Source organism: Tenebrio molitor, chromosome 1, assembly GCF_963966145.1.
Source record: "Tenebrio molitor chromosome 1, icTenMoli1.1, whole genome shotgun sequence".
In the NCBI taxonomy this organism is placed as follows: domain Eukaryota; kingdom Metazoa; phylum Arthropoda; class Insecta; order Coleoptera; family Tenebrionidae; genus Tenebrio; species Tenebrio molitor.
Window position 1 is genome coordinate 28465826 of NC_091046.1, and position 61539 is coordinate 28527364.

General features: G+C 32.2%; 1 protein-coding gene across 3 annotated transcripts; it reads right to left on the reverse strand.

Annotated features, from left to right (window-relative positions):
- Positions 1-4246: 4246 nt before the first annotated feature.
- On the reverse strand, positions 4247-58634 carry LOC138141565 (ribosomal protein S6 kinase alpha-5-like). Of its 3 annotated transcripts, XM_069062304.1 has the most exons (9): positions 57955-58084; positions 44935-45737; positions 30064-30132; positions 18947-19165; positions 15779-15894; positions 11809-12006; positions 7539-7677; positions 7309-7486; positions 4247-7237 (listed from the first exon to the last, which is right to left on the reverse strand). In XM_069062304.1, exons 2-9 carry the CDS (start codon positions 45107-45109, stop codon positions 5452-5454), a joined length of 2880 nt encoding a protein of 959 aa, XP_068918405.1. In that variant the 5' UTR covers positions 45110-45737; positions 57955-58084; the 3' UTR covers positions 4247-5451. The 3 variants fall into 3 exon arrangements, with proteins under 3 accessions (XP_068918405.1, XP_068918406.1, XP_068918407.1); XM_069062305.1 differs by lacking the exon at positions 44935-45737 and having other exon boundaries at positions 57955-58631; XM_069062306.1 differs by lacking the exons at positions 30064-30132; positions 44935-45737 and having other exon boundaries at positions 57955-58634.
- Between the last annotated feature and the right edge of the window lie 2905 nt (positions 58635-61539).

Consider the following 61539-nt stretch of genomic DNA (forward strand, 5'->3'; position numbering starts at 1 on the left):
GTCATCATGATTACCGCCTTGATTATGAACATCATTTTTTGGGTGGTAAATTGCAAAATCCAAAATTATTTTGTCATTTCTACTACATAGAACGTTTACCTCAGGTTGTCCATGTACGATTGCTCTAATTTTGTTCATTAATGTCGGATTTTTGGAATATCTGAGGTTCAAACAGTTTAAATTGATTGTCAAAATGACAAGAATCGAAAGTAGGGTTACGATTCCTAAAGGTTTATTTACACTTTTCTTGATTGTCAAGAAAGTGACGGCCAAAATTTTGTGGCCGCCATAGTACAACACCACTTTATTTCCCCACTTTTTAAAGCTTCTTTTTTATAGAATTTGTGGTTTTCAAATAGAAGCAAAATTTTGCCCCGTTCACTTTTAGTTTCGCTAGACATGTCAACCTCACAGTTTAGCTACTATTGGGGACACGGAAAACTGGGCAGATGTGTGACTCAGTTGTCAAAATTTCTAAACCATACCTTAGTTACTCATAACCAAGTTGACAGTTTTTTTGAAAATATCAATCATAATGACGGTAAAGGTGCATTTACATTGACACTTTTTTAAATGATAATAACAGACTGCCCAGGATTCCATGTCCCTCATTGTACAGTTGCGGAATTAAAATTTCGGTCACTTCAACAAAATCTCTGTAAAGCACTTTCTACTGTCATCATGACTGACATTAAATCATCGCTTTGATATGTTGTCTACTCGTTATTATGCATCAACATCAAGTTGATTAATAAACGATTCTAAACTCTCATGCCTATATGTATCTTTCTCCAACGATGATATTGTTAAAAAAGATTGCCCAATTCATATAGGCCGTGCCAAATCCAAATAACCACCACCTGTTGAATTAAGTTGGTGAAAACAAAATTACACCAAGTGTATTGTGGCAATTTTGATATTACTAGGATTCTAGACCAATCAAATCTTAGTACACAACGTTGCCGGTTGATTTTTAGGGTAGAATGCAGTGTTGGTGGTTATTTGGTTTTGGCAAAGACTATATATTCGCTTACATGTCTTGATAAAAACGTGTGGTTTTTCAAGGCTAGATTCTAAAATTTGGTGAATTCACATTCACATCGCCAGATACAGTGAGTTTTTTTTAAGACTGGCCATAGGGTTTTACATGCTAATTTTTCAACCCCCTGTTAACTTTTGTTCCGATGAAAATATTCAAACCATTTTTGGAACAAAGTTGGAAGATTTTTTAAACTATCGAACAGATTACAATTCAATATCCCAAACTGTCGAAAAAGTTGTGAAAAAATATTTTTTAGCGCGCCGAAAGCGTCCAAAATTGGAGATCATCAGGTGCTGGTTGAGCCGACAATGGCGCTACTCTGGCGGCCGCTCGACGTACTATTATTTCGGCGCCCTAAAAAATATTTTGTTCGATACCTCCCTAGAAAGTGGGTCTGTATCCATGGTTACCAGTGAGTGAAGGTTCCACTTTCGCTCACGCACTTTCGCTCACGCACTTTCGCTCACGCATAATTGAAATTCGATTTTATGAAATAGTTATTTACACTACGACAGAGGAAGATAAAGCTTTTGTTCACGCGAATTGCATGTTCGGCCACGACGCGCAGCGGAGTGGTCGATGCAATTCAAGTGAGCAAAAGCGGCCTTACTCTCGAGTACCGTATTTGATTTTGTTCGATACCAGACATAACTCCTTAGAAAATGAGTCTGAACATTTCATTTAATTTTTATTAAAGGGTTGAAAAATGTAGCTTGTAAAACCCTATGGCCAGTCTTAAAAAAAACTCACTGTATAACAATTCATCACTTTACATAATTAATCACGACGGCCACCGAATATGCCCATCATCCATCATCAGTACAACTTTCTGAAGGATCCACTCTTGGTCCGCCGCTTCCAGTAAAAACTTGCAAACATCGTTTCTTGAAGAAGTTGTAGCTTTTTTCGGCTGATAGTTTCTACATTTTGTTTTCAAAAAGGAGGTGAGACTGTTGAACCTGTACAATTTATTATATTAAAACAACTAATAGCTTATTTAAAAAACCTCTTACCTGGATACCTGGAGATATAAACGTTTTGAAATACAAACAGTGTACTCTTCAACATTGAATAACCGCGCTGATGCTGCTTTCGTCTTTTCCCTTGATCTCGGTCTGCCATTGTGTAAATATTTCCAATTCTTTCTGGTATCGTAATTTTGATTTCGTAGGCACCATTTGGTACTTCGCGGCACTTGCCTCTTCCAGGACGTCATCAGGAACACAGAATTCTTCGTCATCCATTTCCACAACGTGGTGTGCACAATCACTTTATTGACTTTGCAAAACTTTGTTTGTTTTTTGTATTTTATTTTTTTCCATAGCAACAGATCTCTCCGAAAATGTGATTTATTTATTTTGTTTTAATTTTATTTAAAATTTTGAATATAAAGTTACAGACTCATTTTCTAAGGAGTTATGTCTGGTATCGAACAAAATCAAATACGGTACTCGAGAGTAAGTAAAAAAAACTCACTGTATCTGGCGATGTGAATGTGAATTCACAAAATTTTAGAATCTAGCCTTGAAAAACCACACGTTTTTATCAAGACATGTAAGCGAATATATGAATTGGGCAATCTTTTTTAACAATATGATCGTTGGAGAAAGATACATATAGGCATGAGAGTTTAGAATCGTTTATTAATCAACTTGATGTTATTGCCATAAGTATCCTTTGTTTCCATTACGTTCTTCTGATCTGACATCACTGCATTTTATAATAGGTATTTGAAAGGTCAAGTGCTGAAACGACTACTGAAGTAATTGCTAGAGCGACAATAATAAATTGTACCTCCCTGTCGTAATTTTGATCACACAATGTTTAAAAATGTTTGGAAACAGACAAAGAAAAGCAATCAAATAACTAGGGTACAAAGAACATCGATCGAACAGGTAAAAACTTGATGGTTGATTTGGTTTTAATTATTTGTGACGTCTTTTTTTTATTTTAATTTACCGCTACCTCTTGTTTTTAGTTACATCTCTCTATGCCCTTTTACTCCTAATGGAGTATAGGGCGCTTTCGCGTTTCTTAGCCAATTAGTGTGGTTGAGTAACTAGCCCAGCGCACTTTCAGGCATATAATTTTATAATTATATAGGTACATCTTTTTTTTAAATATGTATTTTATACAGGGTCTCCCAGAACTGGCGGACCAAAATAATACAGTGAATTCATCATCTTCTGGGAATAATAGGAAAAATGTTAAAAACATCTATCTTAAATAGTGATTAGGAAAGAAGCAATTTAAACTGACCAATGCTGTTGTTGATGTTAAGTTACCTATTAATTAGTTTTCCTGCTTTATTTGTAACTATGGATACATTTCAAATGATGCATATGCATTGTTGGGTATCCGCATTGTTTGTGCAATGACGGACGTTTTTAGGTTATAGTATTTCTGCTAGGATGTTCCCTATTGGGAAAACGAACTGCGTACTCCTGAGGGGCAACTGTGGCACTCTCATCACACTGTCCATATAAGACAAGCATATCAAAATATTATGAAGCGGTAAACATTACGCGTTTTTAATGACTTGTCGGAAATAATTTATTATGACATAATATTCAATTATTATGTCTTTGCAACAATCAAATTTGTTTCGATAGTTACCAATATAATTTTTTAAGGTAATTTTATATCTACACGCGATTGGTCAATTAAAAACGTTCTTATTTTAAAATCCAATGAGGATGGATTTTTTAAAATATTTTTCCTATTATTGCCAGAAGATAATGATTTCACCGTGTTATTTTGGTCCGCCAGTTCTGGGAGACCCTGTATAGTAGTATGATTAAACTTTGTATTGTAACTGGCAATTTCATACAGACTAAGAAACATTATATTATCACCCGGTACATATCGCTCTTCAGATAACGTGTTCTATGATTTACAGTTTCTCTGTAGCTTAGACTTCAAATATAAATTATTTTTCATAAAATTACACAATCGTGTGATTAGTTGTCTATTTCGGTAACATCGTCCTCTTTGAGAATAATTTACTAACGTTTTCATTGCAAACGTCCTGTCGTATACAATTGATAAAACTTACACAGCACTTTTTCTTAATAATTCATCGTAGGTTTTTAATAACGGTTTACTATATTTATACAACTTTCATGTAATTACTTGTTGCCACATGTTTTAAGAGTTTTCAGACATGCAGCATCTGGTGGATCATTTGCTAAATAAAACTACATCTTAAAGAATCAAAATATTTTAATACTAACATAATTAAGGCATGTTACAGTAATATTAATTTTGCCTTCAAGCATGACAGCCTCTTAGAAGAAGAGGAAAGGCACTGTCCACTTGGTCTCCATCATTTCATATGAATATATACTTTGCTTTACATATGTACCTATGCAGATGAAAATATTTAGAAAATTCAAACAAATACTTTAAATTCTATAAATAATGAAAATACTACATTAGTGATTTGTAATAATAAAGAACTGTACCTGAGTGCAAAAATATAAATAATTAATTGGATCAACTAAATCTTGTAACCCATAACGACTAACAATATTGACTAAATATAGACCAGGTAATTGAATGCTAAAAACACATTTTATGATCATCCTTTCAGCTTGAAGTATTACACAATCTATATAACAATAACAGTAAACTTTAAACAAGTGATTTTCTTATTAGGTAACAGGAGGAATAAATAGAATGAAAATAAATAATGATTAAAAGGACATCAACATCAAACACAAAGTGTATTAAAAATTATTTTAGCGAAAGGAGAGGAAAATCTCTTGAATAAAGTAAAAAAAAAATACATAATTTAACTACAAGGTAAGAAAAATTGATACAATAGAATGGAAAATGTTATAAAATATTTAAAAACACTTTTGAGAATATAAAACTGTACATAATAATTAACATTTCTTTTAAGTCATTCTGTTTTCCAAAACATTAATATAGCAACAGTGTAAGTAAGATTTGTTAATTATTTAATTGCAACCCTCTATAGAATAGATTTCTTTAAATATTGAGACTTGTATAAAATCATTACACAGAGAAAAACATTATACTTTACAAAAAGTCTAATATATTTTATTTACATATTTTTGGTATTTTAATGAATTAAAGATTCAGCCTAAGAAGTGCACTTAATGATAATGATTATTTATCTAAATGGAACTTAAAGTAAATGTGATCATCAAATAAAATTTATCAGCATCTTTAAGGTAAACCTTTTATCACAATCACAATAGCAGGGGCCCAAAAACGCGTTTTTCTACAATTATTGCAAAATCATTTTACTATGTACAACACAAACTAATCTTTAAAAAAAATTACTTTCAAAGAAAAAACGCTAATTTTGGGGCCACTGATAATGTCTTTCAAAAGATCACATTACTAATAGAACTAAAATGATATACAGTTTTTATAACAACCTATCGACTGATTTTATTTCTATTTGTTTTCCTATCAGTAGTTAAAATTGTAGCCTTTTTTCTCTTACTTGTAGAAGCTGCTGATTCTATACTAGCTTCACTTCCGTCAATTTTTCTTTTCCTAGTATTTTTTGATAACGAAACTAAATGAACAGGATCTAGATCGATTTCTTGTCTTTGTCTTCTCCTTATTCGTTCACTTCTTCTGGTTTGTACATACACCTTCTTCTGTCTTCGTTTAACTACTTTTATATCTATCGAATTTTTATCAGACATGACAATACCACTGGAACTTGTCGACTCCCTAAGGACATCACATTTTGAACTGGAATTTGATGCCCTAACATTCACAGAACTTGAAGGTGAACCCGTTTCCGGATCCAACGGGTTCGAACTCATCGTCTCCAAAAATTCAGTAACCCTGTTTTCACCAAATTTGAAGATGTTGTTATCTCCAAGCTCTGATGAATTGACTTTTGTTTCTTTAGAGTCATCAGTCTTTTTGATGTCAAGAGACAGTTTTGGTCCACTTTTTAGAGAGCCTTCGCTTGTAAAACTGGACGAAGAAGTGCTGTTATTATCAGACGAGCTTTTCTTCATTCTTCGTCTTTGTGCTAGTTTTGCGCTAAACACATCCTGGAGCCTGAAGCCTTCTCGTTGAGCTTTATGGAAAGCGCTAAATGTGGTTTGTAGACTTTTTTCTGCGGAAGTTTCTAATAACACATCTGGAGTCATGAGGGGAGTTGATATAAAGTTTTGATTACCCTGAACCCAAGAATTCGTTTCTAATTGGCTCATACGTAATCTTTGACTAGGGTTAACAGTAAGCAAGCCCCTTACTACTGATTTGGCTTCGTTGCTAACTCCACTCCATGCTGTAGAATTAAAATTAAAATCGCCCTCTTTAATTCGTTCCATAATCGACGAAACATTCTCATCTCGCGACCTGGCATGGAAGGGTGCTTTTCCACATAACATCGTATACAAAATGACACCTAAACTCCAAAGATCACAGTTTTCATCGTACCCTTCTGGATCACCCTTCAATACTTCTGGAGCTGCGTAATGTAAGGTAAAACATGGAGTGTGAAGTGCTTCTTTTTCTTGTTTTAATCTTGCAAAACCGAAATCTATGACTTTTATCTCTGCATCTTCTTCCTCTGATGTAAATACAAGATTCTCAGGCTTCAAATCTCTATGAACTACACCACGCGAATGCATGAAACTCACAGCCGATACAAGTTTGCGTAAGATTCCAGAAGCTTCAGATTCCGTGAATTTCGATTTTTTACGTATACGTTCGAATAGCTCACCCCCTTTTAAATATTCCAAGACAAGATATGTGTGTGCTTCATCTTGTTTTACATCATATAGACTCACAACATTAGCGTGCCCTTGACAGGCTCTCAGAAGGTTAATTTCTTGAGAACAATCCTTTTTGCGACTCACAATTTTAACTGCATATTCTCTACCAGTCTGTAAATTAACACACCTTCGGCATACTGAAAATGTCCCGTCACCTAATATTGGTTCATTTAAGTCGATGTCGTATGTTTGGAAGAACTGTGAATTGTTAATCTTACAATTGATCAACTTTGTACTATCGTGCTGTTTGGCCGGTTTCAGTATTTCATCGGATATTACATTTTTCGTAAATAAGACAGAAGGAGCGACATACGAGTATCCTTTAAATATTTTATCGTAATTAGGTGGTACCACAGCTGGTGAATCTGTCGGAGGCATTTGCGTGAATTCTTCACTAAAATTGGACACATCCAGTTCATTTCTGAAATTGAATTAAAATATTTCACAACAATTCTATAAAATGTTACGTATTGAGCATCGTAATATACCTACCTAATTGTGGGTTTAAAAGGAGCAGGTATTTCCTTTTGAGATAATTTGTTCCAATCTAAACTTTTGAAGAAAGGATGTTTTTTCAGTTCTGTGGCATCTCCTTCTCCACCGCCCAATCTTTTTCTAGGATCTTTTACCAACAATTTACTTATAAAGTCAGCTACATCTTTTCCCAATGCTAAAAGAAAAATCTCAATAACTCAACATAATTATGAATAATGAAGTCTTACAATCAGGTATGGGTGGAGTTGTTTTTAAGATTCGTCGGGAAATTTCTTGTTGAGTGTTCTTTTCACCCTCCACAGTAAAAGGAGAAGCTCCAGTTAGTAATTCGTAAGTAAGTACACCTACAGACCACCAGTCAACGGCCTTTAAATAACAAACAAATATTACCATTTATCACATTTATAATTTAAAAGAATGAAAAATACATACGTATTAATATTCAATTATACGGGACACAGTAAAAATAAAACACTTTCAACAAAAAACAGATATTGATGATAGTTAAATTTTTTGTTATTTTGCGAGTTTTTTGGTTGTGGCTATTATACTTATCACTGTACCTACTAAAATTTGCAAAACTTAATCTGATGCTATAAATGCCGTTTAATAATGAATCTAAAAGTTAAAATAGGTTACATCATTGTCTCAATTAAATTTTGTGGATACCTTACAAATTTACTTGAAACGTTAATTTAAAACTCGATAGAAAAAAATATATGTAATACATATTTTCATACCACTGAATGCTTAAGTTAAGCACATATCTGTAAAGTTGAATTGCGTTAATATTTTAAGCAGGTATGTCTCATGTTGTAGTCGATATTGAAGTGAATTAATGAAATTAAAAGCTAAAAATTTATTACATGTACCTGATATACAAGTACACTTTATTGCATCCACACTTTGATAAAACGCTTACTAATTGTATCTATTATTAAATAATATAGGACATATGTTAAAAGAAAAATTGGCGGTCATGCCACGGTCGTGTTTTATGGTTTTTAAACATTTTCCTAAAATAGTGTGACTCTTTAACATATACGAGTAACAAAATTAATAATAGATTAATACAAAGATTGTTAAATAATTTCATTGTGTTCAGTATGTCGTAATATGTAAGGTACAATAAACATTGCGTACAATATGGTTCGGGCGCGATCAATTGCTGACACACTTTTCTGACCCAGATTGAGGCAGGATTGCAAATGTTTTGCACATTTGTATTTCATGGTAGCACACAAATTTTCAGTAATAGTTAAATATCACCACAGTTTTAAATGATTAAACGATTTTTCCTTGATTTCTTTTTAGTTCTGAAACCACTTCAAAAATGTACGCAGGTAACTTGCGGCAACATTATATACTGAAAGGACACTTTTTACTTTAATGTAATAAATGTAGTAATGGTTCCTGTATTGCATAACTCAATACACATCAAGGACTTTCTAATAATAAAATGTGCTCTTTCTCTCTTGTTTACACGTTTGTAAAGTAGTTCATGATTAATGTAACAATTTATTTGAATTTAATGTGATGTGATATGTACACCTTGTACATGCTCAAGCAATTTTTTACTTTTAATATTTCTAACACAGTACCATAGACGTGAGTACAAAAATAATCAATGTATCAATGGTTTTGTGGTGTGTCGAATGTTCTATAGACAATAGTTTGATCAGTTAGATTCCATTAAGCAAATTTATTTTTAGCACAACAGACCTCTGGCATGTGGCGCAAATTATTTTTGTCCGTGCTTTCTATTTATCGCTGAACTGTAAATAAACATTTTCTTCGATCCTTGGGATTGACATTCGCGTGTGCAAGTGACTAGGACGTTTTGCATATAGGTGTAATCAGCGCGCTACGAAGCATACTACCTAACTGTACAGCGGAATGAACAGTTAACTGAAATGATCAAAAAATTCAGCTGATTCCGGACGGTACGTACACTGTATATCGACAGAAGTGGGTCAGATTCGAAGCCAACCAACTGGGACGACGATAGAAACGGTCACTTGAGAAATGTCGGACGGAGAAGGAAGACTGAACACTGTTAGCAGTGAAAGTAGGATATGCTATTTAACAATATTTACATTGCGCGACTAGTTGTAAGTTGTTGTAGTACATATTTTGAAATTGGTGAATAATTCTATAGGAGGACACTATCGAAAATATTCAAAAATGGGCATTTCTCACAACGAACATTTTAATTTTTTAAATAAATTTCGCCATATTGAGATCTTACGATAAGGTCCTAAAAAGCGTCACAAATCCAAGCAGTCGTATCAGTGAAGCAACCGTTGGACAAGCGGGGTTTTCTATAATGAAAGCGTGTAAAAGCAAATTTTATTACAATTAAAAATTCTGAGTGTGATCCCACGTTCTTCAGTAACTGTTCTTTTGCTCACTTCCTGAACCTGCTTCGACACAACGAACAGTCAAGAGTTATGGAAAGAATTTTACGCGTAACTGTCGTAACACTTTAAAGACACAGTGAATTTACTCTCGTTTCTCACACGAGCAGTCTAGCCGTAGGCTTAGAGCACTCATTAATTTATGTATTCACTGATGTATAATTTAAAAGCAAATTGTTACAATCCTTGCTACTTACTTCTAGGGCAGCAAGTACGAACACATACACGCATGATAATTATGGACATCTTGAAATTAAAATGCACTGTTGAAATTATCGGAAAATGATTTTCAATTTTTGTTTTAGCTGATACAGTACGTTCTCTCCAGAAGTAAAGACATAGTTGATTGTCTTTACGTTAATAGAAGCTCAGCAAAGAAGCTTAGGAAATGAAACAATGCTTACTGGTTGCTTAGACGTCAATAGACATATTCTAAACATTAATTTATCAGCAAAAAGAAGGGACAACGTTAAAATTTAAATATTCCTTAAGACGACCTACGATTTACCACAAATTAATAGTATCTTATTGAGTAATTAATCAAGTCGTAGCAGAATCGGCGCACATTAACAGTACTTCTTGGGAAATTATTAATTGGTAAAATGGTACATATATGTATTTCTATATTATTATACTAAAATGCTGAAGCACCTATATAGACAGATTATAAGCTTCCTTGCACACTGCTACATACTTTAGATTAAGTTTCTTCAATATTTCACAGCATCGCCTAAAGTTTCCCGTTGAATTAAAAAAAAATAAGATAACAATATTGATGAACACCGGATTATTTATGTACATATGACAAAGAAACACAACTCGCATCATAATATTATGTAAGTTGCGAGTATGTTTACAATATTTAAAAAAATTAGGATGGAATTGTGACTGCGACGTTCTTAAAATTATCTTATGCCAGAAATATACTGAAATCGATGTCGTTACTTTAGATCCGTGTAGTAACCATCAAAGTTATAGGCAAGTTTTTATTTCGTTGAATACCAATGTATTACATATACACCTAGCTTTAATGTTGAAGACTGTTCAGTTACTTATTATGAAACACTAATAAAACATTCTGTAAAATAAATAAAAATCGACAATGCCATCCTCATAACAGATCAGTTCTAACTAATTGTAAGAAACTTTAATGTATTTGTGTGGCTCTTATTGAGACGCCTAACGGTAATTTGAGTTCCGGGTATTTAAATAAGTTACAATTATTGATCATTCATATTTGTTAATCTTCTGGAATATGAATTTACTTGTAAACTGCACCTCTAAATGTTGACATTATCTAACTAGGTTTGTAGGTAACCGACTTGTTCATATGGGTTCTTAGTAGTCCATTTTTGTTAAATTAAATAGATAACTATTAATTAAAACTGTAAAATGAATTTCAAATTTCTGTGGCAAATTGTATCTTCAATAAATATACGATGAAACGAAGTTAGCACCACCGCCGCCGTGTGAAGCGAAAGAACATCTGTTTACCCGGTGAAGTTCATTTATAAAGCAAAAAAGCTCCGAGTGCTTAGTACACTTTGTTCTCTAAAAAATGAGAGTACGTAAAATGTGCACGTGACTTGTTAACTTTTAACTGCACGATCTGAATTGCTGTATAACACGTGTTTCTGACGTATAGGCCATGCAGAGGTCAATGTTCAATTTTGGATCATGTACTACCACTATTGCATAGAACTAGCATTACGAGGGTAATCAATAAGCGGATTTAAACAAGGGAAATAAATATTGTACAGCTAGTGAGAGTGATATTGACCGAGACTGATAGCATGCTATCGGGAGCTGAATCTAAAACTAAAATTTAACCTAGTTTTTATTGACTACTGAAGTGGGTCAACTTTACCCTAGGGCCTAGTAGAGGATAGGTTCAGTCACGCATGCAGATTCCTACAACGGATACGTTAAGAAGTAACAAAAAAGCAGATACTGGCCCAGTTTATGACAATTTACTTATGTTAATTAGGAATAATCGATCGTTCAGAAAGTCGTCAGTCAAAAATGAAACTCCTATCGGACGTATTTTATATAGAAAACATATTGTGGAGAATTAACTCACGATATCGTGTCCTTGAGTTCCTCCTTTGACAACTTCCGGCGCCATGTATTCAATTGTGCCACAAAACGAATAGGCTCGTTGATCACTGTCTCCTTCCCTTGGTAGTTCTTTGCTCAGTCCAAAGTCTGTAAGGACTATATGCCCAGAATCATCTACTAAAATATTTTCCAGCTTGATATCTCTGTAAATAATTCCCAACTGTAACATACAAAAAAACATTTCAAACACACTCCTCTCCTGAAATATTTTTTTACATTAATAATTATTCATTTTCATTAGCTTACTTCAGAAACAAACAATTATAACAAAACATTGGTTATATCGTGCGTTCATTTAAATTTATCCTCAAAGTAGGCGTTGAAGACTCGATTGTGAACGCACTATACGAATAAAGGATCACGGATCAGCTGTTTAAATATTACGCTTTTACACGAGTGGTGCGTTCTCAATCGACTCTCCAACGCCAACTTTGAGGATAAATTTAAATGAACACACGATATGATGTTGTATAACATAATGTTTGTATGCCACAGCAGTTTTACTGTTCTATTATGTTGCATTTAATTTACATATTGTTTACTTCCCAATGTGAATTTTAAATGCGACAGGAGACAAGAGATTTAATAATAATCTTTAACAAAAACTTGGTAGATTCTTTAAAGTGTAACTTGATAAAAAGTGTGGCGAGTTATTACTAGACGACCAGGTGTTACAACCAATTTAACAGGTAACCAAGCGACTTTGACTTTTATGTAACGATGCGTTAAAATGTTTCGTAGATAACAGCTGTAGCCTAACTGACCCAAGTACCTCTAGTGAGTACTAATACAATATCTACAGAATGTTTTCAAAAAATGGAATCAATAAAGCTACTATGCGTATAATTCGTTCTGAATAATATAAGTATGTATGTACATATATCAAAAATTCTCCTTACTTAACTTACTGTTTTAATTTATGTTTACATAATAACTGACTTTCTTTTTTAAATGTCACAGTATTATATTTTTGCTAATTATCAATTTCTGTGGCATAATATCCCAGATTTTGATGTTTAAGTATATTATCTGGCAGGCTTAATAGTAACAGAAAATATTTTACCCCTTGGCACGTTAAAAAGTACAGTAAAGCTGTAAAGCGACATTTAAGTACATTTAGGAATGTTTATTTCATCTCATGGTAGAACGCAGAACACGTGTCGGACTACTAAGTGATATACTTAGTCTGTAATTATGAGGTCAACGACATGATTTTACTAATTTCTTCATTTCTAATCATTAGCATACAAACTACCTCTACTAGGGAAGAAAAACATTTTTTGAAAAACAATTAGAACTGCCGTTGACAAATTAATTAACGCAGAAAGAAACAAGAAAATTCACATTCAGGCAAGGAGCAACCAGCAAAATTTTTAAGGTTTTTTTTTAAATATGAGTTGCTTTGTTTTTGTGAATTACAATAAATAATAGGAAGCACTAAAAACCAAACAGGTATAATATGTATACACATACACACATACATCTGAATTCAAAAAAATCGGGAAATGTCAAAAAAATGACACATTTTTTTCACTTTTGTCATGGTTTGAAAATGGCTTTTAGAAATAGGTTAGCATTATTTGACGGTATGTCAGTTTATAAATAAATAATTCAATGACATTTTTAAAAATGATTTATGTAATAGGTACTGCAAGTAGACAGTTAATTGACAAATATTTAAAACCAAATTTACATTAGGAAAAATTGTATTGTATTTCCCGTTTTTTCTGAATTCAGCTGTAGGTGTTTGACGTGTTTTTGCATTTTTTTTCAAAAATTAATACGTACTGTGCGTTTCCTGATTTTGTGCGTTTTTGCTTTTCATATATTTTTATGTGAAATAGTTGTTCTCAACTGAGGATATAGGTGTTATGTACTATGGCGGCCAAAAAATTGTAGCCGTCACTATTTTGACGGAACTGTAACCCCACTTTCGATTTTTGTCATTTTGACATGCATGTTGTTATTCTGCCAATCAATTTAAACTGCTTAAAGCTGATATTCCAAAAATCAGACATTAATGAACACAATTGGAGCAGTCGTACATAGACAACCTGAGGTAAACGTCTGTGTAGTAGAAAATGACAAAATAATTTCGAGTTTTGAAATTTACCACCCAAAAAATACCAATCATAATCAAGACGGTAGTCATAATGACAATAAAGTATGGCTTACAAATTTTTTTTTTGAAATGACAAATTGACGGCTAAAATTTTTTGGCCGCCATAGTACTACTAAAGAACATAAGGTGTCGGACTAAACTTTTAAGATCCATATTCATCCAAAACCAAGATGTTTCCTAACGTTGATTTAAGGAAAATGAGTAGTTTCAAATGCAGTTTTCATATCACACAACGGTTAAGTACATTTAATAGTTATTTATCCAACTACAAGAGTTCTTATGTAAACCTTATGGATGTAAAACTCAACTCAACTGAACTCAGCTCCACGAGTTGGTTCATCGCAGTAGGGGTTGAAACTTGCGGCGTGTAATTTAATAACAAAGCAATAGTGAAAAAAAAAACAAACTTCTGAGATAATTAATGCATTGGTGCAATCGATAATTGCACTAGAGCATGAATTACCACTGTCAAGTGCTTGTCAATGGTTGAAATGAAAATTTGGCAACAATCTGATATGAAGATAACTGTAATTTGTTTCGATTTTTTTAAGTCTTCACCAGTCATGTAAAAATAACTCTAAATGTGAAATTAGACACATCCATATGTTCTTGTTTTCCTCTCACATGTAGCAATTTTTTCAATTCATTCGTTCTATGACTAGCTTTTTTGTCTAATACGGAAGTTGAATGCGGCAAGTATGTAAGTACAAAATAATCATGTAATTATTTCACCGATTGATTTTTTTCTTATTTTCATTTTATGGGAAATTTAAATTTCACCTCATAAGAATAAAAGTAATAACTAAATTGTTAAATCGATTCATTTATTCACGTCAATAGTTATGTTAAGGTATTACTTCTTGTTAAATAAAATTGTAAAAACAAATTTCACAGTGAAAGTCCGATTTCACTGTTTGAATGTTTTGACAATTAAACAGTTCGCAGTTATTTAGAAGAAATCTTCACCAAGAAATTCCACTGAAGTTAGGGAATTTATAAGACGGCCTTGGTTTGTGGAATTATAAGAACGAACAACATGTTCTGTTTACCGTTGTCGTATCAGTTTGGTATTTTCTCCTAAAGGTCTCATTTAACGCGCAACTGATAACAAAAAGAAGGCAAGTAAATGTAAAATACGCTAGAACTAAATGAACTTCATTAGTTATTGAACGATTGTGGCCCCTTATTTATTGGAAATATTAACCCTCGAAGACAATAAATTAATTAGCCTACCATTACTTCAGTGAATTCATGGAATAATCTATTATGAGAGAGTTCGAACAAAATAGTGAATTAATGATAAGTTTCAACCAATAGGTTGAGTAAAAATTCAGTTTATTAAATTTACTAAAGCAGACAAACTGAAGGATAAAGTAAATAACAATCAATGTTCGTCGTTATTGTAAATTCCCGAAGTGTTCAAAGTTCACATGTGAACAAATATTCCTTTGTTTTCTTTGTTTTTATAGAATGAAAAAAGTGTCTGACCAACAAACAAATTCGTGGTACCTAAGCGAAGTTTATAAACTAAATAAATTAATAAATTGTATTATTGCCCAAAACGTTTTGTTCTATTTGTGAGTAACCTTTGATTGCCGTATTACTTTTATTGTGAAGGACGTTCTATTTATAAACCACTTGCAGTTCAGTCAAATTTAAATAAGTCGCTTCAAACATGATGGTTATTACCCATGATTTGCAGAAAAACTTAGATTCTGTTTTCGACAATTATCAGGCTAATCTGTATATAACAAATATACAATATGTATATAACAATAGACCATTCAAATAAATAATTATCAAAACTTACGCTGTGAAGGCGTTCCAATGCCAAAATAATTTCTCCAATATAAATGCGAACTTCATCTTCAGTAAAATGCTCTCTTTGGTACAAATGTGTAAATAACTCTCCACCAGCAACATAGTCTGAAAAAGAATCCATGTTTTTAACAAAGTTTTGAGAAAACTACACAAACAATTTTTGAAATAAACATGTGTATCTCATGGGGATTTACAAAACAAGTTAATATATTTCAGTAAAAATACATGACGCAGCAAATTAAACATGTTACAATAAAAATATTTTTTCTTATGCCGCTATTTATTTGCAAACGTAGTTCACAACTAAATTATAATGTTACAGATATGAATATGACTTTTACAAAAAAAAAAAAAAAAAACACAACTTGCGATGCTAATCAATTCGGTTCGATACCACGCATTCTGTATTTTCTGCTGGGTGACATTGGTTTACAGGGTTTTTATATGACTCTGAAGGGCCGAGCTATAAAACTATACAATTCAATTTATCAGTAAAGAGCTAGCGGTTGTCTGTTATATACTAAGTAATTTTTTCTCATTTTTCTTTAAAATACATTACAATGGAATGGGTAGATAGGAAACGCGAAGCCCCCGGCGGTTCCTAATCTGTTTTAACCATGTGGTCGGCTTCCACCATCGGTGTACTATACATTCAAGGAATTCTTGGTAGACTGGTTGAGGGGGTTAACTTCATAATTACTATTTTTGCAAAAACATTTACAGACTCTTTGAAAGTTGAAAATAATGTGGCCAGATCTTTGCTTAATTTTCTTAATGATACTTCTAAAATATACGTCACGGATATGTTGACTAAAAACGGCAAATTCTTGCTCGTTGTAAACTGGTAACCTCACATTGTAAAAGACGGGAAAATCAGATGGCGACGTCTAAAAAGAGAATGTTCTGGAAAAGTTTATACTCAAGTGAGAGACAAAACAAACAGTGTTGTTGGTGATGCCATTCACAACCGTCATGTGGATTCTGAATCAAGTATACAAGTTCTTAGTCCTAAAAGAAAAACCATAGGACACCGCAAAGAAAAACCATTCTAGATAATCTGTAAGCAAATTCAATAACAGGAACATAAAAAAGTTAAAGAGCCAAAGGGTGTGACAAATTGGCACATTTTTGAAACTTTTTTGGGGTTTTTACTTCATTGCAGCTTGACACATTTAATGTGGCCGGTGAGGGCGAGAAGCGCATGAAGATCTATACATATATCTCTCTTTTTTTTCCAATAGCTACTTTCTCCTCTCTCCATTCCTGGAGACATTAAATCCCTGTGCAATGGGGAAATTACAAAAAGCAAGTTAATAGCATGGTTCAAGTTCCATTCCGCTTTAGTGTTATTCCCATTGTTTAATTAAACCAATTATGTGGTTACTTTTTTGCATATAGCGCTTTTATTTTGACAGTCTTACAACATGCAGATCCACGTAATATAAAAAATGTACTTCAGAAGTTGTATAGGTAGTACCTGGTGAACAAGAGAAAACAAGTGTTTAAATATCAATGTTAGAACATTTTGACAGCATACTGCTGCAGCAGTTTGCAGATTCAAAAGCAAGCCTTTTTTGAAACTTTCTTCGTTGTGTAATTTAATTTTATATTTCGAAATTGATACCAGATTTACTCATTCATTATGATCAAATATGGAACTATGTATGCCGAAGTTTACAGGGCAAAATTAATTTACATTATTATCGCTTATTATTTATAATTATGTAAACGGTTTAAGTAGGTAGTCAAACATTCACTAAATTTTGTTTAATTTATTGTATGGCTCGATGTGTTTTAAATTTGAGAAATAATATTTGTTGATATATCTTCCAGGATACTTTTTAAATACATTCACATAGTAAGCATTTAAAATGTTTTTTTTATATCAGCGAATTTCCATGTTCACAATTGTCTTCGGTGTGCCATATTTAAACATTCAATATACTACATATACATTGTGTTGTTCTTTTTATTCAAAAATTATTAACTATTGCTTAAGAAAAGAGAAAGTGTATAAAATATGAAAGTGTTTATCTCACTTTCACTCAATATTACTGTTTGCTTGCTTAACTTTGTGATTTTACCTTGGAATTGCTCATTTAGCGACTGTATACCAACACGTGTCCCTCTATTGTCGTATGTTAACAGTAATTACTAGATGTAACAAATATAACGTTCACAAACAGCAATAAAATCTTTACTAATAATTTAAATTGAGGTATCTTGTAAAGGTAATTGTTAGGCAGCGACAACTTCTTTGTACGGTGAAATGAAAAATCTTTTTGGCAAAAATCCATTTATACTTTTAAACATCAAAACTAGTTCATTTACCTACAAGTCAGTTTGACCTTGTGTTTGCTGCTATTTTTGTAGTTAAAGATGGTAAACCGAGAATTGGCTAATGAACTGACTTGGTGAAATTTTAAATCGGCAATTTCATATTTCCAGACTACAATACATATATGGAAGGAAAATATACACCTACCTAGTTCTTAAAAATGTTAATTTTTTATAGAGCATTTTAACATAATGCCAAAAGCGCTCAACATGGTGCATCTGTATTTTTAAAATAATTAGGTCATGAAAAATAGTACAAGTGATTTATACTAAGTTATTTAGGTTGACAAACTGTTTACTCGGCATTCTTTGCATTGTTTACCAATTATAAGAACACAATTATGAATTAATTGAATGTAACATTCTGTATAGTTTATGCTGAGACCTATAAATTAGCATGATATCGATGCAACGATTAAAATAATATTAAAAATACGATTCTCCCAGGGAACAGTAAAAGCAGATACCGAGGTTAGAAGTACCTAGACTTAGTCGAGCATTTCATATGAGTACACTGGTAAGGAATAAAGAATTCAATGTGAAGTCTTTAGGCAAGGCGTACCAGTAAGTGGAATGACTCACAAGCGACTTCCAATGAAACACAGGCACTGTCAAATGAATAATTTCCGAGGTAACCTCTTTGCTCACATTAACAAAAAAGCTACGCTAAATCGACTAAGGCTTCTCTCTAACTGACACTCTACGAGTGGACTTTTCTTAAATGGGTTGTATTTCAATTTCTCGTTAATTGCGTTCAGATTGCGGTCATCGAACAATGAAAATAAATGGTTATCTGATTTTAATTTATTAATTTACTTACCAAGAATAAGGTGCAATTTGGCATCCGTTTGGAAGGCGTAATGTAATGTAACTAAAAACGGATTGTCTCGGACGGCTTCTAGTACTTGTCTTTCTGTCTTGGTATGTTCGGTGGTTTTCTTCTTCTGTACAATGGTTGCTTTTTTTAGAACTTTCATGGCATAAAGACGATTGTTGTCGGCACCACCACGTTTTCTTACTAGGAACACTTTACCATATGCTGCAATAATAAATAAATAAACAAACAAATAGATAAGCGGTAGCATAATAATTTTATCTACTTTGCTGAATTTTTATTCCTTGTAATTTTTTCCCTATAAAAAGTTTAAAACTGATTTTTTTGTTCGACACTGTCAGATTTTGAGAATTTTCTCCTGTGTGAACGGATTTTGATAAATGTCACAACTTGTCAAAACGAAACGTCTAATTTTCAAGATTTTAAGCGTTTTGGAACCTTTAAGGGACTCGTCGAACAAAAAAAAAAACGTTACTATTAAAACAATGCTTCTATAGGCATTTAAATTTACAAAAAAACAAAAAACGCTACATGAAAAATGGTTACTTTTCTTTCTTTAAATGCAAAGAGACAATGCATTTGTAAACAAATTGTCGTTGGCTTGATAATGGATAACGGTATTCGAATCATATACTTTTTGAAATCAATCATAGCGATTACATGTGAACATTCAATTAGATAGATAAAATGTTTTTTAACCAATTCGTGTAAGAGATGAATTCATATATTTTGTAATGAGCGAGAGTGTATCGACCTTCCTCTAAGGTCGTACGCAACACTGACCACGACCGTACTGCTGCCTCAGATCACCTGTCCCGCATCGAAAGAGTACCATGCACCACGTATGTCGCACACTGATCGTCTTTCTCGTGATGTGATTGGTTTTTGGATATCACCTGGAGGTGGGTAATAGGTATACACGTACAGTTACGAGTAATTTCAAAATTACCGAGTACACTTCAAAAATCAAGTCGATTTATGTCGCTGATATTTTAGAGCCATAATATTGTTTGTTTTATCCTCTCTAGACGGTGCTCTTCGCGATGTTATAATATTGGGCTACCCTCCGGATCGACCACCCTTCTTCTAATTTGGAAAGAATGACCACCACTTTCGCGTATTCGTTTAGATTAGGCATTTTGTTTGTCAAAATTGACATTGATCTTTGACAAAAAATGTAAGTGCATTTTACGCTGTAGAAAATTAGGTGTACTCCATAATTTTGAAATTAACTGTACATAAAGTCCATTCAAAAATCAAAAAACGACCAACGTCGCATTTTCCTCGATAATTACTATCGGCAACGCTGTCTGGTGTAAAATTTGGTGAGACTTGTAATTTTGAGGTTAAATGTTTATTTTAAGTGTCTTGTTTTTTTGGGCATGTTTAAGTAAAAATAATAGGAATCAATAAATAAATGAAACGTGCTGGTAATAAAACAATATGAACGAAATTCAAAGCAATTGAATTTTATTTTGAATCAAATAAACGTCATAATTTATAGTTACCAACATAGTATGAAAAAATATCTACCTAGGGTTTTTTAAATTTTACCAACCTAAAGTGGTTTTTTGATTTTTGAATGGACTTTAGGTAAACGTATATTATACAGGACGTTTTTTAAATGCTAGTACAAAAAAAAAACTGGGTCATATGGAGATTCTAAAGAGTCCAGAAAACCATTTTTTTTTTTTTAACTAACGCGGAAGGGATCAACTAACGCTGTCCGTGCACATTCTATGCCACAAACACAACAATAGTAAACGCAAACCATAGCAACCCGACAATGCTATGAACAAAAATACAACAAAATTATCATTGTTGCTTGACAACCCCAATTATGTTTTTTTAATTACCTTTAGTTCAGCAGCGTACTGACAATTTTAATTTATTTTTATCTCGAAAACGAAAAGACTTTTATTAGATAATTTTTTGTGTACTCATCCTCACCTATTACCACTCTTTTTTGTACTGGCAGTTAAAAAATACCCTGTATACGCAGAACACTGACATAACAGACATAACGTTTGATTGGGGTCCAGAGTAGTTGTACATTTCTGTGCAATAAAATAAAGCACAAGTCTAATTTTCACAATATTTTAGTTGTATAATACAGTGTGGAACAAAATGATTGGTCATCTAGTTACCTTTGCATTACCCTTGTAAAAATACGAAATGCCGCTCTACACAAAAAAGAAGGCCTAACATCAAAATATGTATATATCCAAATTCCAAATGTGATTTATTGCGAAGGATGATATGAATGCAAAGTTGAGATTGAAATTGAAAAGGACCTAACAAAAGCAAGTCACAGCTATTGTTGAAAATGGCCACCAACGTTTGTTAATTCAATTTAGTAAATTGTAACAATTGTCAATTCGATTGATGACATTTTTTGACAGAACTAATAGTTAGGCACTCCAAAAAAAAGTAGAGCAGTGCAGGAATGTTTACATGCGTAAAAATTCCAAAGCAAACTAGATGACAATCATTTTGTTCCACACTGTACATTTAACATTTGAAAACATTTTGGAATTGTTGTCTAAATGACAGGCCATTTTGACATTCCTAAAAAAAAATTACTGATTTGCATAAACAGTTTTTGTGTGCAACCGTACGCGAAATGAGCATCTCGCGTGCGTACAACAGGCCGCGAAATTGAATTTAGCAGCCGTTGCCTTGACGACGGCCGTAAAAGTAAAAGTCATTTTTATATTTATTTATTATTACAATTACAACATATCTATCTGCATGTTTCTGGTGTAATCTTACAAAATCTGGATTAGTTACAGTTCAAGTTTGATTTTGTGTCAGGAACGGCCACTATTAGTACAGAATTTTTATCCGGTTTGAAATTTCCGCCAATTTCAAATGAGACAGCCGCATGAGGTTGAGGAGTCGATAAGAAAGATCCCCATTATCGATCTATCATCTATATGAAACATACACATGTGAATTAGGTTGATTTTGGTTAATTTTTCACAGATCAAAAAGAGAAATATCTTGTAACATTTCCTGAATGTCATCAACAGACATTTTGATTTATTTGTGTTTTTGCACGGCTCCTGATATTTCCATGGTTAAAATAACCTAAAAAGGAGCAGATGATACAACCTAGCATAACAGAACTTAACATTTACCTTCCACAATAAATAAATTCCAATAAATAGGTAAGCCAGTACAACATCATCCGACACGGTTTTCACATTCTTCTTGTTACATCAGTCTAAAAGTCACTGTAACATTTTTCATATTGCCGTTTCGATTTTTCAGGTTTCAAATGCGACACTGCACAATTTATAATATTTTTTTAACTCTGGATGAGTACACGGAACTGAAAAATCGTAATTTTCCTCGGACATTTTTGCAATTTTTCTCAAAGTGAATTGTTTTATTTATGTCGTTTCCATAGCGACATGTAGCCCGACTTTATTTTTATTGACAGTGAAGGTCATTTTACTTGTTAATTTTATAATTACAAATTTTCGGGTTGCACACAAAATGTTGTGTACACCTTGGCTACGAAATCCTTTGACGACCTCGAGATTGTCTTGTCTCGGCCGCAAAGCGGCCTTGACGACAATTTTTCTCTCGGTTCGCCAAAGTACGATTTCGCATCCTTGATATACAAATAACTATTTACCATGAATTTCGTTGTCTCATTTAAACTATAAAATATTTGCTGTGTTTAATTTTACTGCACAGAAGTGTACAGTTAATTTCAAAATTATAAGAGTACACCTAATTTTCTACAGTGTGAAATGCACTTACATTTTTTGTAAATGATCAATGTCAATTTTGACAAACAAATTCCGAATTTAACCGAAAACGAGAAAGTGCTCATTCTTTCCAAATTAGAAGATGATCCGGAGGGTAGCCCAGTATTATAGCATTTCGAAGAGCACCGTGCAGAGGATAAAACAGACAATATTATGGTGTTCTAAAATATCAGCGACATTTTATGTTGTCACACTTAACTAACCTATATAAAAAATATGACGTTCAAATTTCAAAAAGCCATTTTTACATGTGGAAAAGTCTGTAATAAATCGAAACTCTTTATTTTTACATGTAAAATCCTATGTCTCGTAAACCAATTCTACACCCGGTATGTACAAATTTTGATATGATGGCTAAAAACAATTTATTGGAAAATAATTGAATCCAATTATGGAGAGCAAAGCAAAGAGTTAGTAATGCCAACGGTTTCTACATACCGGGTGTCCACTCTCAAAGTCGAACATAGGCAATTAACACTGTGCATTCAGTTTATAGATATTATAACATTATTTCGATACATCAATAATATTAAAGAATGAAATTATGATATTAAAGTAATTAACAGTTTAAGCAGTTTTTATTATAAATTCTTTGAAAAAATTACAATGCAGAATTTAAATTTCCCTTTATTTCAAATGTTATTAAAAATCCCAGCCCAGATATGAATTTTTTGAGGAGACCGAGTTCTAGTAGGAATATTTACTCGAGGGTTTTCTTGAGCCCAATATCACGTGTTTTGAACATTTGGTTCGTTATTTAGTGTAAAAGTAGATTCGTCTGTGAAGCAAATTGTCGACAGAAAGCAACGATCATTAACACGCTCCTGTATTTCACAACAGGTTTCACTCTTACTTTCTTCAACAGCAAAAATCTGTTGATGACACTGTGTCTTGTAGGGATGATACTTGTACTTCCTGAGGATATTCAGTATCCGCGATTTACATAAACTTACTTCAAGAGAAATTTGTCTTAATCTGTATGGAGTAACTATTCATTTTTCCGTAAATAATTTTGACAGTAATTTACCAAAATTCGCTGACTTAATCGAACAAATTACTAAATTTTTTGACAAATGCTGTCCAATTTGAAAATCATGGCATGTCATATTTAAAAATCGCCAAGTTTTAAATTAGTAGATATTTTAAAATAAAAATAGCACCTTTAATCTTATTATTAGTATCATTTCAAGCGCAATAATTTTATCTTTCTATTGATACCATTACCTTACCTGTAAGTTCAATTGGCGAGCAGGAATCAGCAAAAACGTTCAATACAATGTTAATTGCCTATGTTCGAGTTTGAGAATGCACAGACTGTATATAGTGTCCCAAAGTTAGCGGAAAAAATTCTCGCATATGTTTCGGATATAATTAATCTTTTTCTAAAAATCACTTTATACGATCGACACACAGATTTTAATGGTCAAGTATAAATTGCAAATTTATTTTACTCTGTATCACGAAAACATTTCTCTAATGGTCATTTATGACGCAATTTAAAGTAAATGATCTTATAAGTTCCCATGGACTTTGAAAAAATGGCATCGCTAGTCTTCGGTAAACATCGGCACTATTTTTAAATCACGCGCATGCGCTGTTTTGAAAATGCATATGTCCGCTTCTACAACTATTCTAACAGCTGATAAGTCGACACAGTTTACTCACTCCGCAGCAGCATTTGTTAAATACTACTTTGAATGTGTCACTATAATGGTCATTTACATATGTACCCAAACAGTCATTTATTTTATTAATCATTAAACTCTCAGTGCGTCGATGGTATTAACAACATACAGGTGTCCCAGAACTGCCTCGCCAGAGAAAAAAGGGAGTATGTATTTGGATAATGTGATAATCTGAATTTTAAAGTAAAGTCCTATATCAAGCGATAATCGAGAAAAGACATCCTAAACTTGACCAATTAGAGTTGAGCATCATCAAGTTGGGACGACTGCAATTTTGCGTCGCCGGGGTTTCGAAGTGAAAATTTCAAGTAAACTTTCGCCGATTGGTACGATATCAATAATTATTTTTGCTGTCTAGCAACCTGTCCGAGTTTTTAGTAATACCTGAGGAGACGACGAGCTTCTGGCATTGGTGAAATTCAAAACTTTATAACTCGGTTATGTCGTTATGTGAGCTACAGGAAAATTTATTTTAGTTATCTTGGAGTTTCTTTTGCTGTCGGCACATGCCTGTTTTCTATGGGGAGGCAGTTCTGGGACACACTGTATAAGAGTAGTTAAAGAGCCATTTAAAATTATTATTAAAAGTATTTTATTGACTATGTAGGAAAAGATTTGTACAAGATGAACAGTAATAACGATCTATTTATACAGGTGTCCCCAGAAAAGAAGACGAGTCCATAACTCTCTTATTTATCGGAGGATTTTAATTATTTATGCACGAAATTAAATGGTTACGAATAGGCTACAAAAGGACCTAATAAATTCCCGTATGGCCCTAAGGGTTTCAATGCTAAACTGTAAAAATATTTTTTCTTCAAACGTCCGTAAATTATGACATTATCCTGCTGCATTGATAATGCTAAAGTGTCACTTCATTGTCATGGCATCTAACGAGCTGACGAGCAGCAGATAAATTTATTATCTCCGTTGAGAGCGGCAGATAAAGTTATTATCTCCGCTGAGGGCGTCCATGAAGTTATTATCTCCGCTGAAGAGCGGCAGTAAAGTAAACTAGCTAAATCATTTGAAATTCCTACCTGGTTTCTTAACATGTCTTAAATAATTTCTTATGAAGGTTTGAAGAAAAAATAGTATATGTTATTCGGAGCAAAAATGGTTTTATGTGCTTTGGCTGGTTTTTCTGCCTCACTGCGTTCGGCAGCCAATCTACCAGCCGCAGCACATAAAACTTCATTTTTGCTCCTCATAACATAATATACTATTTTTTCATATACGAACACACTTTTTTTGTAATTCTGATAGATTTTTATTCTGAAAATAACAATGTATTACAAGTATACACTTACATACCAAAAATACAAAAAAATAGGACGAGTCGTAGACGAATCCTGGTAGCTTACGAGGCCAGTAAAAGCACTTTCCAACTTTACAACATTTTTTTGCAATCGTGAATTTTTCACTTTTAACTAAAGAATTTATCGTTTTGAAACTGCGGTGGCTTTGAAGTAATAATATTGCCCGTGTGTTACCCCAGCAACCAGTCAAAAAACATTTTTCAATTTGTAAAAACAACGTTCGTGTTTACAATTTTTCCTGAATTTCGGATTGAAAATGGGCGACTAAAGTGATTCTGACTGTGAAATATTAGAGAGGAAGGTAAAGCTTTTGTTCACGCGAATTGCATGTTCGGCCACGACGCGCAGCGGAGTGGACGATGCAATTCAAGTGAACAAAACCAGCCTTACTCTCGAGTGTTGTATTTGGTTTTGTTCGATGCCTGAGATACCTCCTTGGAAAATGAGTCTGTAACTTTATATTCAAAATTTTAAATAAAATCAAATATAAATCACATTTTCGGAGAGATCTGTTGCTATGGAAAAAAATAAAATTCAAAATAAACAAAGTTTTGTAAAGTCAATAAAGCCCAAGAATGCATTGGCTTCTGAAGCCCTATGATGTATTATCTGTTCAGGGGTTCATAAAGTATTATGTAACTCCAAATGTCATAATGGCTTAACTTGTTCAAATAAATAAATACAAAACATACATTTTGTCTTGTGGACTAATATCTGCAGTCCATTTACATATGGACTAGTCCTTTTGTAAACGGCCTGTTCTGCATATACGGTCTGTAACATATACAATTGATATCTATATTTATTTTATCTACAAACGTCGTAAAAGTGACAAATTGTGTCACTCAAATGACAAGGTAAAAGTGTCATTTTATGTGATTAAACATATAAAATAGCAAAATGGACTATTTTATGTGCCAAATCACATAAACTACAAAAATCAAAGAGTTCAGCGAAATCATTTATTATTTATTGTGACAAATTGTTTTAGGTATTACGATTTATCATGAATAATTACACAATACTTATTAATAATTTAAATCACTAAAATTGCGTTCTAATGGTGTTTGTTTTATGGTTTTATTGCGTTTGAAGATAAAATAGTATGTACTTATATGTTATTCGGAGCAAAAATGGTTTTATGTGCTTTGGCTGGTTTGTCTGCCTCACTGCGTTCGGCAGCCAATCTACCAGCCGCAGCACATAAAACTTCATTTTTACTCCTCATAACATAATATACTGTTATTACGAATAACTCGTTTCTCCCAACTTTATTTTATACGAATATGTATAATGCAAGTTGATGTCGTTTCCTGCTTTAAATTATTAATCAATTTACTTTAATAATCTTCTGGTAAACGTCTATAATAAAAAATATACTGGGTATTTCTCGAGTGATAATGAGCCCGGAATTGAAAGTGCAACCGACAATACATTTGCAAAGTTAACGTGGATATTTGTCTTTTTATTTAAAAAACATAAAACTGAGCAGTTTCTTAAATTTTGTCATAAACGTCATTCCTTTAGTTAAATGAAATTGTGAAAAAACGAAGAGTTTTTGGGAAAATGTTTATTGTCTGAATAAAAGTGCAACGGCAGGAGCATTTTTATTACATTCGCCATAAATCAGGATCATGTCTGTTTTTCTCATCCTTCAAATACATTTTAATCGTCGTTTTTAACTTTTTCGTAAATGTCAGTTATGACGACATAAAATTATTGGAAGCAAAGCCATCATGGATTCTGTTACATATTTTTTTTTCTGAAAACTTTAGTCAAATGAAGAACTGTGAGAAGTACAGGGTCATTATAAATAATTGTAGTCGAAGCAGGCAATGCCCATGTTACTAAATTTTTGCCGCTTTCATGAGAACTGTCAATTTTTTTTAGGTGAAAAGTGCGGTGATGAGAGTTTTATTTATTTTTTTTTAATTAACGATTGAATCCAAAAATATTGAATTGTTTTGAAACCAATTCTAAAAATATTGAGTTGTTTTGCACCCAATTTAACTCCTGTGTGTGAATGGTGTGTACTCACTTATTCACATCATTTTGATGTTTTTTATATGGAGCGGCAACCATAAATTTTACATTCAGTTTTTACGCCTACTTGGACTACAATCATTTATAATAACCCTGTAGATTTGGGATCCCGTATTTTTTGCTTCACAGTAATGTAAATGTTGCTATTAATATCTAGTAAACCCGTAAATAACAATGCATAGTTACTTTCATATGAGCAGCGCTATCAGATCGCTTTTCAGGTATGAGGCCGAAGTTTGAAGCACCAGGCGTCAACTGAGTGATGCAAAACAGGCCAAATACTTGACTACTGACAGCGCATTAATATTGAATAGCGTTTTTCGTGTTCGTTTGGGCAAGCCTTAAAAAACATTAATTAATTGTAAATTTTGAGGTTATCTTTGACAGATGTCAAGTTAGGTATATAAACTGAAAAGTTTATACTATATTCATAAAAAGTGAAAATGAAATACGATAAATAAAAAAATATATTATTAGATTATGTATTTAAAAAATAAAATACAAATTAACGAAAAATAAAATACTATGCAAGCAACTATTGGTTATGCATACGTTGATTTATTAAATGAACTAACTACCTGATTTGTTGAATAACTTGGCCAACTGTAGCCTAGTTTTTCAATGACATCAGGAAATCTACTAATTTTGTATTTAAGCAAGGAAAGTAGGTAACAGATATTGGACGTTCATTTAAATTTCCGGTCAAAGTTGGCGTTGAAGAGTCGATCCTGAACGCATCAGCTGTTTAAATCTTAAATCAGTTTTTGCGTTTGCGTTTTTACAGGAGCGGTGCGTTCACAATCGACTCTTCAACGCCAACTTTGAACGGAAATTTAAATGAACAGCCAATATATAGTTTCATTTAAACGATAAAACTCGACAACGTTTTGTAGAATTTTCAATTCAATTTAATCAATGTGTGGATTTGCGATAACTATGGATCGCTTTTACTGTTGAAGGTTTACATTGAATTTACGTTTCAGAAATATCAAGCGTCAGTTCTTATCCCAATAAAACCATCAAAAAGAATTGCCTAGAAATTAATATTTCACAAAATAGATTCGACTTCGCTCAACACAAGGGTCTATGTGAATTATTATACACTTCGTTTGTAAAGTTCGGAATAAATTTGATAAAACTGTAAGTATTAACTTCTGAGAAAAATCCTCGAAGTTGTCAAAAAATATATATTCATGACGTCATAATTAGGAGATGAAAAGCTGTCAACATAGGTAAAGTATTGACGAATATGCACTTTTTAAAAACAAAGTTGGGTAATTGTTCACTTTAACTACTTCTGGAATTTTCGCGTTTTTTTCTGGCTAGACAGCCTCAGGACATCCTCCTACATCGTTTCCCATCAGTCAAACCTTGGGCAACCTTACCCTTTATTTATACTAAGACTTGGCGCGACCTTGAAACACAACAAGAGAGAAAAAAAGGCATTTGCACAAGGCTTGAATGGTGAGACACGATCTAGGAGGACGCCCTGAGGCTGTCTAGCCAGAAAGAACGCGAAAATTCCAGAAGTAGTTAAAGTGAACAATTACCCAAAGTTGACCTCTTCGAGGATTTTTCTCAGAAATTTATTTTATCGAATTTATTCCGAACTTTACGAACGCACTGTATATTTTCTAATACAGACCGGCTACGAAAATTGGAGTCACTTCGTTCATATTGCAAAGAGATGTCACTGTTTTTATAAAAAAATTTAAGGATCAAAAAATAAATTTAATTACATGGCAACATCGAATTCAATATTTCGTGCAATTGTCACTATTTTTAACAACTGTCAATGTCACTGTCAATTAAAAATTATGAATTTCAATATTGAGCAGCAAACAAATATCATATATATTATAGAATGGTATTATCCTGCTAAAGAAAGTCGCTTTGGTAGACCAGCAGCTTAAGAGTGCAGGACCATTGGCGTGCAACATATCCCAATCGGCCACAACCAACATTTGGCTACATTTTTTGAAAGCATACTTATGTAAAATAAACCAATGTTGCCAGCAATTCCATTTCATTTTTTCTTGTAGTTCCATCTTTTAGGTAAATGTGGAAAAGTGAATCCAATTTTCGTAGCCACTCTGTATAGTATTTTCATTTGATCTGAAGGCACGACTTGGAAAACTACAAAAATCAAATTATCAACACAGGGACAGTGATGTCTTCTTATTTAGTGTTGGTTATGGTTTAATATCTTACGCCTTCAGTCACATGAAAACACAATAGTCAGTATTCAATTTAGTGACTTTTTTAATTCAACTTACCTCCTGTTCCAAGAACTTTGAGCAAATCAAAGTGGGACATATTAACACGATCCGCGCCGGAGAGATTTACTGTAACAAAAGAAAGTAAAAATATCACGATTTGATTTCCTATTACATATACATACAGGTTATTCACGAGTAATAATGGGCCTTACGAACATTGAAACGCAACCAGTTATATCGGATGTTTTTTTTTTTAATTTCACCTCGAAGTAGGCGTTGAAGAGTCGATGTGAACGCACCACTCGTGTAAAACGTCAGATTTAAACAGCTGATAGGTGATCCGTAACCCGTATAGTGCATTCACAATCGACTCTTCAACGCCTGCTATGAGGTGAAATTTAAAAAAACACCCGATACATTTTCATAGCCTTCGTGGATCATTTACATTTATTAAAAAACAAAAAACATATTATGTATGTAGTTGGTTTTAGTTTTTATTTTATTTTACATGAAGTTGGCATCTAAATTGACGTAAATTTTGTAGGTTATTTTTATTTAATCACAAATACATTTTAGATTTGATAGATGTCACGTAAGGAGAACAGAAAAGTGTCTTAACAAAAGCAGTCTTGGATTCATTAAAAAATAAAAAGATCAATTAATTGGTATCTACTCGTTTGAGAAATATGTTTATTTGGTTGCGTCGGGACGTTGTTAGGCCCATTATTACTCGTGAACACCCCTATACAGTCAGGGGCAAAAGTAACGCACCAATTCGATAAATCATAAACTGTTGAGTTTTGAAAAAAAAACAGACACTAGTCGATTTTTAATTTCAATTTCACGTTTATTGACGCAACATTATTTTTATCCAGGTGCTCCTTGTCAAAGTAATGACGTCTTCATCTATTTTTTTAAATAGCAACCTATATTTATTCGTCATCATTTTGCTGGGTCTTTTAACTGTCAACATAATATGTAGTATAAAAATTTTAAATCCTTACATTTAAAAAAAACTTGAGAAAAAAATTGTTGAAAATTAAAAAAATATTTGTATTATTTTCTTTTAATGATTTATTTATTAACTAGGTACCTAGTACCGAAAGGCATTGCTATTAGTATCATTTGGACTTATTATTAATCAATAGGGAATGAAATAAGACAAACAAGATTTTTCTAAAGTAATTTTGTGTTCGTGTTTGATTATTGTTGACAACCTTCAAATTGTACTGACCTAATAGCAATATGCCTTTCGGTACTAACTAGTTAATAAATTAATCATTAACAAAGAAAATAATAAAAAAACAAAATTATGTTCAACAATTTTTTTCTCAGGTTTTTTTTAAATGTAAGGGGTTAAAATGTCATGTTGACAGTTAAAAGACCTATCAAAATATAGCTTGCGATTTAACAAAATAGATGATGATGTCATTACTTTGACAAGGAACAAGTCAATAAACGTGAAATTGAAATTAAAAATCGACCTGTTTTTGTTCTTTTTTCAAAACTCAACAGTTTATGATTTATCGAATTGTTGCGTTACTTTTGCCCCTCACTGTATACAGGTGTAATAAAAATAAGTGCATTACTTTTAACTGGTAATAGTACTCATCAATTACAACAACTTTTCTAAATTTTTTTTTTTTCGAAAACAAATTCAAAAGGTTTTTAAAAATTAATTTAAATTTACTAAAACTTTGCTTTCCAGTCTATCAAACGATTTTAATCTAAATAGCTACATTTAATAAAGAAATAAAACAAGGTGGTAACAAACAAACAAACAAATGCAATACGAAGGGAATAAAATCATTCAGTTTTTGCGATTCCTGTTTTAGAAAATGTTCAGATTTATAAAATTGCATTCAACGTGAACGTCACGTCAAAATAAAAAGTGGACAAATGGCAATTCAATTTTCCAAATTCAAAGAAATTTGATTTAGAAAAGTTGTTGTAATTGATGAGCCTACTATTACCAGTTAAAATAAATGCACTTATTTTTGTTACACCCTGTATAATAAACGAATAACATTAATAAACACCAAAATAAACATTGTTTGCTGCCCCCTCCCTAAGTAATTTAACAGAATTTTTTAATATTACTGTCAAATATTGAAAAAGAACACAAAATACAAAGAAATTACAAGATTTTAATAATCTGGTACGTATTTCCAATTCTAAGGTTTTGATGACTGAGTTACTTATGTATCACATCACATCTGCCTCTTGTAGCCAAGGTATTGGACGTTGATCTTCTTTTCAGGGGAATTGTTAGCTTCGGTGGTAAGCAACTGGTGACTTGCGCGCTCATTTATTATAGGGAGGTAAGTATAGTAGGTATAAGGGTTTGGTAACAGGGGTGAATGCACTACCGGAAGTATCGCACGTTCTCTTGAAACAAGATTGGAAGTTCTATAACATCGGATCTTATACAACAGATACCTCTAGCACTGGCAATATTATTTTACAATAGTTTTAACTACTCGTGCAGTTTCCTACTTTAAATACTCATTTACACGATTCCACAAGATCCCGCCAGAGGTGGATGTAGAATATATAACATATAAAACATAGTCGACGATACTCAAATCTGCTGTTGTACCATTCCAAAAAACCTCGAGACTGCTGTTGGTATTAACTTAGTGTAATTAAAACATGTACAGTCGATGGACAAATAAAAGTGGGACAAAAATGACAATCACATAAGTCAAAAATTACAAATTTGCATCGTTTAATTACGGCTTTATCACAAATAGGTTAACTTTGGTATGACATATTGTATAGATACTGACAAATATATTGACAATTCAGTAGTCTGATTTAGATAGATTAAATTTTAAGTCTCCCAGTTTTATTTGTCCATCGACCGTACATATTTATATTTTGTACTCAGATTGGTCTAACATAAAAAAACCACATGAATGTACACATTATTATATGTATTAATAACACCTTTTTCCATTAACCGTATCATATAATTTAATTTTGATGTACTCTTATACCAAATTACCATAACTCTTAATTTTGTTTGTCTAACAATTATAGTAGTTACTTATTAGGCATTCACGATTTTTTTGGCACCGAGTTGACTATGATTTTTTTCTTTTCATGTTGGGCTAACTGATTTAGTGATGCAACGGATGCAACTTTTTTTTTCTGTCAGTGTCTGTTCGACATTTTCTTGCCACCGCATTGCCAGATTTATTATTTTAATATTCGTAAGAAACTAAATGATTTATTAAGTGTGCAAAAATAATTTTGTTACGAGAAAAAAATTCCATTAAACGATGCTATCTCCAATTTAAAAAAGACAGACCAGATTTAAGAGATCCGGCAACAATGTACCTATTCAGAAAATATAACCTTAAACTGAAAACGACCTAATCTAACACAAAAAGTGTCAATTTGCTTTAGGGAATTTAGTTATCACCGAGGTACTGCCAACAAAATCACTAGATGGTCGTAGCCAACTCGGTCCCAAAAATATCGTGAATGCCTAATAGTATAAATTTGTTTTGCTTAAAAACAGCTTCCTATTAAGTAGAGAATTTAAAATTTGGAATTCGTGAAATATGAATATGCATTATGTCCTTTCTAATTTACTGTTTTCTCGAAGACATTCAGAGTTCTTCACAGTTCATATGTTGATGTTCCATTTTATTTTACATACTTTTAAAATTGTCGTTAGAGCATCACACTAATTACATTAATGTCCAATCAATGTAGAATTATATATTGTAGATACATATTATTGTATTATGTATATACATACTGGGTGCCCCATATGGACCTATTTGTTACACTAAATGTAGCATTTAAATAGTATTGAGGCCTATTCTGTAACTTTTGCGTTAAAATTGACAGGGATGTTAAAAGTTTAATTATAACAGAGCTGTTAAAATTTTATGTATTTATGTATTCTGTAAGGTAATTTTTAAACCAATTGTTATAGATATTTTTTTAACAAGCATGTTAATACTGACAACGTTGTCATATCATACAAATGCGAAGTAACCTCTAGGAAATATGCGTTAAAACAAGGAAACCGCATTGGTGTACATTTTATAAAATATGATATACAAGGGCGTATTTTTAAAATGTGCCAAAATTTTACCTACGAGGTTGTGGGACAACGTAGAAAACTAAAAGCAATTAAAAAAAATTGTACCTCAAAAATTAAATGTCATTTTATTTTTTGACATAGAATTTTTTAAATATTTTTTCCGAGTTCTACATGAAGCCAGTAGCTCGTGGTTAAAATTATGCTGGTTCATTCTGGGTCACCCTGTATATTATATTAGTCAAATATGAACACATACATATTAATATGCACCTATACGAGTAATAAATAATGTTTTAAGAGCTTCTAGCCATGTTAAATTCATTGTGAATATAATATTCTGCAAACCTTGATTTCCTATTAACCTAAAAATAAAAGCAAGACTCAACTTAATTGGTTTCATTTAAGTAAAAAATTCTATATAAAATAGTCATAAAACATCTCGATTATCGCGTTTAGCAAAACAACGTTGATAGTTATATAGAAATCGTAGTATTATTAACTTTGAAGGTTTATTTTGGCACGTGCAACAATGAGCCAGTTCAAGGCTTAAAAATGGCAGAACGCACTTAATTCGAAAACATCACAAGTCTGTCATCACAAAATTGTTTATGACAGATATAATATCAAACCACAAAGCTAAGAAGTAAAAAGCAATTTATTCAAAACTGCAGAATTTGCAGTTGGTAATATCGTTGCATTCTATAAAAAAAAACTTTATTCAACTATACACACTATTTTTGTAAGAAAAAACAGCGTCATTTCTTGTTCGTAAAGTGTTTATTTTTATAATATGCAATATAACAGTACATATTTACAAATACAAAATATATCGTGCGTTCATTTAAATTTATCCTCAAAGTAGGCGTTGAAGACTCGTTTGTGAATGTACTAACTAAATGAACGCACGATAGATATAATCTAAATGGGGAGATTTTATGTTACAAATTTGTTTGTGGAGTTGTCTTTTTGAATTCCAGACTAAGCGGGTCATTCACAAATCTCGGTAAAGCTCGATAAGACAGTGCAAATTCAAAACCATGACAACTGATATTGTCGAAGCATTGTATTAACGATTTGCAAATTATCCGAGTTTCGTGAATGACCCCCTTACTCTACAAATAATATGTTCACTGTTGAAATTTTATTCTTAAAACGTATTGCAAATTTGAATGAGAAAATTTAAGCGTCAGAATAATTTCTACAGTTTTTATTGTAAAATAAGTATGTCAATGTTAAACTCACTTGGAAGAGAGGACATTTATTATGACTGTCCCAGTTAATATTAAATCTAAGGCGGGTAATCAATATTCATATTCGACAATGTTTCTTATGTGCCAACAAAGTAAAATTAAGAAACACTAGTTACTTCTGATATATGATAATTGATAATACATATCAAGTAAATGTCAGAAATGTTGAATTCAGGGCTGTAAAAGTCTGACATCACCATTTCAAGACAATTAAAATGCAAAATAACTTTTTAAAATTTTCAAGATATTTATTTCCACAATATGATCAGCAAGAAAATGGGCAAAGGGAAATCAAAATTTCTGAAAACGAGCGGCGTAACAATAAACTGACATTTACGTTCATTTAATAAAAAAAAAATTTTTCATTAGAGAACACAAAATATTCATCACAGAATTCTATTTTCGAAACGGGGACGAAGAAAATGGTGACTTACAGGTTTACCGCACACAAGCTTGCTTGTTCGAGTTTATTCAAATGTTCCCTCACCATGATTGTCTGTTTGTAGGATTGAAGTTACGCCATACGTTTTCAGAAAGTTCCTTGTCCATAGCCTCCCCTTATCTGTGTTTTTTTGTTGACCATATTTTATTTTTTGCATATCGTAATGAAGATGGCACTTTTTTACACGCAAAATCGTGGTGACAGTAGCACTTTTTTACACGACAAAATCGTAGTGAAAATAGTACTTTTTTGTATCATTTCATTCCATCTCCTTGGAGATGATTGTCAAAGCATACCTATTTTTTTTTTTTATAATTTCTCAAAAATCCTTTTAGACGAAATTTCTCAACGTTATGAAAGTCTCTTTTTTCACTTATTTGCTTATTAACTCGGGCTACGCCCTCGTTAATCAATCTACAAATTCGTGAAAAAAAGTATGACTTTCATAACTAGTTGTACAAATAACTAAACTAGGCAAAAATGAATAGGGAATTCCACAATTTTTCTTGGAAAGCAAAATAATTGCCCCAATCCTCCCACGTATTCTTAAACATTAGATAATTTTAAATGTTACAGGTACTTGAAACATTACATTTAATGTGCATATACACTTCTGTTCACTGAAAAAGCATACACTTACATTTTGCTTGTGTAAACTAGATTTACCATTACCTCATGTTACTGTCATTGTCAGTGGCAGGTAATTGAAATAATTCGATTTCAGTCGGTAAAAGTGTACTTAATGCCCCCTCTAATGTTACTGTTATCAAGACTATTCTTTATTTTCAAGGTTTATTGTTGGTTCTTTTAAATCTGGTATAATCAAAATTCGTTTGTAAATTCTTACCTGATAACTTAATATGGGTAAACATAGAAACAAACATCAAGTAAATTTACACAGCCAAAAAATCGCAAAAATCTCTCTCAAGACTTGTATGCATTTTCAGTGAACAGAGTGTGCATATATTTCTAACACATTTCATTACAAATTTTAAACTGTAGATATAAAAAATTCAAAAATGGAAAAATTCCCTATTCATTTTTGCTTAGTTTATTTCAGTTTTTCAATTCGTTTTACAAAATACGTTTTTAAATTTTATAGAACCAAATCTGAGGCAAATATACCATTGTCCCATCGTAGGTGGCTGTGCGCTGTGCTTTAGGTGCGCCGCTACGCCCACTAGTTGTTACAAACATTTATAATGACCCCGTATTTGCCTCCGTAATAATTATTGAACACCCAAATTTTTTATGTATAGTAGCTCGACAAATTTATAATGCTGGTCTTTTGGCTCCGTAACTTAGATGCATATTTTAGTGTGGAGCTTAGAATTTAAGTAGTCGATTGCTCAATCAATCAACTGATTTGTACAATACAATTCACAACAAATATGCAATAAAAATAATCCATAGCTTAATTTTAAAGGTATGGAAAAATAATACAGTGAATTTTTTTATCAACGAACCATAGGGATTTGAGAATGGTATAAATTGTATTTCGCGTTAATGGTTTTTCTTCTGCTAATACAAAATTATTTTTCGCACACTTTCAGCTTCCTTAATTTTTTACAAGTTGTGATAGTTTTTTTCAATGTAATAAATAAAATAATTTAATCATTTTTAGCCCATTTAGTAGTAGTAGTAGTAGTAGTAGTAGTAGTAGTAGGTTAGTAGGCTGTGTCGTAGGCTCTAAAACTGAAAAGCAAAAATTTTAAATCCATAGCTATTAAAAGATTTCCCAATTCGAAAGATAAAAAAAGGACCTAGGAATTTTTTTTTCACTACTTGTCTCAGAAAACGTCATTATTGACTCTCGAACCGACCCCAGAAGTAGAATTTCTCTCCCTAAGCAGAATATAGCCTAAGGGAGTCCGTTTCGGCTCAGGGACGCGAGGGTCGCGGGTTCGATTCCGACCCAGGGCGAAATTTAAATAATTAAAAAAAAAAGGCCATACTCTGTCTCGTGATTCGGAAGTCACGTTAAGCCATTGGTCCCGGTCTATTGAGTTGGTCATCATGCCCCTCATAGATTTGTAAACCAGTCCTAGACTGTGTAACAAATTTTAATTTTTTTAATTTTTCATTTTCATTATTAACGTAGGTTAATAATGAACAGCCGTCATCTAGCAACGAAACATTTTGGTTTATTTCATTGGTTTACGTAGACGATTTTCATATACTAAGGGCAACTAACATTTTATCTGCCCCGCCCATTACATTTTCTTAGTTACCAATCAATTAGGTTGTTAAGACGATCTGATTTACACAGAAAAAAAATTCTGACATTCGAATTGTCTTAATGACATTTTATTTTTTAAAACCTAAAACAATAATTGTGGACTTGACAGCAAAATTCTAACCTTAACTTTTTTACGTGGCAAATGTGATGATTCTCATTGGTCAATTTATGTGGGCGGAGCAGATAAAAAATAAATAAATAATCGTATACCTTCTGGCTAAGGCCAAGTGCTAGATGTTTTCAGGTCGCGCAAGCGCAGATAAAAAGTTATAACGGCAGTAGTATAGCAACCGTTGAAAAATGAGAACTCGGATCGTCGCATTGGAAAAAATAATGTTATTAATAATTATTATCCGAAAGGGTTTTAACGTATGTATCTAGTAGTGGAAAAAATAGTATATAAACCGCGGTGAAGACGTCCCTTATAGCATTCGCATCTTAGAACCCTCGGCACGCCTCGGGCTCTAATCTTGGCGCTCTGGCTACAATCATGAACTTCTTCACCTTGGTGTATAACACAAGCCTGCACTGATTTCGATGTTTGCATAAAATTGACAGTTTTTGAACAATTTCGACCCCCTGATTACGAAAATGATTTTGGTTTTGCGCTATCACGTCTAGTTTTTTCACAAATCGTTTTTTCTTAAAATTGAAATATTCACCTAGAATGAATGAATTATTTCAAAATTTCGATATTGTAATATCGGACAACAATATGTTTATTCGAAATTTACTTGTTTTATTTGCGAGTGGGACTGCCGGGTACGAGACAAGCATTGGACTCAAAAGAAGTAGCCTTTAAGAACTAGACTTGTACCGAGAAGCAATAATAAAAAATAATTTAGTTGTATCCTAAAAAAGTAGTATTAGGTACCACCAATGCATATCAAACTTTGTTTGATGAAGCAATTTGTAAAGCCTCTTGATAAAAATGGACAATGTTTCAAGTATTAATGTACAAAGTTACCAGATCTCTCCAATGCCAAATGAAAAGAGGTTAGGACCTCAAATAAGATCTTTGTACAAAGGTAATGATTTTCAAAATTCTATGAATGTTGTTGAAAGGAATGCCTGGACGGCATTTAAGAACGTCAAAGAAAAATTGCTTGGAAATCACAAAGATGAAGACTACGAAAATATTGTAAGCATCATGTTTAAAAATTTTCACATCTTGGGATGTAATATGAGTTTGAAAGTGAATTTTCTCTTTTCGCACTTAAATCTTTTTCCTAAAAATCTTGGTGCTGTCAGCGAGGAACAAGGGGAACGTCTTGACCAAGATATAAAACAAATGGAGAGGTGATATCAAGGAAGATGGAGCGTATCAATGATGGTAGCCTTTTGCTGGATGTTACAGCGCGATGTACCCAAAAAAAAAAAATACAGCAGGCAATCAATTAAAAGAAGTTTCCTCACAAAGCGTTAAAGATGCCATTCTCATAAGGAATAAAAAAATTAGTTAGATTATTAACCAAGAATTATTATAAACATCTTATTTTCCTAAATAAATTGCTTAATTTTTTTTTGTTAATTGTGAAAAAACCTGACGTGATACAAAAAAATGAATTGTATTTTTGTAATCAGGGCTCCAATGTTATACAAAATCAGTTATCAAAATCAAAACATCGATTAAAAAGTTTTGTTTTGCAGGCCTGTGTAATATAGGTACTATTATGTATTGAAACATTTACAATCTAAATTATGAACTTCAAACTAAAGAGGTGGACAAATATTTTGCTATTTTAAACGCTATTGATTGTCAAAAGCCGCTAAACAGTAACCTAATTGGTCTCGAAAATGGTCGAATAATAAAATTAATAAAATTATTAATATTATAATAAATAAAAATAACCAATACAAAATAAAACTAATATAAACTCCCAAAATTCCTACTCCTAAATTCACCTTTTGAAAAAAAAAACACCAGAACTTGTAAAAAATTAAGCTAAAAGCGAGGCTAAAAGTGTACGAAATATAATTTTGAAATTAACAAAACCATTAACGCGAAATAAAGTTTATACCATGTAAATCCCGATAGGTTCATCAATAAAAAAATTCACTGTACAGATGGTTGCAAAAACACCCGGGAATTGTCAGAATAAAATTGACACATTTTTACAAGTTTTTCATGGTGTGAAACCTTACGAAAGATAGGTTAGAATTATGATCAAAAATCAATGATAAAAATTACTTGATGGGAATTGTCAAGCAGACAATTGATTGACAAATGGACAAAACCAAATGTGCATTAGGAAAATTTTCATTTCCCGTTTTTTTTTGCAACCAATTGCACATATTTTAAGAAAAGATGTTTAAATTGATATTTATTTTCCATTTTGTATAGACTTTAAGTAGTGAAATAAGTACTTTTTAGAATCAGCGTCTCTAAGAGGTCTATTATTGTATTCAATTTGGAGTCGTTTATGGCTATCTCTTAAAGCACTCGTAATTTAATAGATCTCTAAGGGCCGGTTGCACCAACGTGAATTAAATTTAACTACAGATTAAAATATACGAAAACATTGTTATAACAATAGGTAACTAAAGTAACGAAGCAATTTAACCCACAGTTAACTTTAACTGGCGTTGGTGCAACCGGCCCTAAGAAAATTGTTATCAATTTTTCAGTGTATTATTGTCATTTACACTAAAAAACTTCCAATATTAATGTTCAAACTGTACTTTTTAACATATGTTGCAGATGTAGTTGCATCCGTGACCTTGAATTACCAATTAATACTAGAATTTGAAAATTGAATTTTTTTATTTAAAAATTAAAAGGGTGCAAATTCTAAAAAATAACATAAAAAAACTCGTTTTATAAGGGCATTGGCGCACTCGTCCCATACAAAACTCCCCTACGGGTCGTTTTCTACACTTGGGACTCCTGCGCCAAATCAACCCTTACAAAACTCGTTCTTTAATATACTATTTTAAATTTCCTAGTAATAAAATGTATAATTATGCTAAAGGTGCCACTTACATTTAGAAAATTGTTTGATCAATATCTGTTAAAATATCATGCTGTTAGTTAACTTTTTTGAACTTAAAATTATTGCCAAAAATTACAAAATTTGTTGTGGTTGTTTTTTTACATGTTAGTGTTTTTTTTTACATGATAAAAAAAATAATTCATAATTTATAAAATAGTTCATTAATTGTTATGTACGCTAATAATATGAAAATGTTTTGTACTTTATGGTTCCTTTCTTTGTTATATTACTTATATCTGCTACTCACGAGGGAGTAAATCAAAGATATTTCATGAGCGTTTCTTGTTTTGGGTTAAATACATTTTTGTATACTTTGATTGTAAAACAAGGGAGGAAAAAGTACTGCAAATTAAAGAATAAGTGACGAGTTGGTCATTTTTGCTAAAATTTTAAATACACATAAGATTGATTTGAAAACATTTCTCGTAACTACTAATATCACTTTACATTAGAATAATACCTTTAACTACCGTATATATTTTTTAGTGAATTTCAACAGGGCATTTTTTAAAGAAATATTTTTTTTTATAAGTTAAGTGAATTACTGTCATCTATTGCATGTATGTCATAACAATTTTATCGGTTTTAAGCGGAATGACCTTCTGCAATGTTTTAATAAGTTGATTCACAATTATTTTTCATAAATATACATATAATATATTATTAGGATACTAAAACTTTCCAAAAAATGTAAGACAACTGAATCTGCCGAGGTACAAGGGAAATGTGTTTTGTCGTTCGTTTGGTGAGAGTATAAAATTGTTATGTATTTGTATAATATGTATATACATAGGTACTGTATTGGTTATTGCGACCATATATTATTGAATGTCGCAGACCAAAATTAATTTGTTATTAATTAAGAAACTTTCGGTGTATTGCAAACCTTGGAATGTTTGCACACAATCCAAGGTTGTTGGTGTTACCTAATGTATTTAACTAAAAGTAAGGTCATCTATGAAATATAAAATAACTGTCTTACAATGTATTTTATCTCTATTTTCAAATATTTTACACTTTATTACCCAATGATGGAAAATGTAATAAACAGATTATTTTTCGCGTTAATTAAAAATAATTCATATTATTTTTTACCATAATCACACTGAACATGCAGATGCTTATTTCAAAAAATTGCAAAATAATTCCTTACTTACATAAAAACTTCATGTAAATTAGAGGAAGTATGTACCTAATAAAGATGAGCAACCAATAAAGAGATAAGGGGTGTTATGGAAAACAAAACTTCGGAAAACATGTAGCGTAACTCCAGTCAGATTATCGACCTTGAACAGAGGTTCTGCCGAAACTCCAACAAATAAGGGTTGTGTATGGTAAACCAAATCACCATTTTCGAAAACATGATTCTGTCCTGAATATTATATGTAGAATCACCTCTCTAATGCGGACAGCACCATTACGGACAGAAACATTTTTTTTTTCTCCAAAACTTCGAAATTCCCTCTTTTATTTGATCAAATTATTTCTTCACAGAACAACCACATTAGATCCGACTAGTAGATTTCTTGCATTAGTACATATTTTTGAAAATCTCCCACTACCCTCCTGAGTAAACATATACAAAAAAATTTACACAAAATATATAATCAGGTTTCTTTTGATGCGAATCAAGAAACAACTCTAGTAATTACGAAAATTTTTTGTGACAATAAAAAATAGTTATTTATTTAACGAGTTCGTGTGTAAATTGCGCTTTTTTTGGTATGAGTGGGCCAAATCAAAACGCGAGTGTAACGAGCGTTTTAAAGGCACACGAGTGCTAAAAAAAGTCCAATTTACACAAGAACGAGTTGAATACAACGTTTTTTTTGTTCGACGACCCCCTTAAAGGCTCCAAATCGCTTAAAATCTTTAAAATTAACTTGACGTTTCGTTTTGACAAGTTGTCACATTTATCAAAATCCGTTCACACAGGAGAAAATTCTCAAATTCTGACAGTGTCGAACAAAAAAAAAACATTTAATCATTAATAAATAATAAACTGTTTAAAAGATGTACTACCTACTTCTCAAATGCAAATACGTGTACACCTCCATAGTTGATACTTTGCTCCAGACCTTTGTATTTTCATTTAAAAAGATTAGAACTCTGTCTCCTGTCACAGAAAGTCGTTAGTTTTCTTCTGTGATAATGTTTATTAACCGTAAACTTCATTAAAAATTATTATGAAAACATCGTTAACCTTTTGTTACTTTTGTTCTCTTCAAAATATTATTCTAATCGAAAAATAGAACCACTTCACTAGTTAATACAAAAAAATTTGGTATTTATTGAACATATTTATTATTTTCAATTACAACTGTATAAATAAACATATTAGTGTATTTTTGGAGAAAAGTTCTATTCATATTTTCTTTGTTTTGGATTTCATTATCTAATCTGTATCTGTTTTGATATCATTAACAGATTTTATGTACTTCATTGTTAGCTGCTTTCAGTTACTAATATGATAAAAGCCCTGCTTTTGAAGTTCATTGTACAGGGTTACTTCACATTTTTCATTTAACTACATATAAATAATGTTCCAAATCAAATAATTCGAGGAATTGAAATATAATGTCAAGAAAGTATAGGATATCCTGAAGAATTATGGCAGTGAATATGGAATCTATGTGGGTAAAACGAATCAATGAGGTACAAAATCTCAAAACTTCGCCTGCACTTAACGACCGATACGATTTCATATAAAAACATATTCTATGTAGATTGTTAACTATTGGATATTCATTTAAATTTATGCTCAAGTAGGTGTTGAGGAGTCGATTGTGAACGCACCACGGATTACAGATCACGGATCAGCTGTTTAAATCTAACCTCACTTTTTGCGTTGTTTGTGTTTTTACTTTGCAGACTGACGAATGGTGCGTTCACAACCTACTCTTCAACGCCAACTTTGAGGATAAATTTAAATGAACACCCGATATTTAGATTGCACTTCAGCTTTAGTACTTTTTATTTACCATTACCATCTTTCAAATTATAAAGACTAAATCTAAATCATTTCTTTTACTCGTTATAAGATAAGTATCTTATCAATTTTATCGCCTGCAGGGAGGGCAATGTCAGTTAGATATGACAATTAAGAATAGTCCACAATGTCCACAAGGAATTGAAAAAAATGTCTTTAAAGAATTTCGTTAACGCATTAATTGATTACAAAAAATCGTTTCCACTGAACTAATTCAAGACAAGACATTTAAAAAAAATGCATAACAATGTTTCGACCATTTCGGAAATACTCGTATCATTAGTCATCACTTATCATAAATATATTCTCATTTTTGATAAATTAAGCAATTGCTCTTGAGATCAGTGCAAACATTTTATAGTTCTGTCTATCTTTATTATTACGTTTGTGACTAAAACATTACGAAAATTAATTACATTTACAATACTTCCACCTTAAAATTTTATACCACCACATTATGATGCGATTTCAAACTTACATAAGTTATTTGTAATAATGATTAAATACAGATGGAAACCTATTAAATGGAGTAATTCTGGCTTCCGTTTGTAACTCAGCTGTTATACATATATTATAAATGGGCATTTATACGTTACAATACTTTTTACGATAAAAACAGTAATGCCCATCAATTTCTAATTCACATAATTTAACAGTTTTTTGTAAAATACAAATACAAAAAAAATACTTGAATTGGAGATCTACTTCGTACACATGTAATATAAACTTATGTGCAGTTTAAACACTTTAATAGTCCATTCAATCAATTCAAATCATTAAACCATATCGATTATAAAGTTATTATAAACAATAACCGGGAACAATGCGATTTTGTTCAGTACGTAACTTTTATAAAAACTAATTCTTAATATGCAGTGCATTGGTACCTACTCGTTTCATAAGAGAAGATTAAAAAACAAGAAAACTAAGAACTAAATCCTATATTTTCTTTTACCTTTTTCGTGATGTGTCCTTCGTGGCATGTCAATTTCCTCGTCCTTGTACTTATTTTTTTTGGGACAATCACTAGAAGTAGTACAAGTCCTTTTACCCATGTTGAAACAACCATCTGTGTCAGAAGAATCACCTTCGAAAAAGCCACTTTCTTTGGTTTTTTTATGGGAACGCATTTTGTGTGTCAATAACTTGTTTTCAGCCTTAATTACACGAAGTACATATTTAAGAACAATGCGAACGACCAGTTTATTTCCCGAATAACCAATTACAAAAACTTTCCTAGTGTTGAATACTTCATAGGTATAGTAACTTTGCTTGCGTTCTTGGTGCTATCACAAAACTAGGTCGTAACAGTAAATTTGATTCACATGTACCGTTTCACAATCCGGACCGTGCCTTTTCGGAATCTCGCTGAATATAGGAAATTCTTCTATAAAATATCACTATCACAAAATTTTAGTTTAAATACCGTTTGTCAGGTTATGTACGTCTTCACTTCAACAACTGAACACTTTCTTTAAATTTCACTTTATGCCTTTTTCGGTACGTTCACTATTTACAAGGAAGATGTCTTCGGGTAAAAATAAATTAATCTGAGGTAGCAAATAATTGAGAAATTGAAAAACAGAACTTAATACAACCGACAAACGCGTCTACAAAGTAACTGATTTAGACAGTTTTCGATTCCATGTTGTTTCTATATCCCCACCAATCACAAGACAGCAACACCACCAATACCGTACTTTCTAGCTTGCGCAGACGATTTCGTTTTCATTAATTTGCTTATAAAATGCTCCAACACTGCAAAATATTACAATAATTAAATATTTTAATAACAACATGAAGTTCAATTTATTTCTGGTTAAATATTTTATTTTAAATTTATCACTAAAATTTTATTTTATTACGTTAGCTGAATACTCATGTAAAGCCGTTGAATCAGCTGTTTCCGACATCTAAGCTTTTGAAGTTAATAATACAGGATGGAAACATAAAGTATTGTTGTTGTTAGCGTCCTAATTCTAACAGTGTTGAGAAAATAATGATAAGCGCGTTTTATCTGAACAGTTAGTGTACCATTTATATTGTATAATACTGCTTAGTTTTATTTTCTGCTTATCTAATATTCATTTATATTTAAATTCAGAAATTGATTACATATTAAAACTTGGGATAAAACTGAAGAACAATACAGCACAGAATAATTGTAATTAAAGGACTAAGGTACACAGAAGAATAAAAGTATGTTTTCTTTAGATCTTTAGGGGTTGGAAATTTGTTTATAATAATATAGTAGTGCACAAGAGTTAAAATCACAAATATAATTAAATATCATATTGCTACAAAATTACATTTATTTCAGAGAAAGTTTTGGGGTTTATGCAACCAATTATACTCCTATCCTTAACCTGACTTATTCTAAACTAGGCAAAAATGAATAGGGAATTCCACGATTTTTCTTGGAAAGCAAAATAATTTCCCCAATCTTCCCACGTATTCTTAAACACAAGATAAATTTAAATTGTTACAAGTACTTGAAACATTACATTTAATGTGTAGATTAATATATTTTACTCATATAACACATTTCATTACAAATTTTAAACGGTATTTATAAAAAATTCAAAAAAGGAAAAATTCCCTATTAATTTTTGCCTAGTTTATTTATATATTAGGATGGAAATATTTTTAAAGTATAAAATATAATTACTTAGTAAAAATTTCAAGTTCTGGCCCTAAAATAATGTAACCATGATTCTGAATATTTCAAATAAAATTTCATATTTCGAAAATAAACCATTATAATTTTTCTTTTTCACCCACATTTTTCTTGCAAAGTCACGTTTCTCATCAGACATGTGTCTGATACTTGAATGGTTTGATTATATTTATTCAGTAACTCCTAAATTTAACTGCTTACTTTATTTAATTAGTGACCAGTACCTATTACGGTGTGGCGGCTCATCCACCTAGCCCACTGTCCATCAAGCTCAAAATACATTTTAGGGGATCATTCCAGGAACATCAAAATGGACTCAGGTACTTGGGACCAGGCTACCTGGGCGCATTTTGTTAAAGTGAAAGTATCAATCTTCATAAAAACAGGACAGGAAAAATGTACACAATTCTTTAATAAATGTTAAGAATTCTTTTACAAATTGGTAAGAAACCAATAACCGTAGTGAAGAATCAACAAATTATACCTTCTAGTGACTCTTTACACTAGCAACATTTCTTTTTTTAATTTTAGACATTAGATATTTTATTTCTTTGTTTATAAGCAATTTCAAATTAGAAAATATATTTAGGTAAAGTGCGTCTATCCATATTTTGAAACGACTTTTTAAACACTAGTTAACATTTTGGGTCGTTTATGATGGTCTCATTACTAGGGGATTATTTACCTACCGTGTAACAAAAACTCTCGATGGTACCTGCGGATTATTGAGGATCGGTTACTCACCACTTTTACAATCTTTGTTAGCGGGCAATAAACCACTAAAGGAAGCAAAAGGTCGTTTTAAAATATCGATAGACGCACTTTACTATTTGTTTCTTCTTTTCAAAACGTTTTAAAGAAATATAAATAGATATTTACTTGCTTTCCTACACACTGTTATTTCAGTTTTAAACTTATCATTAATCGTTTTCAGTACAACCTAAAGCTTGTTTGACACGATGCTAAATTTCGTAGTAAATTTGTTAGAAAATGAGAGAGACCCTCGATCAGGACCAATGAACGATCAGGATCATAGTCTGTCTTTGTCAGATCCTGATCGTTCATTGGTCCTCTCTCATTTTCTAACAAATTTTCTACAAAATTTAGCATCGTGTCATACAGCCTTACCTTTGTTATTTATTTGCATAGGAACAGCTAATGTTAAGACCTCATTTTTGAAGAAAAATGTGCTTTCCTTGGAATTTTATTGACTACTGATTTTATTGATTACTGTATACAAAATACTCTAATTAGACGATATACTTTATTATTAAACCAATAATTTCATGTCAGGTAATACAGCTACCTATGATAACGTTTGACAAAATTCAACACATTTTAAATTACTTACATACCTACAATTAGAACCAACAATTTAGTCGTAATTTTGTTATCGTAAAAACAATAAAAATTGGTTAATTAATTTTGTAGTTGACTCTATATTCTTCTTTATTAAAATGTTATCCACATATTTCAGAAAAAATTAAAACTATGGCCGTATATAATGTAGTTCTTTCATTTACAACATAATTTCATTATTTCTAAATTGTTAGCAATATGTCTTTTGATTTAATGATCTGATCAGATGTGCTTATGTCTTATACAGGGCTAGTCACATAAGGCTTATTTCTGAATTTATTTTGTACGCAACCAAAAATACTAATAACGCTGATTTGATGCCGTTTATACTCGTAATATGATTTAAATTAGTAATTAACGTAAAGTAAATTCATTTTTGTAATGACAATTTAAATCTTTGCCAACTGTCCAATTTTTATGTATCTTGTAAAGAAATCTAACAAAAAAAAGTTCCAGCAAGTTAGTCATTAAAAAATTAATTTATTATACCGGTGGTCCAAAACTTATCAAAAATTTTGAAACTCGGTAGGCACAATCTACAATTAATATTCTATGATTGAGCATGATCAACTTTTTTCAATAAAATTTGTGTGATGGAGCCAACTTTAAAGCGATTTAACATCAAATTGGTCCAAATATTGAAAGTTTTTTTTTCTCTACTAGTTACAGAGCTTCTCACCGTTTTGATTGATCCACTTCCGACTTTGAATTATAAGTAGGTAATAGTGAAAATTGCGATCAAATATCAAGTTATAGAAAGCTGGAATCCAAGACCATTTATAGTAGGGCTCAATAGGGCAGCTCGTAATGTGATGGGCCCCCAATAAATCTTTTTGACGCAGGGCTGTCGGCTCCCCCGAAACCATGTTTTAGGTCAGTACTGGTGAAATTCCAGTGTATTATACATAGAAACGATTCGCAGCAACTTTTCATCCGTAAAGGATTTTTCTTTAAATGAAAAATGGATAAAAAACTGAATATTAAATAATTTCAACTTTATTACATTATTAATTTGAAAATTTGCCGAAATTGCTAAGCGTAAAATAGTCGAGTTCGGCCCTGACAGGGTAAGTACCTGCAGTTTGGCGATGGGGTGTTGTAAATCTTACTTCTGGTTTGGTTTGTGATTAGGCACTTAGTGTAACTAAGTTGTGCGGTACCTTCATGAATTGCAAATAATCGGCAATGTGATGGATTTTAATTTTTTTAATTTTCAGATATCTGTTTTCTGTATTAGTTTTTACGCACAACTGTATTGTAAAAGTTGGTTTACATCTTAGTTACCATAAACGAAACTTCAATTTTACTGGCGGGCGGTAAAGTAACTTTACAGGCCCGGCGGGCTGTAAACCAAGGCTATAAGCCCGCAAATGGAAAATTTGTCTACAGAGACAACCTAGATTTTTTTTATTATATTCGCTGGCTGGTCTTTTTAAATTTAAAATTTGTTATTAACATTGATGGGCAGTTGTGCGTAAAACGTACGTACCTCCGGCGGAAAGACCTTTACGCCCTTGTACTATCGGCGCCATCGAAATGTGAACGCCAAATTTTCCTAGTGTGTGTTGTAGCATCAATCATAGGCGTGCGTTAATGTGTCAGATTTGTGACAATTTTCACAAACATAATTTGTCAACAGATTTAATTTATTTTTAAACAATATACATGCCACGACACTTGACCGATATGGGAAAAGCGAGGGCTGTTACCAAACTCGAGGAAAATTGTAAAATTGTAATAGAAAGTTATAGGTAATATGTAGAAATCTTTTCTTAACTTTCATACATATAGTACGCCACTGAACAAAGTTTTATTTAATGTAGAACAAAACAGAAGACGTTTCTATGGCACCAGAAATTCGTTCACATTTCGTTGGCGCCGATAGTACGAATAAACTTAAACTTCGTCCGCGGGCGTAAAGTTAATCTTTCGGCCCTCTATACGTAAATAACTATAACCTATTTAGAAAAAAAAATCGTATTTTGATTAATTTCACTTAATCGCCTCCTGACGCGAAACCCAATTGATAATAAATAAACTAATGGGGCAGGCTTATAGCTCCCTGTGTGTCTCTTCATAGCCAGATACTTATCTTATCAGCTTATCACCCATACCGCCCGGGTTCGATTTCCGGTTGTTTCAGATCACTACCATCTTTCGGAGGAGATGTAAAGCTGTCGGTCCCGGCTACCTACTTAGTAGTAGTCGTTTGGTCTCTTGTAAAATTTAAAATAATGTCAAATTTGTCCGAGTTTCAATGTTTTTTTTGTTACCTACCTATTTTGACCACCAAAAAACAGACCAACTATTTAATTGGGAAAACAAACAATATCTTTCTTTCAATATGAAACAAACTGAACTTTAACCTTGATGGTTTTGACAAATAAACGTCATTCACCCCGTCATCTTTGTTGCTATTAAGAAATCCCACTCGTGAACTTCGTCCTTCCTCCACTCGTGAGATTTCTATGGCAACGAAGATTTGTGCATCTAGTTCAAATTATCAAAAAAATTACCATCACTTATGTAATAACTGTTGACTATTTCCTTCGAAAAATTTAAGCCAATCAAAAAGCTCGAATATTTCTCAGGAAATAGTCTGCCAAAATATCCTCTCAAATTGTCGATAAGTTGACATGCACTCGGGATATTGCTAGTGACTATTTAATGAATCAAATTCCTCAATTTTTTTTTCAATTTTTCAAATTGTATGTACATTTCAATTTGTTAGAAAATAATATTGCTGTGTTCATTTTTCGCTGCAAAAAAGTTTAAATAAAGATTTTCATTTGTTTAAAATATTCACTTCAAGTACTATGCCGGCCAAAAAATTTTGGCCGTCATTGTCTGTCAATTCAAAAAAAAAATTTGTAATCAGTACTTTATTGTCATCATGACTTTATTGTCATCATGATTACCGTCTTGATTATGAACGTTATTTTTTGGGTGGTCAATTTCAAAACTCAAAATTATTTTGTCATATCTACTACACAGAACGTTTACCTCAGGTTATCTATGTACGATTGCTCTAATTTTGTTTATTCATGTCGGATTTTTGGAATATCTGAGCTTCAAACAGTTTAAATTGATTGTCAATATAACAAGTATCGAAAGTGGGGTTACGGTTCCTAAAGGTTTACTTACACTTTACTTGAATGTCAAGAAAGTGACGGCTAAAATTTTTGGCCGCCATAGTACCTACTATTCCGGACACGGAATATTGGCAATAACTGACATTTAACTGACAAATATGTGTGAACTAGCCTGAATATAACCCAACTTTTGACTCGATAATGCCATTTCCTTGCTTTTTTGATGTTAGAATTAAAACTTCAAAGTGATTTTTAATAATTGTCATTTATTAATGACGCTAATGATTGGTTTACATCATTTTTTTAGAAATGTCAAAAAATGTTGGCCAAGATTCCGTGTCCGGAATAGTACCGGTACAGTTGCGGCCGTTGAAAACTCAGACACTTTGACAACGTCAAACTTTTAGCTTTGTAAATGGTGTTGAAAGTGACGTTTCTCAAAATGTCACTGAAACATTATCCACATTAATTTCTCTCGCAATGGCTCTTATACTCACACCGTCCCTCAGTCAAACACATTTTTGCAAATCAGATAATTGCGGCATTTCAAAAGTTACGCGCGATTCTGACCTAATATGTCAAATACTCGTACTATTACGATCATAAAATTTTGGACATCAAACTTCTGTCAAATTAAAAAAAATACTCTAAATCATGCTTTATTGAAACTGTCACATGAAAGATGAAATTGTTGTCAATATGGCACCCGTTTAAAATATAATTTTTACGAGTACATTTGGGCATTTATTTTATATTTTTTATTAATTAAAACCTCGTTTTATTCCATTCGTCTGATTTTTAAAACTTCTTGAATATTTTCTCGGTAAATCTGACATTCACATTTTCAAAATTGACACAATCAAAATTGAGGTTATTAATAAAGAAGGGCCGTTTTAGAATGTATGACAGCACGATGACATTAGTGTCCAAAATTTTTTGATCGCAATAGTACTAGTACTGTGCGATCGAATGAAAAAAATCAGAGTAGGCGAAAATGGTGGTTTGAATCAATCAAAGCATCAGAATAGCACAGTCCAGGTAATTCGATTTTTTTTTATTCGATCGCACGTTACAATATTCAGTTATAATAGGTACGAGTAGTCAAAGATTGTCGAATATTTTTGTGGTGGTATCACGAATGGTCATTCGCTTTATGAACACCATGAGTGCACAGCGCTAATGGTGTTCGCAAGTGTAATCACCATAAAAATATTAAAATTGTATTCAACAGATTATTCAATGAACAAAATCAATGATTAAAATAAAATATTTCAGAAGCTAGTTCGTAAATCTGCTAAGAAACGTGTCCGAAAATACCCGGAAGTCACGACAGTCGGTATGGCGTCAGTTTTCTCAGTTTTTAGACGAAAAACTACAACCACTAGTGGAATACCCAGTTATAAAGAGCGATCAAATTAATTTGTAATCGAGTTATCCATGAATCCGAAATCGTATGTCGTTACTTGAACACGACACTCCAATAAACAGCTTGAAACACAGCTTAGATCTCGACATATCAATCGCATTCAAATCCATGGATGATTCGATTACAAATTAATTTGATGGCTCGATATTTTCAGTAGTGGAATATTCGCTGAAACTTGCTAGGCTACGGAAGTAAATATCTGCTATTTGATTGGTTGATATTTTAAAAATGACAGGTGAATTGAATAGTCAGTAGTAATATGTATAACGAGTGACATGGACATTGCCGATTATATTTCGACTCGTTATATTTCATATACAGGGTGTCCCAGAACTCGCGGATCAAATTGAAACTGTATATTCCTTGATGGTAATGAAGGTAAAAAACGTTTAGAAAAATATTCAGGGTGCAACAGCTTTTTAGTTATGAATTAATCAAATTGACCAATAGAGCTCGATCTAATTTTCCCTTTATGAGAAAATTGAGTACCTTCCCTCAATTGCCAAGCAACGTATAATTCGATGAATAATAAAATTATTTTCAATATTTATCTGGTCAACTTGTCGAAACAGACGTCAAAAGTGACAGCTACTTTTGAAATAACCAAAAATGGGATAATTGCGCCAAAGGCAGGTGAATAATTGTACAGAATCTAAATCAGGGAACGCAAGAAGTTTCTTCTTCCGAAAATGAATGAAATATGGTTTGTTATGAGCGAAAATTTCCAAAGCAATTGTAACCTTGAGGGGTATGGGAAATTGACGGGAGGGATATGATGAATTGAACCTTTGTTGATGGAAGGTAAAATGGCGACGTAGCGTCAAGTGAGTAATACATATTACTACCTTAAAAATCTTAGTAAAAAGTGAAATGTGCAGGGCCTGTGAAGTGAATCGGAATCACAAGAAATTTATCCTGACTCCTGTGCATACACTCTGCATCTGCAACGTATTAGCGCAGCTACACGAGCGGGACGAGTCATCGTCGAAATGAAAGGAAAGACTTTTAGGAACATTCTTGACATTGCTAAAAAAGCTGGAGTTACACGTAGGTTTTGAGCAACAAATCAAGCATAGTGGCAGTTCTGAAAGAAAGAAGACAAAACTGGATTGAACTAACCTATTTATCTTAGCATCATTATTAGTAAAAATTTAAGATCAAATTTTATAACTAAACGATGTAGAATGCAACAAATGAAATAAGAAACATGCAAAATAAAAAGAATAATTTATAACATGTGTTCAAATTGACCACCTTTCATCTGAAGGAATAGGCGAGCTCGTTTTATTAAATTTTCCCTTGCCAGTCTAAGCACATTAGGAATAACAGTAGCCAGTGTTTCGTGAATTTGGTTATTTAGTTCTTCTAAAATATTGATAGGTTCGCGGTAAATATGGTTTTTCAAATATACTTCTTCTGCCGTCGTCATCAAAGGACTGAAGAACAGCATCTTCAGTCTCTGGCGTTCTAACTTCTCGCGGGGGACCACCAATTTCTTGTCAGGTAGGCACCAAGGACCCAGTGTCTCGAGCACGGTACACCAACCATAGAAATACGTTATAATTTGGATATGGCAAACGTCGTGGAAAACGTATTGCATATTCCCTTGCTTCCTCACGTGCATTGCGCGGGCACTTTCCATAAATTATGAGCATTTCGGCATACTCTGCAGCTGTATATATGATTAATACGAAGTTTGACAATTTCGAATCAAATTATAACTTGACGTTGTCAAAATCTTCACAGTTGCCCAAACATTTACTTGAAATTCCGTACCATTCTTACTAGAATTATGTTGCTAGGCAATTCAAACCTTTGGTTAAATTTACGTGAAATTCAAATTAACAGCGTCCTTCTAATTGGTCAACTTGAATTATTCATTACAAAAAATCGATTATACCCTGTCCTTTTTTTTAAACGCTATTGCTTTCAGTGATCACCAAGGAAAACGCACTGTAAATTTGATCCGCGAGTTCTGGGACACCCTGTATATCATAGCAACGAGTTAAAATTCGATATTGTTTTTTTGTGTGGAGTAAAAAAAAGAAGGCTGTTTTGAAATTGAAAATGACAACTATAATGACACTATTTTAATTCAAAATTGCAAAAAAGTTCTTAATTTTTATTTAGTCCAGTCAATAGAGACATAAAAATGGCTCCACCTTGCAAAAGGTACAGAAAAGTTTATACTTGGCAGGTATCTTCTATTAAGGACATTATTAATATTGCCGAGTTTGCGCTCGCCCCGCCATACTGGAGAATAGGGATGGAAAATCATTTCTGCGATTATTTCATTATTATTATAGAAAATGTAGAGCATGCAATTCTCTACATTTTTTGTTCTTTATGTTTTTTTGTCAGATCAATAGTTTCGTAGTTACAGCGTGTAGAAATCGAGAATTTTTTTTATTTTTGTATTTTTTATTCTTGTCCACACCACCACAGAGGTAGAATAGGGTGCGTTTTTTTTTTATGTGATGTCCCCAGTGGGCATAGTCCACGATGCAGTAGAAGTTTACTGTTTTACTCTTTTTGATCTCTTTGTAACGTAGACGGATCCAAATGATCTGGATCGAACGGTATGGATGAGCTGAATTCATCAGAGTTTATGAATTCGAGAATTCCTCTTGAGAATTTTCCTCTTGTTCCTCAGGGTCATCATCATCATCATCAGGATCATTTGGCTCTCGTGTCTATTGCCTGGCAACAAGTTGTCGAAAATCTGTCGAATTATTACTTTCAATTTATTCTCACTCTCTTGTGATATTATTACAAAAAATAACTACCTATAGTGAATTTTTTTTAATAAACAATTGTCAGTGTCAAAATGAAGTAAAAAACCATACTGTACCACCCTAAAATTTGGACATATGGACCAGCTGTATAACAATTTGACACCAAATCAAATTAAGGTTATGTTCACTTCACTTCCCGTACCTTTCTTCCGTGAATTCATTTTCAAAACAAATTTAATGAGAAATCAGGCGAAACCTTTTCGAATTTGAAATAAACTCTCGCTCGTTAGGGCGCAGGTTCAGTTACATAAAAAAATGTTGACACTCAATGTGACCAATCGTATTATCATGAAAATCACAGTTTGGCTCATACCAACAAGACAACGTTTTGAGAATTGTTTATTAAAAAAATTCAACTATATTTTTGAATTAGATTTCCTTCAATTTTAAATTTTCAGTAGGCTAAAATTTCACTTGAAATTTGTAATTTTGATATGTAATTGATTGTGTAATTCTTTGGCTGCCTAAGGAGGCTATTTTGAACATTTCATTTCATTTTTATTGAAATAAAGAACCTTGTTATAACATAAATAATGAATCTATCGTTATTAAAGTAATGTTCAGACTATTTTTTGCAAATAATATTTTCTTTGTAAATCGTCTATTACAACCATTTAAAGGTATCACAAATTGAAGTAAATGACTAGATAACATTATTGTTTAATCTGAAAACAGTGCTAGCCTTTGTAATTGTCGCAAAAATAAAAGTTAAGAGTGGGTTCAAAAAAAAGTACATAGTGTAAAATCCTATGGCCAGTCTTAAAAAAAACTCACTGTGTGTTGTTTTCTGTTGTGATAATAATTATTCAATTTTTTTATCAAGTGTGAAGATTGTATAATACATCTTTTTTTTAAATAATTATATATACCGGGACATTTTTTTAACTCTGAACATAGTCCATACTTATTCCGTATGTTCAATTTTAAAAAACACAGATCAATGCATTGCGAGTTGCTATGCAACCAACTATACCGAACACCAGAGATTTTGAAATAATGTTAAAAAGTGTTCCGATTGATGGAATTGGTCTATCATAGAATAACTGCATTATGTGTATTTCTTCTTCAAACAACTTGACCATTTGTTAATCTGTCAAGTACTTATTTTCGTTACCTTGGTTACGTGATTACATACATGCATTGACCTGTGTTTTTTAAAACTGAACATAGGGAATAAGTATGGGCTATGTTCAATGTTAAAAAATGTCCCGGTATATCGTACATCTCTTGACGGATTAAGAAGGTATAAAAATGTGTGACTGTTAAAATAACTTACACCAAACCCCAAATTCCTACGTCTCTTGTAGCGAAGGAAGCTTCAAGGACCAGTTAGGTATAGTTCCCTGTTCTTCCTTACTTCTTAGAAAGGAAACAGTAATCAAATCGAATTTTTTAGTAGGTATTATAAATTATAATCTACTGATTCACATAAATTTCCGACCCTAACGAAATTTAAATAGGTACAGCCAGCAATACGTTTTTCATTCATAACTTGATCCAAAAACATGAATTATTTTAAACTTTTGTATGGTTTGGACGTCCCTCAAAAAAGTCTCAATTGTAAAGTTCATTGCAATTAATTTCTTTGTTTTGATTGTTTACTTGCTATTGAAATCGAAATGTAAATGAAATACCTTGAGATTCATTGTGATTTCAAATTTAATAGAAGAAAATAAATCATTTGTATGACATGAAATTCTGACTTAGGTAATTAAATTGTAATTTAAACCCCGCGGTTTCAAGTCGATCACATTCCAGGCACATCAGACATTTCCAGCATTTCAGCAGTGTACTGCCGATAGAATCCAACTCGCATGTAAAATTTCTCATTTTTACTTTGTTTACACATTTCCAATTGCTTTTCACAAATTCACAAAACGATCACAAACAAATTTATTGAAATTTAGATTTGACAGGACGTCTGTCGAGTCAGCTAATAGGTACCTAAATAAAAAAAGGTGTTTATTTATTATATAAGAAGCATCAAGTTTTTTTCTTGTTGATTTTACCTAATAAAAATATAAATAACAATACCACAATATTGGATGTCACCAGCGGCATCAATAATAATTAAGTACTCTGTCCACTTTTGATAGTCAAAGTAAGGATGTACATATTTAACTGCTTAATACTGAGTTTTTTAATGAGATAATTTGATTTCTATTCTATATAATTATTCAATAAATAACTAGCACTACATATATTTGAAAAAAATCATTTCCAGTTATTTACTATAACTGGAAATGATTTTTTTGTTCATTTGATAGGAACGCAACCACAATGTGGTTTTAAACCAAGCACACAATCTTAATGTTAAATCAAAATTTTGTCAAGCAAATCATAATATGTATAGCTAGATACTCTTCTACACTTTAGGCAGGCGCCACATGTGATATACGACACAAATCGGAACTGTTTAAAAATAAATTCAAGGTGATTAAATGACAACTTTCAGATCCACATCAGATAAGATAATAGATATCTCGAATGCAACGACAGCGATTGCACTCAAGACTCATCATAAAATAGACGGCAAAATTTTTATCCATAACTTACGACAGACAAAAATAACACCTACACCTAAATATTTACATTCTCATAGAGCAAGCAGCAGCAATCAACTCACCGTATGTGATATCGTGTGTCACAGTCTCAGCTAATGAAACGATTACAGTTTGTGTCATGTTCCTGATAGACGGTGATGTCCCTGGAGATTTTGACAAGGGCTTTGGCGTTTTGCTGAATGTCTCATTGTCATTTTCTTGTTTTTGCACAGTCGGCTCCATTGCTGAACACAACTACCACCTGTTGCTAAAGACAAACACCCACTGACCCCAGTGTAAATAAAATTCACTTCAACTTTATATTTATCGTTTTCAATTAAAACTGATTTAACGCCATTTTTTAGGTTATATCGATTTATTTAATGTAAACAAAGTATTATTTAATATTCTTTGATTAGATCAGTACTTCGGTCACTATATTTTTATAAAATATTATCCCATGTTTCGAGATGTCAACTATCGCAGTCGAAATCGTAGTAGGCAAGTCCAAGTCGTTGCGCACTTCATTCAAACAAACTTTTCCTTTCGGAACTAAATATCATTCAAAATTGTTCGGCAGCCAACGCACTTCATAGATAGCATGGTATTTATTTTAGTGTCTCCACCTTTCATTGGAAATATTTGTGCAAATATTTGTGGAACATTTTTAAACATGAGGAAATTATTAACCTTCTAATTCCTGAAAATGATCGGTTTAGGTTTTCCACTCTAAAAATAATTCATTCAAACCATCACAATGTGTGTGCGCGGATATTTCTGTAATTGCCGGGATCAGAGGTGGCATTGAAATTATTAAAAACAACATTTCAAGTTCGTTTTATTTTGATAAATATCTTGTTTAATCTCTTCTCATTATGACATGTTAACATCCTTGAATTTAAATGAAACTGTATTTGTAGTAATCTTTTTATTTATTGACCACTTTATCGTTCCAGTGATAAAAGAGGAATCGCGCATGTATTGGCGCAGGCGAAATTGTTATCAAGGAGACGCTCTAGTGACAGACGTAAGGCATCGTTTTTTATGTGTTTTTTTTATAAAACTTTATGACGAAAGAAATAATCAAACAAAAATTATTTATACATACATACACCTTGTCACAAAATTGTGAATCCTGGTACAAATATGAATATAAAATTGATAAAATATTATTCATTCAAAGTAATATTATCGGGGATAATATAACTATAATCTTATCAAAAATAAATTACTCCCTATTATTTAGGGATATTCGTTAATAGGTTGGCATAAGTTTGGTTAAGTTGGAGGCTATAAACCATTCACGATTATTTCAAATTCGGACTATCTATGAAAATCTGACATTTTAGTTTGCAATATTGTGATTTGGCATAATAAATCTATTTTAGGTTATAATTCAACCGAACATTGCTCCCAAGTTGTTACATTTTTTAAATAATTGAACGCATTAGGAACAATAATCGTAAAATTGTAATTGAAATGAAACATACATATTTGTAGGGCAGTTCTGGGTAAATTCTTATTAACTAAATTAATGACGGAATTGACAACAATGCGAATATTTAAAATCGAAACGTCATATGACAGGACCTGACGCCAATCTAACAAAAAAATATCGCGGCCTCCTGCGTGTTTAAAATAATCGTGAACGGCATATATGTAGTTTCTGGTGACAAACAAAAGATATCGTAACCGTAAGGCATTCAAAATTATTTTTGAAAATTCTAGTTACACAACATGAAAAACGTTATGTCACTAAAAGTTCGAATTCTACACAAAAGTAGTGTTATGATTATCATCGGTGATAGCACGAGTTAAAACCTATGAAAATTGACCGAGTGCGCAGCACGAGTTCAATTTTCTAGAGGTTTTAACGAGTGGTATCACCGTTGATTAATCATAACACGTGTTATATTTGGTGAGAGAATATAATGAACGCTAACGGAAAATGAATTTTTTTAAATGTCAAAAATTTTAAACGATCTGTCAGTTTGACAGTAAATAATTACAATTATGGGATACTAAATACAACATTTTTTTGAACTTTTCTTCTCAATTAACTTTCGAATCTTTTCCTCGCTAGCATCTCCCCATCGATGGTGATCTATTCGACTACTGGTTCAAATGTTTTCTGGTTAACAGCACTATTTTCTGACTTCGACGCGTTCATTGAAACTTTGACACTTTGACATTAACCAATTTTATTCACTAAAAACAGGTGAGAGTCAACATTCGGTGATAACAGCCTATACTGGGTGTTATGAGTTATGGAAATCCACGTAATAAATTTAATCACCAATGGAACTCTTTCAAATAAACATTTTTTACATATTGATTTTTTTTAATCGAATATTTTTTTTACATTTTTCAAACCCATAATTTGACACTTTGCTCATGGGATGAAACGAAAGAGTGAGTGAAAATGTGTTTGTGCGGTAAAACTAAAAACTTTACAGTTTTTTGAAGAAAGAACGATCGCTGTTCTAGTGGCTGCCCCAAAATTCGCAGAACAGCTTAGCATTACCATCGTGATCAATGATCATAAAAAACGACTACAGTTAACTTGGGACGCCACTGAGATTTTTGAAAATTTAGGCTGAGTGAACGTACCGAGGTTTGTCAAAGTTTGTATATACATATAATATTTAAAATTTTCAAATCCGTGAAAATCAACCCGCCCGCAACACAGTGCTAGTGCTAACACCCAGTTCGGCAGCAATGTTTTTAATGGTACCACCATCATGTTCATGTATTCGGGTTTGCAGAATGGTTTTTTTGAAAATCTCCTAATTGCGGAATTTTTCAGTTGTCTCAATGACATTCATTCAAATTTACACAGCCAAATTTCTAGTGTAGTCGTTTTTAATGCTCACGATGGTACGTTTTTAAGTACCTACTCATTAAAGTAATTCAATTTTTTTTTTAATATTTAAAATAAACCAGATCAAAGCTGCACCTTTTGAGCCCCATACTTCAAAGCTAGGAGGTATAGATTTTTTAATTATTTTTCTCATTATCTTCTACATAGCATGATATTGCCCCATTGAGATGTTCCGCGAATTTTGGGGCACCCAGTGTAGTAATACTAACAGTTTTTACTGTTTTTGATTCGGGTATTTTAATCGAGTAATTCTTTTTTCGTGCTTCGTTATCAATGGATGTGTAAGCACATGAACGAGGATGAATTTTAGTTATACAGGGTCTATCAGAACTGGCGGACCAAAATAATACGATGAAATCATCATCTTCTGGGAATGATAGGAAAAATATGTTTTTAAATCCATCCTTATTGGATTTTAAAATAAGAACGTTTTTAACTGACCAATCGCGTGTAGATATAAAATTACCTTAAAAAATTATATTAGTAACTATCGAAACAAATTTGATTGTGGCAAAGACATAATAATTGAATATTATGTCATAATAAATAATTTCTGACAATTACAAAAGTCATTAGAAACGCTTAATGTTTACTTCTTCAGAATACTATAACCTAAAAACGTCCATCATTGTACAAACAATGCGGATACCCAACAATGCATATGCATCATTTGAAATGCATCCATAGTTACAAATAAAGCAGGAAAACTAATTTATAAGTAACTTAACATCAACAACAGGATTGGTCAGTTTAAATTACTTCTTTACTAATTTCAACTATCCCACCT

Excerpts from the sequence above, each read along its gene's own strand:
- LOC138141565 (XM_069062304.1), bottom strand. The coding sequence starts at position 45,109 with ATGCGTTCCCATAAAAAAACCAAAGAAAGTGGCTTTTTCGAAGGTGAT. Across the intron at positions 15,895-18,946 it reads CAAATTGCACCTTATTCTTG|ACTATGTTGCTGGTGGAGAG; the intron begins GTAAGTAAATTA and ends ATTCTTTTTCAG. Across the intron at positions 7,678-11,808 it reads GAACTCAAGGACACGATATC|GCCGTTGACTGGTGGTCTGT; the intron begins GTGAGTTAATTC and ends TGTTATTTAAAG.